General features: G+C 45.0%; 1 protein-coding gene and 1 long non-coding RNA gene across 2 annotated transcripts; both read left to right on the top strand.

Annotated features, from left to right (window-relative positions):
- The first annotated feature begins 17899 nt into the window (after window positions 1-17899).
- On the top strand, window positions 17900-19456 carry NKX2-8 (NK2 homeobox 8). The gene is made up of 2 exons (XM_058665366.1): window positions 17900-18280; window positions 18882-19456. The coding sequence occupies exons 1-2, from the start codon at window positions 18124-18126 to the stop codon at window positions 19454-19456; spliced, it is 732 nt and encodes a 243-aa protein (XP_058521349.1). The 5' UTR covers window positions 17900-18123.
- Window positions 19457-24721: 5265 nt separating this feature from the next.
- On the top strand, window positions 24722-32286 carry LOC131480467 (uncharacterized). The gene is made up of 3 exons (XR_009245554.1): window positions 24722-24825; window positions 25236-25334; window positions 32203-32286. It is a non-coding gene; the product is annotated as an uncharacterized LOC131480467 (long non-coding RNA).
- Window positions 32287-54186: the final 21900 nt, after the last annotated feature.

Here is a 54186-nt window from a genome sequence, read left to right as displayed (position 1 = left end):
CTGCTCAGTCGCTCTTCAGGAAGTTGATACCAACTGACATACCACCCAACCTGCTCTATAATATGTTGCAGGACGTTTTTCCTAAAACAGCATTTCAATTTTGTCATCAGTTCAGTCTGGATGGGCTTATGGTCTATGACCTGTTGCTAAGTGTGCGTTCTACATTAGAATGGTGCACACAAGCCACAGCCCTGTCAGACATACTCCTTCCTTGCAGGCTACTCATGACCCCCACAGGCCCTGCCAAGGTAAGGCAGGGGTTTGCTTTGATTCCTGACTACAGACATTCACTAACTTATTTCAAAGGGTACTAAGTGACCTACTATGGGTTATTTTTGAGAAATCAGAATTAAAATGGAGTTCAAGTCTCACGATGTTCTCACACGAGAGGGGGGGTCAGCCTAGCAATGAGCCTGAGTGACCCTGGTGGTGAGGGATGGACTCATGGGTGCTGTGGGTACCTAAACTGGGCAGTAAACTTGACCTCCAGGGGCATGGCAGATTCTTTTTTTCTTAATGATTGTTTATGTGAAAGGCTGAGTCACTGAGGAGGGAGAGAGATGCAGAGAGAAAGAGGTCTTCCAGCCACCGGCTCACTCCTCAAAAGGCTACAAAGGCTGGGACTGAGCAAGGCAGAAGCCAGGAGTCTGGAGATTCTTCCAGCTCTCCCACATGAGTGCAGGCATCCAAGCACTTGGGCCATTTTCCACTGCTCTCCTAGGCTCATCAGCAGGGAACTGAATGGGCAGTGCGGTGGTCCCTCTGGGATATCTGCAGGTGTCACAGAGACTTAACTCGCTGTGCCACAGGGCCAGAACCTCTGGGCAGCTTGGAAGGATGCATGGTCCTGAGGCTGTGTCTTCAAAGGTGCAGAGTACGCCACAGGGAGACTTGTGGTGATAGGTTTTCACTGAGAGTCTGTCTCAAAGTAAGCAGCACACTGTGCTGGCTGGCCTCGGTTGCAGGGGACCACGGCAGGGCCATCTGGCCTCTCCATTTTCTCAGATTCCTTGTCTATACATGCTGCTAATGTGAGCTGTTTCTTAGAGAGGTGACAAGTAGGAGGGGTGTGCATTCGGTCCTGATGTCACCATCTCTTATTAGAGTGCCCCGGTTTGAGTTCTGTTTCCACTCCCTATTTTCCTGTTAATGTGCACTCTGGGAGGCAACAAGCGAGGCTCCAGTGGTTGGATTCTGGTTACCTGCTTGGGGAAGTGGATCAAGTTCCCAACTCCTAGCTTCTGCCCGACCATTTTAGACATTTGAAGAATTGGTACCATCATCACCATCATCATCCCAGTTGAAGCACTGAGCTTAAAAGAAGACACTGAAGACTTTCCATAACATTCTTTTAAAAAAATAAAATGAAATAAAAAGAAAACAGAAAGGGGGAAAAAAGCTTATTCATTTGTTTGAATGCTAGAGTTACAGAATGGAGTAGCTGGGACTCACTGGTGCCGGTACGGGATGATGATGGGATTGCAGGAGGGTTTCCCTGCTACACCACAGTGCCGGTCCCAACATCTATAACATTCTAAGAAGGATATACTTCCCCTAACATCCGTAAGTCCCTTAAAGATATGTCCAGAATTTTGGAGTTAACTGTCTAGAGGCAGGAGGCTGGACTAGTCATCTCTTCAACTTCCTTCTAACTCAGAGACATGAATCCTACCAGAGGGTAAGCAAACCCAGTCTAGGCCTGGAACACACAGGCTTAAATCATACAACTGCCTCCATTTAGCTGCATGTCAACCACCAGGGCCAGATACCTTCCCTGCTCTCAGGGACTCTGAATGGTTAACAACCATCCACCCAGTGGGAAGAATTCTTCTAGCAATATTACATTAGTTAGAGAATGAATTCCCGGTTGAGTAAAAAAAGAAATGTGAACATGATGATGAACATGCTTTTACTGGAAGGGAACGCAAGGCCAGAGGAACCAACTCAATGTGCAGGGTCACTCTGCGCATTGTTTCCCTTTGCCATGCAGTGGGTAGCAGCCGTGGTCGACTACTGGCCCCCACGGAGCCTGTGTGGGCTCCTCTCTGGCCACTGGTTGGCACCTGTCAGTGCAGATATTCATGCTCCACTTTGGGGGCTCCAGTCAAGCACCACCAAAAGGCATCTGAATAGTCTTAAGAGCCCTTGGTATAGGAGTCTCACTCTTGTGAAAGATCTGGGAGCTGAACTAGGGTTTTTACATTTCAGAAACTGTGCACCATCATGCAACTGTCACTTGCCCGAACGTAACACAGCAACCATAACATGGCAAGCATGCTACAAATGATTGTTGATTTAGTGGATAAGCTATATGACAATAACTTATATCATACTAAATAAACTAAATGTCACTATAATCTAGCTATATAAGCATATAATAATGTACACATATGTAATAAGATAATAGCCTTCAGAGGGGAAATGATTCCCCTAAAATTGGAACACTATATTTACTAACCATAAATTGATTTATCTATAGATGAGACAGCAAGATAAAATCTTCCCATAATTTGCTAACTGGGCTAGAAAGGAAACAGTTATCAAAAAACATTGGGAGATGCGACAAACGCAGCTGAGGCTGGCATGAGGGTCGGACTCCTGTAAACTAGCCCTTTCTGTAACCCAGGATTGACAGGTGAAGACACGGGCAGGACCTGATCTGTTGGATTGGCTGATGAAGGTCATAACCTCAGGCCATGCTGAGCCAGGATGGCAATTCAAGCTAGATTTCTTAATTCTTGCTTCACAGGACAATTTGGACCAAGGGCTGGTCATGGTGATGCCAGAGTGAAAACTCCTTGGCCTAGTGCACTTTCATGGTCACATTGGTCCTCTTTCACTAATAGGCACCATAAAAGGTGAATTCATTTTTTTAACCCAGAGTATAAAAGAATACAATTGGAAAACAAAGCACTGAAGTCAGTTGGCTTGTAGAATGTACAATTCTGGAATCTCAGACGTCTGATTTCCATATCAGATTTGCCATCCAATTTCTAGAATCAGAGAGAGAGAGAAAGAATATGATCTTCTAAAGGAATCTCACCTAAATAGCACTAAATAACAAAGCTATATATTTCTCCCAACATTGGAATAGATATGGTGCTGGCCTAGTCATTTTGTGGCACCTGAGCTTCACTCATAATTAAGCATGAGAGCGTTTCCTGAGTAGTACGATAGGAGCAAACCATACTTCTTTTAGATGCAATATTTTTTCCATGAAAACTCACCCAGTTTGTTGGTGCCTGAACTTTCCATTTATTCTTATTCAGTCGTGGTCCTCCCTGGATGTCAAGGGCAGGAGAAAGCAAGCACAGCTCTAGGGCACAGTTGATGACACAATGAGCTTAAGAAAAGGAACTTTCCCCAGGGAGCTTGTTGTCTGCTTGGGCTCACTGGATATGTCATGCCATGAGGTGGACATGGCTGCCACTTCACTGTGCTCAGAAAAGTGGTAGGAAGCAGAGGAAGGCAGAGGAATAAAACCTTACCCAGCCAAGCTTAGAGGCCAAGTGAAACTCAGAGGCCCCTGTGACCGCTGCAAAGATGGATGGGTTTCCCAGTTGTCTTTTCCTGCTCAGTCACTGTCTCCAGATGCCTCCTAGTGTGGCAAAGTTCTGGCACCTGCCATTTACTTGTAGTTCTCGTGAACTTATCCCAAGATCTGACCAGGCTTCCCAAAGTCAAAGCCAGCTGGCAGTCCTGTGCTCAGACCCCCAGGCATGTGCCGTTCCCTCTGCACCCCGGCAGAGCCCTGACTGTCCTGGCTTTCATTCTTCTCCAGGAGCCCCCAGAGAAGGGTCTTTCAGGACATGCTCCATTCTGCCCTCCCTTTCAGACTTCCCTTTGGACAGTGCATCTCTCTAAGGACCAGAAGTCACATGACACGGCAACACAGGCCAACAGTAGGGCTGCGGCAGCACAGAAAGTGTCCCTGACTGCTGGGGAGTGTGAAATGGTCAAGAAAGCAACAGTGTGAGGCTTGGCAGGATGTGGCCTCACTCAGATAAGGGGGTTTTAAAGACAGGCACAGGGTGGGGTCGGGTCGGGTGGGGACGTGTATCCTGGTTTTGCCACTTGGTGGCTGTCTGAGTTTAGACCCTATCAGAGTTTTAGTACTTTTTTCCACTAAGTGAGATTATCGTAACATATGTATTCCAGGGTTATGAAGTCTGAATCATTTTGTTGGCACCCAGGAGTTTCTTCTCTAGGAGCATGGAAACACCTGCATGAAGGAGGCAGTGATGGGTCCCCCTTAATTTAGTGGAGAGCTGCAGCGATGAAATCCACCTGGGGAAGATTTGTCCCCCATGACTGGCACAATAAGGGCCATGAAGCCCCAAAGAGAAGCATTCAATTTAGAAAACGATGGGAACTGACAGTGTGGCATAGTAGGCTAGGCCTCCACTGCCATCTCTTATAGGTACTGGTTTGTGTCCTGGCTGCTCTGCCTCTGATCCAGCGACCTGCAAATGGCCTAAGAAAGCAGTAGAGGATGGCCCAAGCCCTTGGGACTTGGCACTCGTGTGAGGAGTGTGGAAGAAGCTCCTGCCTTTGGATCAGCTCAGCTCTGGCTATTGCGGCCTTTTAGAGAATAAACCAGTGGATGGAAGCTCTCTCTCCTTCTCTGTGTAAACTCTATCTTTCAAGTGAAAATAAATCTCAAAAAAAAAAAAAAAGATGAGGGAAAGATCATGAATTTTGTTTGTCAAAAATAATAGAAGAAAGAGGTGTTTAGATCCAATGTCTTGTGTGCTCGTGAGCGTTCTCATCACATTGTTTTCACATAACCAATGGAATCAATGCTTCTTGAATTTATTATCTAATAATATGACGTGTATGACACATGAATTCTCAAATAATGTAACACTGCATCTAATGTCAAAACCATGCAAAATGCAAGTTCTCTTGGGGGAAAGATTAATCCAGGACCCTGGGGCATAGCTTTGCACAGTTCTTCCTGGGTACAGCGGGCAGAATGTATGCCCCTAGGAGACCTCATGTTCCAACCTCCGGTGCCTGCGACCTTGTTTGGAAGCAGGGTCTGTGCAGACGTCATTTGTTAAAGTCATACCGGATTAGGGCAGGCCCTAAAGCCAAGGTCTGGTATTCCAAGAAAAGGGGAAGCCACACAGAGACACATGAAGGAAACCAAGCGACAACTGAGACAGAGACAAATGCTGCGACTGCCTGCTAGTGAGCGCCGAGGCCTGCCAGCAACCACCAAACACCCGGGCAAAGCAAAGGGCTCGCTATGCCAGGACCTCTGGTGGCACACAGCCCCGCCAGTATCTCCATCCCAGACTTCTAGTGTCCAAAACCTGGAGAGAATTCATTTCTGTTATTCTAAAGCTTGAGATGATGGGTTATGGAGAACCCTTGCAACTAAAACATCAGGTATTGCCTGAAGGGGAGATCCGCATTTTATACTTGATTTTATACAAATAAGAGTTGTACTTTAAGAGAAACATTCTTTTTTAAGATTTATTTTTATTGGAAAGTCAGATTTACAGAGAAAGGAGAGACAGAGAGAAAGAACATCCATCTGCTGGCTCATTTTCCAAGTGGCCACAAAGGCCAGAACTGAGCTGATCTGAAGCCAGGAGCCAGGAACTTCTTCCAGGTCTCCCACGCAGGTGCAGGGTCCCAAGGCTTTGTGCCTCCTTTACTGCTTTCCCTGACTACAAGCAGGGAGCTGCACAGGAAGTGGAGCAGCTGGGATCCCAGGCACATACAAGGCAAGAATTTAAGCAGTAGGCCACCGTGCTGGCCCGAGGAGAAACATTCTTTATTGCACTCAGAAAACCTACTCATTTAGTAATCCCACACTTTCAATAACGATGCATTTTGGGAAAATTATATGTTTATCAAATAGTAGTTCATACAATATGCTAAATACTCTGAGAGAATTCACCATCACAGGCTCACACTCAGTGAAGATAGTTCTAGGACAATTCATCACTTCTACGCAGATGGTTTTCCGGATCAAAAGTGGCAGAGTAGTGTGGCCCTGTTTTGCTTTTCAGTCAGTCATCTCTACTTTAAAACCTCGATCTTCTGATTAACTTAACAAGTATTGGAACCTGATAGAATTACATGAAATATGTGTGAACTATGCGCCATTTTGCACAAAATGTTCTTTTACTCTGCACAGTGGAAACTTAGCATAAGACTCCAAGCATGAGAAAGTTTGGCTTGCCATTTATTTACAGTCTTTATCAAGCAAATAATATTCATATTTTGAATTATGCAAATAAGCATTTACATGATAAATCGTAATTGCTCTCAGACAGCTGTTTATAATTGGGTAAATGAGACACACTTTTAAATTGTCTAAATACATACTTACCCATGTTTACATATTTATACACCAGACGGTGACTATTTTGAATCAGCTGTTATGATCTATTGTGTCTTAGGCAGACCAAAGGAACAGAACTTCTGAGCCCAAACAGCAAAATCCCTCTGAGCATGTGCTGGGAGCAGAAGGAGGATTATTTCTTCCAAGTAGGGAGTGACCTTTGTCGAGGTCTGCTTTGCCAGTGGTGGCATTCCACAAGACCTCAGCAAAAAGATAAAAAATTGTAAAAAAAAAAAAAATTTGTCTTGTACACTTATCTGATTATACACATTATGACGAGCAAGGTGTTCCTCCCGAGCAAATGTTTCCACACCTAAAAGGTCTACTTGTCTCATACTTAGCAATAGAGCCTCGTACCATTCAGAGAAAAAGAAAACGAGCAAGAACTTCTTTTGAGAACGGAGAAGAAATACAGAATGCTTACCTGTCCCGGAGAAGCTTACCACCGAGGAACATGGAAGGACCACATCTGTAGGGTTCAGATTAAGAGAAAAACCAGATGCTTTTGACTCTGGCAGCTGAAGACGCCTACCAAGCAAAAGGAGGGCTTGGGGGTATGGCTTCGGTTTTAAGGACCTGTAGAATGGAGGGACACTCCAGCCCCCGCTGGGCAGGTGCAGACAAGACCAATAGGAACCTTGCACAGCCCAACGCCTGCCAGGAAAATCCAGGGGCCTGATGTGACTGCTGTCTACTTTCCATGAACGTACTGCCTTTTTCCCACCAGGTAAAGAATTTTTTTTTAATAAATCTTAATGCATTTCTGGAGCATTCTCCTGTCTATGGTCCTCTGCAGACAAATACACGCATTTGTTCCCAGTTCATTTGACTCTGTTCTTATTGGAGATGGGTGGGGGGTGGTGTTGGGGAGGAGGAGAAGGCAGTTCACCTGTACCAGAGAGCTGGAGCTTTTACTCTAAGATGCTTGGGTGGAGTTGGGAGAATTCAAATGCTACTTCAGAGATGTGTAGGCAAGAATCTGGATTTTGTAGGATTTTGTAGGAAAGCAAGCATGGAAACCTGAAGCAGCTGCTCAGGGACCCGGAAATGAAAACTTTGGGGCTCTGAGCCCTTGTGAGCACTGTGAACGTCTCTGCATTCCCCTCTGCCCCCATATGGCAAAGTCTGCAGAGTAAGGGGACCTGAGACCCATCATCTGGAGCGGGAGAGCCTGGGACATGCTGCATGGAAAGAAATCTCTGCTAGGATCTAATGTCATCGGAACAACAGCCAGGAGCCTCCAGCAGACCTCTGAAACAGAACAGTAAGCTTCCGTTGGGACTTGGGAGAGAAGCTTTCTCTGGTCCTTACTTAGTTTCAACTTTGAATCCCCACCCTCTCTTGCAATGACTGTCAGGGTCGCTCCAGAGGCCCGCCCCACCCCCGCAAAAAATTAGATTAGATAGACAGAGACCAATAAGGAAAGCTTAGAACCAGACAGGAAGCAGTCAGCTTGGACTCACATATACCTTACTAGGTAGGACACAAAGATTAGTTATTCCTGGGCCCGGTGGCGTGGCTGAGCAGCTAAAGTTCTCACCTTGAATGCGCCGGGATCCCATATGGGCGACGGTTCTAATCCCAGCAGCTCCACTTCCCATCCATCTCCCTGCTTGTGGCCTGGGAAAGCAGTCCAGGATGCCCCAAAGCTTTGGGACTCTGCACCCATGTGGGAGACCTGGAAGAAGTTCCTGGATCCTGGCTTCAGATCGGCATAGCACCAGTCATTGCGGGCACTTGGGGAGTGAATCATTGGACGGAAGATTTTCCTCCCTGTCTCTCCTCCTCTCTATATATCTGACTTTGTAATAAAAATAAAAATAAATAAATCTTTTATTAACAAAAAGATTAGTTATTCCTCACTAAGGTATTGAAGATTTCTCTGCACACTACCCCCCAAACTGTTCTGAGCCTCAACTGTTGACATATGCCTTGTTAGAGTTATAAGCCAGTTCGGACTAGCCTAAAATGTGCCAAGTTCAGTAAAAATAATGCTTCAATATTATAAACTGCTAAATATAAAAATGAAAATAGACACAAGACACCTGAATAGTACCCTATAGCCATTTTAAGGTATATAGCCGCTGGTTGTGTATAAACTAAAATTGAAATGTCAATGAAGTAGTCACAGGATGTGGTTAAGAACTTGCATTTTCTAACACATTGGTCACTCAATACCATGTCAATTAACTCCATAGTGGTGTAAATTGTTGTTGATGTTTTGTTGTGGCTTTTCACTGGACGGGATGATATTCTGTCAGCCCTGCTTTCAGACCAGAGATGGTCTCCCCAAGAAACTGCTGAATTTATCTGGACAATAAGATGCTGGACTCTATGCATGGTACATGCTTGCAATGAAGGAATCATGGCTGGATTTGAACTGTACTACTGCAACAAGGTGGAGGAACCCATCATGGGGAGAGAGCATGGGAAGGGGTTGGGGGAATCCCAGAGCCTATGAAACTGTGTCATAAAATGAAACGAAATAGGGCCCAGCTAAAGTCCTTGCCATATGGGTGCTGGATCTAATCCCAGCAGCTCCACTTCCCATCCAGCTCCCTGCTTGTGGCCTGGGAAAGCAGTCCAGGATGCCCCAAAGCTTTGGGACTCTGCACCCGCGTGGGAGACTTGGAAGAAGTTTCTGGATCCTGGCTTTGGATGTGCGCAGCACCGGCCGTTGCGGGCACTTGGGGAGTGAATCTTCAGACGGAAGATTTTCCTTTCTGTCTCTCCTCCTCTCTGTATATCTGACTTTATAATGAAAACAGATAAATCTTTTAAAAAATGAAATGAATTTTTTTAAAAAATGAAATCTCTGCTAGTGGCGGCTTTTCCCAAACTAAGAGAACAAGATAAGCTACTCCAGAGAGCAGTAATGCAGGGTGTGCTGATGTAGCAAGAACCCCATTTTAGGAAAATCCGGGCTCTAAGCCAAGATCTGTGAGATGAGGCACAAGATACCCAACCTTCCTGGAGGGTTTTCCTTCCAGTGCTGTGAAAGCATGGGTTGAACTTTAGTTCCCTGACCAGGTGATCTCCTACTCACTCCAGGACGGCCCCCAGCTGCTTATGGGAGGGTAAATCTCCTCCTTACCTTGTGCGTCACTGTTCCCCAGGGTCCAGCATGATCACACCAACAAGCACCCTGGTTAGCTGAGTTCCTTACCAACTGTGGACAAGCACTAGACTTTCCACAAACTCTTCCCACCTGTGCACATTATTATTTCAGTGTTACACATGAGGAGACAGTGACTCCAAGAAGCTGCAAAGTGTGACCCAGGCCATTCAGATATGATTGGGAAAGTCACCTTCAAAGACAGATTCTTTCTGATTCCCAAATTAAGGGCATGGTGAAAAGAGAAATCCGATTACCAGTCCCAACACTTGGCTAGATCAGCGCGTATGCTAGCTTCCTGCTTGGTGCTCAGGAGCTGATTACCATACAGTTACAGAGGAGGGTTTCCGCAGAGCTCTGCCTCTTGAAGGACCCCGTGCTACTGATAAAACGGCTATGTGGGTGGGCGGCCCTGTGGTAGGTTCTGGAGAAGGTGTCTAATTGTGCAATTCAATTGACACCAATCAGTACTTGGTCACTCTGGTTGCAGTATCCTGGATCCACTAGGAGTGTGGTGCTGGTTATAGCGTCCGGAGTACAAATCTTGTGGCATTTTGGTTCCCCTGGGAGGAAGACGCTTGGCTATTGGTACAGGGGTAGCCCGGAACAGCCACCCGGGACGCTGCCTACCTCAGCTCCCCGGGGGTGGCTGTCACCCCCTCCCCTCCCAACCAGGTCTCTGGATCTCCAAAAGGAAGCCAATCACCTTGGGTGGTCGCTCCCTTGCCCTTTGTGCACGTGGGGCTAGCTGCCTATTGACATTAGGGGATGTGCCCCCACCTTCCCTTTGTTTCAGCCTCGATTTAAGGCACTTTCGTTCTCACTGGCTTTTGGCTGATTTTCCTTCTAAACTCTTTACTAGGGTGAGTTTAACTTCTTAAAAAAAAAAAAAAGGCAACTTGCAAAGGGCTTCTGTGCTGCCCAGTTAGAGATTAAGCTGTTTGGAAACACCTACAGTTTAAACCAGATGAAAGCTGGAAAAAAAGAAAACAGAAGAATTACGAATAATAAAAGAAGGAAGGGAGAGTGAGAGGAGGGAGGGGGAGGGAGTTCAGGGAAGACAGGGAGGAATGACACAACAGCATTCCCAGACACTAGTGTCCATTCCCTACTTGGACTTCTCAAATGTGCAGGCCTGCAAGTCCCTTAAGTGGATCTGAAACAAAACCACCAAGCCCTTTCTCCTCTCTACGTCCTGCTGTGGCACTGCAGAAGTGATAAAACTGACTTGCTGTCACTCACCTGCTGAGAACACCCTTCAGCTGGGAAGAGCCCTGGCTGGCTGGTGCTGCGCTGGGGAGGGGTGTCCGCCCAGCTGAGGGAGGCATTCTCTCACTCTGTCTCCCTCCCTCCCTGCCTTCACTAGGTCACTCACCTCCCTAAGCTGCAGACCTCCCCAGCCCTGCTGTTAGAGACCCTGGCAGCCGATTCCTCAGCCTCAGATCTCACCCTGAGTAAAAGAAAAATTCAGTATCAGAAAAGCAAAGTGTGATTTAGGCAAAGAGATAATCATCCACTTCTCATAATGGTTTTATAAGAGAAATAAGTATATATGGAAACTGGGTGGCTTCTATTTAATTCTTGTTATAGAAGAAAAGGCTGAATTAATCAAGGACGGCAGTGAAATTGTGTAATCACTTCCACTAAATTTATCAGTGTAGAATTATTTTAATAACACCTAAGAAATGAAATGTACAACTTTAGATATACATATCTGACTTTTTCCCTTTCTTCTTTTGTTTAACAGCCAATCCTTTTGCTTTAGGGGGAAAAATCTATTTTGATTTTTGTTCTCAGGTAGCCAAGCCCAAAGTGGACAGCTAAAATGTGGTCCTTTATTTCCTTCTCACACTCCAAAGTACATACACACACACACACACACACACACACACACACACACACTTCCAGTGCCCAAGAAAGGAAATGGGTTTTATGTATTCAAAATGTACCCAAACTGGGCTTGGCAGCGTGGCCTAGTGGCTAAGGTCCTCGCCTTGATCCCATGTGGCCGCTGGTTCTGATCCCGGCAGCTCCACTTCCTCTCTATCTCTCCTCCTCTCAGTATATCTGACTTTGTAATAAAAATAAAATAAATCTTTAAAAAAAAAATGTACCCAAACTGATGCCATAGCTGTTTGGGAATCTCTGTCCAGTTCATTTAAAGTAACTCACCATGAGGAGCTGGTGACGAAAATGAGCGAGGGAAACACAAGGGCCAGGTCAGACCCAGGAGATCTTTTAGGCTGGTTCGTATGGACCACAGACAGGTACAATCTGACTTGCTCAAAACCATGGAGGGACAATCTGGGGTTGTAATCTCAAAAGGACAGAGTAACCTAGGATTAGCCTAAAAAGATGCCACGGAGGATTTACAAAGCCTCTCTTGCTCTGATTGAAGGATAGGCCAATGACAGTTAGAACAGAGCTGATTGGCAAACACGTCCAATAGAAGACATTCCTTTTGTCTGTTTTGCTTAATTAAAAGTCATGTCCAATTAAAAACAACAACAACAACAATAACACAAACACTAAATGGGGATTTTCTTATCTTGGGCACACTGAAGTAAGTCATTACTTTAAAAATCATTCATGAAAAGTCTAGTTTTACCGCACATCACTTGTGCTCCATACTTAGAACACACATCTCAAGGTCTGAATTTCCTAAGCTGGAAGCCACTTCTTAGTTTTTTCCTAACCCAAATTTAGTCCAATTCATGGGTTTGAGGATTCAGAGCAAGACAAACAGGACAATAAATTTTTCAAGAAATTCTAAACACCCATCTGCATGCCTGGTCGTGGAGATAAAGCTAGACCTCCAATGCCCAGCGGAGCTTTGTCACTTACAGATTTGTCTGATGGCGCCAGAAGTAGTTTCCATGGCAAGCTCCCTGCGCACCAGAAGCAGGGTGAGTGGAATGTCCCCCTCCAACGAGGAACTTTTCACTGACAGCAATAAAGGCCGAGAACCTCCTCACACAAATGATTGAAAAACAGAACACGAAGGACATTTTTATTTTGTTTTGTTTCCTTTGTGCGGCATGTGACTTCAGTGCAAACACCCATTGAGCGCAGAGGACAAAGGCAGCTACCTTTGCTGGCTAAGGGATTTCCAGGCGCTGCAGGGAGCACACACAGCTCTTGGGCTTATTTTTGTAGGGGGGGAAATTCCTGCAGGTTATCATCTTGCACTCTGGGCTAACACTTTTCTCCTTTTGGACAAGACAACTATGCTTTTTTTTTTTTTTGTCAAAGGAAATTGTAGGAATAAATGAAAACAGGATCTGGAAAAACATGACTTGCTTTAAAAGTTAAGATGGATCTATTTGCATTAATCGTTAGATAGACAAAAATACTTTGGGAAATCATATAAAAGCCATGGTCAACTGGAACACTCTTGTTCATGCTTTTTTCCCTCTGAGTTGATCAAATTGGATTGAACCTGGTGCTCTAAGCTGCTATGACATTCAAAAACACTCTTTTCCAACACCTTTTGTCACAACAGATTCTCTCTTCCTATGGTCCTTTTCATCTTGCTCACTAATTTCCTCAATTCCAGGGATATCGTGGTCAGTCTGCCTTTATGCCTCTCTCTAAGCTTTGCTTTTTCTAGATAACCTATCCTGACTCAAGACAGGCTAAGAAGCATGAGTGCACACTGAACACATTCTCAAATGGATAAAACATAAAGTGACATTTTATCACAACTATTACCATTATCGATGAGAACACTGTATATTTGATTCCTCAGCCCTCCTGGAGACTGCAGTCTCTGGTCTTCACCAAATACTAATAAATACTTCTCCAGAACAATTAGTTTAGTGTTTAAATTGCTGTCAAAAAAAGAGAGAGACAGGTATACATCTTTAATAAAACTGACTTCAGAACGAAGGCAAAGTGGGGTTTTTTTAGACCCCTTTATACTCCATGGATAGTTTAGGAAAAACAAAACCAAAACCACCACCATCCCTAACTAGCTTGAGCTGGAGTTGGGTGGTATTAAGGTGTGCCATAGGTAGCTTGCACAAGGAACTGGGACTAGCATCATACAATGTGTTCTTGAGGTCAGCCTCCCCTTCCTGAATCTGTAAATGACTTAAGTATGGCTTAAGGCCTAGACCTTTATTACATGAACAGCAACAATAAATCTGTATCTACATATCAGAACTTCACCTACAACAGGCAAGCAGCAGAGTAAACCGGTGCCTTTAAAAAATGCAGTCGACAAAATTAAGCAGCTCAGCTCTGGATGAAGAAGAGTTGACATCCTCCGCTCGTATTATTTTTATTCTGACAACTTACATACCATGTCAAATCAGTTACTCCTATACAATTAATTGTAAGGCCTGAGAAAGATGAATGATAAACAAACTAGTTTTTAAAAGTAAAAAGTTATTTGCTGGCTCTTTAAAAAATAGAGAACAGAGTGTTTAATTAAATTCATTAAAACATTCTCTGGGCCATTTGGCTCCTATGCATTTTTTTCAAATGTGTATCTACTTAACAACTGGACAGACCCATCTGAGAGGACAGGCGTTTGCCCTTGGAGAGCAAGAACAAGGACTAAGTCAACATAAAGTTCAAGTGCCTTAAGGTGGGATAATTCAAATCTCACTGTTTGGCATTACACACCAAAAGCTAGATCCTTTTCAAAGGTGTACTAACTTCCCAGTTTGACCATAATTGCTCTTATTGATGTGCATATATCATCAATACAACTCAGACGGAATCCCAGCCAGGCCTGGACTGCCACCAAGCAACTGATGATTAGCTATTAAAAGGGAAATGTTTACTTATTCATAGCAACTAGTTTTCAGAAGGAAAGGCACAGAGGTCTGATTTTAAATGCTGCCTTTTCTCTACATCCTATGACCAACCAAGATCACCCACTTCTTGGAAGTGTCGGAAGCCTATTTTTATTTTCTTCTTGCTGTTTTCACTAGCATATGGATAAAGAGCAGACAGCAGTTGCTATGATGCAAAGAAAAATGCCCTGGCAGCTGAGGGCCCTCCATCTATCAAGGGGAATTTGCAGCGTTGCCTCTCTTCAATACTGTATAGATTTGCAGGATTTTGTGAAACACTTAACCCAAATGGAAGGATTTAAACACAGAATGCAAGATATAGACACAATCATTTTTCTTTAAAAAAAAAAAAACCCAAGATGCTTTAGTTTTAATTCAGAATTTTCTAGTCTTAAATGCTTAACCATGCAGCAGTGATGATCACCCCTGGGTAATACTTTTATAAGGACGATTAGCTAGCACAGACGGCTTCAATGTATTCACTGTATCCCAGATACCTCAAGACCAAAGCCTCTTCCTGGAATTGCACACACCACATTCAATTGTGGGGAAACAAATACTTACCTAGTGAAATGACAATATTCAGAAGCAACACTGAGCTGTAACCTAAATTCAAGTGTTCAAAATGATATGTAAAACTCTAAAGAAGGTCTAGTAAGATGTTGACCTGTGATTCTACGAATACCTTGTGATATGCAGACAGTTCTTAGATACATCTGCCATATGGAGGAGAAGGACGGCTTAGCCATTTCTTTCTACTGACCCAATGCCGGCTGGACTTTCTACTCCCGCGTCTTTGAGTTACAGAGGGCAGTAAAGCCAGCCCCTTTCCCTAGGAATTCGGGTTCTCCACCTCCTTTCACTCTTTTCTTCCAGGGCACAGTTGATAGGAAACAGCCTCCTGCAGGCTCTGGGCTGTGGCTTGTGGAGGCAATTTAGATAAGAGCCCCACAGCAGAACGAAGCTGGAAGGCTGGTGAATGGCCAGAGGAGAGGGGACTCCCAGAGGAGGGGGGGGGTCTCCCAGGAGGAACCCAGGCGGACTTTACAGAATGCTTCAGCACTCTGTGGAACCGGGGACTACAGGGTTTAATCCAGCAATTCTTAAAAGGCAGCCTGGGGGGGGGGGTGAAGTTAGAAGTCACATTTGTAGCTGATCCCAGAGCCAAGTCCCCCCCAGAGCACAAATGCTAGATGGGGTGGGGGTGGAAGTGGGGGTGGGTATACCTCTGCTTTGGGAGCCGAACTCTAAGAGTAAAAGCAAATATTTGTTGCTGAAGAGCTCTTAAGAACTGAAGAGCGCCATTTACTCATTTCTACACGTCAGTGTGGGCTTAGGATGTTAAATAGATTAAAAGGCTAAGAGAGGTCAGTTACCCAAGGAAAGACTCTTCGTTGGCTCCTCCTGACTCATTCATTCTCTTTCCAAAATTGTTGTGCCATCCCACGCCCCTCGTGTGGAGGGTCCTTGGGGGAACGTGAAGATGTACCATCCTCGACTGCAGACGCGGGACCCGGACGTCAGAATCCTCAGGATAAGTCAGAGCGGAGGGAAGGAGGGTGAGGAGAGGGTGTCAGAGAGTCCCCCCAGTACACGGAATCCTACAGCTGACAGAGCCTCCAGACACTTCCCCATCTATCCTGCTTCAGACCGTTACAGGCTGGGAGTCACCAGGTGACGCTACTTGCCAGCCAGGGACAGAGCTTGAATTGGAACCGACTTCTCAGAGGCCGGAGTTTCCGCCCCCTGACTGGCCCTGAAGTTCAGGTCCGAATTTGGGAGTCTGTCCCAAGATTTCCCTCTCTGTGCTTATGCTGGTCAGCGCCCTCCTTCCGCTTCCAGCTACGGGAAAGGCTGGCAGGCATCACCCTGCGTCGGGCTGCAGCCAGAGACAGCGCACGAGGCCCAATGGTCATGTTTCACCAAGGCGGACTCGGGAACGCGATGGAGGCGTGGGTGCCCGGGGCTGGTGTCCGCTGGTCTTCTGCCTCCCCCTCCCCCCTGCTTGCCCTCTGGCCCCGTCTGCAGGGAGAACAGCCAAGTCATTTCAATTTAATCTTATTTAAAAAGACATAACTAATAAATCTATTGCCAGGGCCAGGGAGAGACGGCCAGCAGAGTCGATCGTGCTCCCAATCCCATTGAACCCCATTGAAAACCATGACAACACCGGACAAGCTCTGATTTATCCTGGCGCGTTAAAGCGCATTGTGAGTAAGCGTCAATCACGTATTATTCCGAACTGAACAAATGCAAAATCTTGACTGGAACAAATGCTTCCAACAGGTCCGGGGCGTCGAGCTCCATTTCCCTTTTGTCCACGGCCTAACAGTTGGCCTGTATTGGGGTTGCCTCCGCCCGACCACCCAACGCGCAGCGCAGCCCCAGGCACCTCGGGCACACTTTGGTGAGCGAGGCTGCTGGGGAGGGCGCGCGGGGCCGCGGCCGCTGCAACCGAGACAGGTTCGAATTCTGCCTCTGCAGAGCCCAGGATTTTCGAGCCAGGCCACCCAAGAGCAGCGGCCTTGGCTAAAGCTTAGCAAACTCCCAAACTACTACTGCAGGAGGAGGGATGTGGCCAGAGGCAGGCTGTGGGCCTGTAAAGCACTCTGTGTCAGCCAGCTCCCCAATCTGGGTAGGGCTGCCGGGGATGGAAGATTCGGAGCATCCCCACCCTTCCGGATTATTTGCCAGGAATATAAAAAGCCACCGGTTCCTGAACCAGACCCAGCAGCCTGGGAGCAGGGAAGGGTGGCCCAAAGGCCGGCTCTAGAGCGCAGACTGCAGCCCAGGCATTTGGGACTGACCTTAAGGGCGCCCCAGTGGTGCTTAGTCTTAAAGTCCTAGGCCACCTAGTGAAGCACAGGTTTCCAAGAATGGGGTGACTCCTTAGAGCTCGGTCACCAGGCCAAGGCCTCGCAAAGGTACTGAGGCCCTGGACCCAGCCGGAGGTACTTGGCCATAAGCACCGCGTCCCCTCCCCGCCAACCCTGCTTGTAGAGATTCACTTGGCTCTGGGACTCCCTTTGGCTCCCACGCCTCCTACCCAGCACCCCGGAGGCTGTGGGGGAAGTTCCCAGTGATTTTTGAACCCCTCGGTCTAGATGGAGCAGCCTCCAGGGCTCGCTCTCTGCGCCCTCCTGGAACTTGTCTCCATGACTCCTTACAGGGTCCCCACCTAAAAGGGACACGGAGCACGCTGCTTTGTAAATCACTTCCCGGCTCCTTGCGGGGGAACCCAACACTCTAGCAAACAAGCTCGAGGAATAAAGCAAACAGGGAATAAATTCCAGGGTGCCCATAAACCCACTCACGCCTCCTCCTCCACCCCTCCCGGCGCTCCCGCCCCGCCAGGCCTCAAGTCAGCGAAGGAGAAGGAAACTGGGGCTGGATCGGGCGGGTGGCGGCCACCGCTCGCCACCCAAGATGTTATTCACTGGTAACAATCCCCATTATCTGTCTCACTTTGGGCTAATCAGACAGAATCGCTAATGCCCAAGGCTGCTTCCTGCCGGGTCTGGGAGGTAACGGGGCACCAAGGGGGCGGGGCGGGGCGCGGGGCGGGGCACGGGGGGCGGAGATGGCACCTTCCCGGCTCGCCCCAGCTTTGGTCAAGCGCTCAGTCAGGTACTTAGCGCCGTGGAAACTCGGACCTCGGCTTTCACAGTGGCCCGCGGTGGGGCGAGCTGTTTATATAAACAGGGATTCGGCTGTAAATGCGCTAATAGCCCAGCGACCCGCGCATGGCTAACGTCTCCCACGCCCACCCATAGGAGCAGGAGCGGCGTCCCCAGCCGCCCCTCCGTTCCCAGTGGGCCCTGCCCCCGCCTCCGTCCCTGTCTTCGGCAATGGCCACCTCCGGACGCCTCAGCTTCACCGTGCGCAGCCTCCTGGATTTACCCGAGCACGACGCGCAGCATCTGCCTAGGCGGGAGCCAGCGCCGCGAGGCCCCCGGGTCACCTCCTGCTCCGTGTGGCTGGAGTCGGAGCGTGGTCACTACCCCTGTGAGTGAACGGAGACCTGCTGGGGCAGCTGGAGGGGATGGGTGGGCAGAACCAGGCGTCTGGCCCCTTGCGGGGCTGGGAAGCCACAATCTCAGCTGAGACTCTAACCCCCATCCCCGCCCCCCACCCCCGTGGCCACATCCTGGGAGCGGATCCCTGCGTGCAGCACAAGCGCGCGCGGGATTTTATAATATTTACGTATTGAAAAGATTCCTCTTACCTACCCGAAAACACAATCACCTCCAGGCCTCGAGCTGGAGTGGGCAGCATTGGCTAGCTTACTTCTCACCCCACCCCCTCCACCCTCCCATTGAGGGCTTTGCAAACCCCAGTCGGCCCGGAGGTGGCCCGCGTTGGAGACCCAGTTAGTTAGCAGCTGCCAGTTCGGACATCTTAGAGGACCACAAGCTGGGCTTTTTTTTTTTTTTTTTTTTTTTTTTTGAGGGGGTACGACCTTGGGTCTGGTGATTACTCGAGGTATGACAGTCACTAAATTCGGAAAGGTAGGTGCCCGGATGTGGACGCAGAGAGAGACATGCCCTAGGCCTGAAAGCCGGAGGGGCCGGCGTCTCACCAGCCGTGTCTCCTTTGCCGTCCCCAGCCTCGGACGAGAGCAGCCCAGAGACCGGCCCGCCCGACTTGTCGCAGCGGCCGCCTGTCCTGCACGCATCTCCGGGTTCAGACGCCGAGAAGAGGAAGAAGCGGCGGGTGCTGTTCTCCAAAGCGCAGACGCTGGAGTTGGAGCGGCGCTTCCGGCAGCAGCGCTACCTGTCAGCGCCGGAGCGCGAGCAGCTGGCGCGCCTGCTGCGCCTCACGCCCACGCAGGTCAAGATCTGGTTCCAGAACCATCGCTACAAACTGAAGCGCGCGCGCGCGCCGGGAGCCGCCGACTCGCCGGAACTGGCGGCCTGCGCCGAGGCGTCCGGCGCGCCCCGCCTGCTGCGCCGCGTGTTGGTGCCGGTGCTGGTGCGGGATGGGCAGCCGTGCGGCGGCGGCAGCAGCAGCAGCAGCGAACCGGGCCCCGCCGCCGCAGCCGCCCCGGACAAGTGCGCCGCACTCCCGGCCGCCGCCTGCCCCCTGCCGGCCTACACCGCCTTCGGGCCCGGCTCGGCGCTCGGCCTCTTTCCTGCGTACCAGCACTTAGCGCCCCCAGCCCTGGTCTCCTGGAACTGGTGAGGCAGCCGGGGTGACCCCCAAACTTTGGAGCGTGTTCTGAGGGCCGCAGGAGAGCTAGAGGCGGACACCTGGAGCCCTCGGGGGAACGCCTCCCCGCAGGCCGCACCTGTTTGGGAGCTGGGATCCTCTGTGTGGTGGGCCCGCACTAAGGGTGGCCGTGGCTTAGCCATCTCCTCTCCCTTGCCCTCAACCGCCAACCCCAGACCTAGATTTTATTGCCCAAGCCTTGTTTGTATATTTTTAAATAGTGGTTTGTATGGGAAGCGACTTATTTTACGAGAAATAGAGTATTTTTCCCCTTTTGGTGGTGCGAGAGTCAAATGTGTAAGGTTGGGTGCCCTGTGTGCTTGTGGAGAAGGTCCTGGGGAGCAGCGGGAGTTGGACGCGCCCGCGGAACGCCTTAGAGGGCACCGCCTGCTGGATTCAAGGGCGGATCTCAGCCCCACCTGGCTTCAGAAAGAAACTGAGTGTGGAAGGATTGGGGAGGGGGCTGGTGGCTGAGGCAATCCTGGGGACCTTTGCTAGACGCCGCCGGGGGTCATCCTTGTGGGTCACTAGCACTCCAAGGACACTCCAGCTAAGTCAGACCGCAGCGCACTGGAGCAGCCCAGATCTTCCCGCAAGCTGGCAGTCTGCAAAGATGCGGCGCCGGGATCTTGTAGAGCATCTGTGATCTGGTGATTCAGAGTGGGCCCCAGGGTGATCCTGGCGCCTTCTGCAGAGGCAACACCTGGATGTAGTGGGATGGAGCGGGCGTGGCGTGGTCAGAGGGAGGACTGTCTGGGGGAGACTTGGCACGCCTTCTGGGCGGAATCCACTGGACCAGCTCACTTCACACGCGCTGCGGAGGCGTGCTAGGCCGGGGGTGGGGGAGGTGGCGTAACTGCTCTTCCCTTGGCCTCCAGAGCCCTGGTGCCTCCTAGGCGCCGGCCAACGGGCCCGGAAGGGAGGAAGGGGCCCCAGAGGTGAGTACGGAGTAAGCCCTGGGCCTGTTAGGCTTTCTTGTCGGAGGAGGAGGAGGAAAGGGGGGAGGGGCGCCGTTATCACCTGGGATTTTGGGGAGCCGGGAGAAAGCAGAGGCCAGAGGGGGAAGGGAGTGGGATGTTTAGGTCTCAGCTGCCGGCCACCTTGCCTTCCATATGGATGCGGTTATCTTAGAAGAATCTCGAGCCTTAAATCTCCTTTTGTTTTGGGAACTGAAAAGGGTATTGTCAGGCCTGAAAGGGACCTAGACAAAATCCGCACTGTTTCGATTCAGGACTGTTTAATCAGTCCCTGGTGACAATGTAGTGGGTGTTAGGCAGGACAATGGTATCTTTTTAAACCTTGTGGCCTTCAGGAAGACAAAGGGCTTGAATTTTATGGGCTTACAACTTCAATTAGAACAGTGCCAGTGTGCTTGGGAGATTATCAAATTTGTATCATAAAACCCCTTTCTAATAAATGATTGCTGGGGAATGTAGGACATATCTTGAGACCTGCCAGGGGGCTTCCCTGGCAGAGCAGGTGGGGAAGAGAAGGAAGAGCAATCCAAGAGGAGACCTGGAATGGGATGTTCCCCTGGGCACGGCTGCTGGGTGCCTGGCTCTTCCTCCAGAAGGGGTATTTTCTCCACGGATGGGGTGACGATTTGAAGCTTGTGATCATTTGTGACTATTTGGAAGGAGAAAGTGAAAAAAAAAAAAAGAAGAAGAAGAAGCATCATCATCACCTGTTCAGTTGCCTTTCTTCCCCACCCCCTAGAATGCCAGAGGATATGCACTAGGAGTATGCAATGTGGAGAGGGCTTATTTAATATGAGGTCTGTAGGACTAAAGGTTTGGACCCTGGAAACACCTGCTTTCCAGGTGCCTCTTTGACAGAGCATCTCCTCAACGCAGTCCATCATGATCCTATGAGTCAACCAGAGTTCTGACCCATAAAACACATTCTTAGCTTTCCAGAGCCTCCGCAGGCTGAAGACCCAGCCACCCTGTGTGTGTGCTGGGCAGGAGGACAGATGTTTCCTAGGAAGGTAGCATTAGGGGTCAAAATGTACGCTACCTGCTCTTCTAGACTCCCTGGGGACCTTAAAGCCTAAGCCCTTTGCTTACAGGTGAAAAACCACAGAAGAGAGTTAAAAATGTACTCCGGTCGGCATCAGCCCACCTTAGGGACCCCAAGCTATGCTCCTGTGATAAGTTTTGCGAGGTAAAAGATCCTCCAGGTTCTGACTAAAGTTACATCCAGGTCCTGTCTATGAGCAGCTGGTAAAATGGTTAGGCTTCCCCTGCCTAGATGAAAATGTTCCAAGTCAAGTCTCCCATTATCAACCTCCAAATGGGGAGTTCAAACTCAGCAAACTTTTCCTGAGACTTGCGGTGTTCCAGACATTTTCCTAAGGCAGTTAATCCCATGGAAACCTTATACTTTGTCTTTATAATACTCATGTTATATAGATAAGAAACTGAGGTTCAGGGCGTGGGGCTAAGTGACTTGCCCAAAGCCATGAAAAACCTCACACAAGACTAATTCATACTGAGTCACCCTAGAAGCTGCCCTCATGGACAGTTGTAAACACACACACACACACACACACACAAAATCACTTTCTAAGTTATCTTAGCCTGCAGGGATGAGAGAGCTCACCAAAAGCAGCTCGGGACAATGCAGGCACTGACTACAGATCACAGTAGTTGGTAATAGTCACTGATGTTTTCTCTGTAGCAGGCAATATTCCAAATTTTTCCCCTCACCTTGTCTCATCTCACACCTCTTTGAGATGGTGGTACTATCTCCCCTTTACAGATGAGGAAATCAAGGGCCTGAGCAGCTTGTCTGGGATGCTGCAGCTAGGCAGTGAACAAGAGGATCTTGCCTCCAAGCCAGGCTGGAGATCTTATACCTATAACCATATGTCTGGAACTACTTGACCATTTTTTGTTCAGGTTTTATTTCTTCCAGGCTATATAGCCTTGGTTACCTTCCTCAGAGATGCTGCTGCTCTCATGCCCTGTTCTTGAGCTTCCTTCTGCTTCCCCATCTCTGTGTCAGTCTCCCCATGCCCTGTCTGTGCAAACAGATTTTGGATTCAGCCTGTGTCCCCCCCACCCCCCCATCTGTTTGTGTGCAGCCTTGTCCAACTCTCAGTGAAGCCTGGCTCTTGTCTGCAGGTCACAATATTCTCTTGTGACTATCATCCCACCATTCTTCTTCCAGGAAAACATCTGCTCGGGTTGCTGCCTGGACACCAATTGTGCGCTCTGTGTTGGGTGGAGCCACTGCTGACTCTGATAAACTCCTCTAAGCCTTTCCCAACCCCCAGCCCCAGATTCCTGCTGCGCTCTGCCACTTGGGCTTTCCGGGCAACCTTTCCCCAGCCATCCTTTTCCTTCCCAGATCTTCATTTTATCTTTATTATTAAGTAGCATCCTCTTCACATCTCTTTCTTCTTCCATGGTAAACATTTTCACTTCATCTCACTTCAGTTTCCTGCAGGTGGAGATTGCAATTCTTACTTCAATTTTCTTTCCTTATTGTTCAGAGGATCTTACATCTTAACACATCTCTTATCTGACCAATTTAGCACTTTAGTGTCTTAGATAATGTGCTATGATGGACTAGAAGGAAGCTATTTGAACACAGGTTAACATATACCTTCCCTTCTGACAAAGGTGTTTTGATGTTTATTATTATCTTGCCAGTTGACACAATTAATTTGCCTCTTCCTCTTTCTCTCTCTCTGCTCAGGGCAGCAGAGCCAGTAACGTGGACAGGGAGAGGGTCTGGGGATGTAGCACCATCAGGAGACCAGTGATGGTAGAGGTCTCTGCGAAGTCTCCCTTTATTGCTCCTTCACCTCTCCTTATATACTCTTCCCCCCAAGTTCTAATTTAGCCAGGACACTGGATACAAATGAGTCAGATTAGTCTAGGTGTTTTTAGCTACAAGCCCTGTTGCTGTTCCTGTCCATCCCAATGAGCGCTAATGAACTCCTTAGCCCATAACATCTCTACCTGGTAAATTTGGGAATAAAATATCAAGGCTGATAGTTGTAAGTTCGGTGTATCTTACTGTTTTGTTAACCATGCCTATCTGTTCTGAGTGCTCTAGTTAACCAACCTTGGAAGGCAAACATAGACAACAGATTGAAATACTAAGGAATTATTGTTCCTACCCCAAGGCATATTGATTTCTAAGGATGTTATTTATTTAATAAGGATGTGCATTATTTAATATGCAAAATCTGCATGAGAAATTGTACTCAAGGTCACTTATTTTTCCAAACCATGTTTTGGGAAAGAACTTACTAAATGAAACCTTCCTTGAAGTCCATTTTTGCGCATGTTCGCACTCCGGTATACTCCCTCCCCTACACAACAAGAACTGGTGATGTGTTGTATTTCCTTTTCTCCATTTCACCCTCCCCTCCTGTTATCTCACCTGTAAGTTCATCAGGGAACAATATTCTCTTCAATGCTGAGGCATGAGAGGTGATCTAACTAACTGTAGCAGAAACCAGAAGAGGGTTTAGGCTGACCGCAGTGAAACTCCTCCACGCCAACTCTTTTCCACATCTATCCCAAATTTTGAAGAATAGGGCATCTCATTTTACCCAACCATGTCTGCTGGAGTTGTTTTATCATTTTTCGGGAAGAATAGCATCTTCATATATTAGATGTAGAGGACCAATTTCTCCCCAGTAACTTGTCCTGCAGACCAATACAGAATAGCTTGGCTCATAGAATTTCAAAAGGTGCTATAGTTTCACACAGTTTGAGTGAGTAGGTTGTCATAGAAAGAACATCTGAGATGACCTCGGTCATTCTTGATTCCCTCCTGCATTCTAACTGGAGGGTTCCTTCATCTGTCAATAGATTTGAAAGTGCTTCTCTCAGCTGCAAGGTGTGCGTTGGGCCAATCCCAACCCTCCCCTCCTTTCACATGGACTGGATAGGATATCTTGAAGAATGTAATAGTAAGGCCAGTAGAGTGTCTATGTTCAACTGGAGGCAAAGCGTGCAAAAATCCACAAAACAGGCCCTTGACTCCTTCACCTGAGAAGTCTTTCCTGGTAGGCATCTCTTCCAACTTTACTGAAGGATAGTGCACTAAGTGGCTAGTTCTCTGGTCCTGAATGCATTAGCAGGTTAGTTTTTTTTTGTTTGTTTGTTTTGTTTTATCACAAAGTATTTAACCTGCTCTTATAGCAGGTTAGTTTTTAAATGATCTCCTGAGTGGTAACTCTGCAAGGCATGTGTATCACCAGATGTAACAAGTTCTGATGGAGCCACATCAACTTCACTGTAGTGAGGTATGCTTCTACCTTGAACAACAAAATTGAAATGTAGAGTAATAGACACCAGACATGACAAGGGAAAGCTGGTGTGGTGAGTACAGACACAAGGACTCTGCTGGGAAGCTTCTTTATGGCCTGATCACATTGATGGATTCAACCATCTGTGTGACCAAGTGTTCAAAGCCTAATTCACAGCGGCAGACAGATCGTATTAAGTTAAAGTCAAAGTGTAAACCAGGGGTCAGGTTTTCTTATTGTTTCTAGTGGTGGCCGAAATGTTATCTTAAACAGGCTAATTAATTTATGAGTCGGGAGCTGTATGGAAACAAAGGAGATTAACAAAATAAAATAGGTGCCAGAATTTTGTTGTCCGGAAGATTCTATACTCTGCCACTGAGGGAGAGGACAGTGAATATATACTTAAATACTTCAAGTATGTTGAGTAAGGGAGCAACTTATTTTCACAATTACAGTTTAATTATGTGAATGCTCTATCCACAGGTACTACACACGTAAAAACCAGATTTGGGAAGTGTTCAGTTCTTTCACCTTAATAAGAAAAGCTCTAATTTGTAATCCCACTCATCAGACCCATGTAAGGTGATTATTTTGTTTTCTCGTAAGTATAATTTTCTTTGTAAGATAAGAAGAAAAGTGCAGAACTTTTGTAAATAAGTTTTGTTGTTGAATCTAGTTTTCATAATGACATTTTAGTTACTCACTAGTAAAACACTGCTTATAAGGAACAGGAGGGGGCCACTGTAGTGGTGTATGAGGCTAATCCTCCACCTGTAGCACTGGCATCATATATGGGCACCAGTTTGAGTTCTGGCTGTTTCACTTCTAATCCAGCTTCCTGCTGATGGCCTGGAAAAGCAGTGGAGGAATGCCAAGTCCTTGGGTTTCTGTGCTCATATGGGAGACCTGAAAGAAACTCCTGGCTCCTAAACTTCAGGCAGGCCCAGCTCTGGCCTTTGCAGCCATTTGGGGAATAAACTAGCATATGGAAGATCTCTTCTCTGTAAATCTGCTTTTCCAATTGAAAAAAAACTTTAAAATGTTGTTGTCTTAATCATATGTGAAGAAGAACAAGTGACTCAGACAGAATTAACTGGTTGCATGTCCCTTCCTTAGGACATAGGAGTTTGAATAGGAGTTTAAGGTTTGCAGCTTCATGGACTTCTGAAAACTCTACTCCCTAGAGACTCTGTCTGTGGTGCTTTGCACATGGGAAAATGATTCATTCTAGACTGATTTTAACTGATTTTTTCAGTTCAGAAAAGGCACCATGGTAGTTGGGTAGCATTAACTTTCTCTTGACACCAAGTGATACCCTAGGCAATTGATTTGCAGACTACAGAGGAAGGTTGGGAATTGTGTCTGAGCTTAGAAAACCTAGGTGTGGGGATTTGGGCTCCTGGGAAGGTGAGAACTTTAACTTTATAGTAGCTAATAATGCTTGTAGGGCTACAAGGAGCTAAGGTAACTTCTCTGAAATTTCCCATTCAGATGTGATAGAGGGCAAGAAGGCATATCCTACAAAGATATGACAATAATTCATCAAGTGTGCAGCAAAGGAAGCAAACAACAAGCTAAAAAGGCAGGGGCAGGTGTTGTGACCAGCCGATTAAGAACCCTCTGGGATCCCCAAATACTGTATTGAAATCCTAGCTGGAGTTCTGACTGCTGACTTCCTAGCCAGCTTCTTGCTAGTGCACCTGGGAGACAGAAGATAAGGCCCAGGTCCTTGAAGACCCAGATAGAGTTTCTGGCTCCTGCCTTTGGCCTGGCCCAGCCATAGCTATTGTGGACATGAGGAGTAAAGCAGTGGGTAAAAATCCTCTCTCTCTCTCTCAAACAAATGTTTTTAAATTTAAAAGGCATCCTATAGAGTAGAAGAAAACATTTGCATACTATATGTGATAAAGGGCTAATATCCAAAATACATACAAAGCTTGCTTAATAACAAAAATAAAAAACCAAATAATATTTCATTTTAAATGAGAAAGGATCAAATAGATGTTTCATTTGGAAATATTTAAATGTTCAATGATTATATAAAAAGAGGCTCACTATAATTAGTCAACAGAAATGCAGTCAAAATCCTATTGAGGGGTGGATGATGTGGCACAGCTAAGTCACCACTTGAAACACCCATATTCCATGTTAGAGGTCTGGTTTGAGTCTCAGTTGCTCCACTTGCAATCTCATTCCCTGCTCAAGACTCTGAGAAGACAGCAGAATACAACCTGAGTACTTGGGCCCCTATCACTTGGGAGACTTGGATGGAATTCCTAGCTCTTGATGTCCATGTGGATCACATACGGAGAGCTGTCTCTCCCTCCCTTTCTCTTTCTGTCTGTGTCACCTTGCCTTTCAAATAAATAAAATAAATCTATCAAAGCAAAACAAGAAACACCTTACATTGTAATATCTTAGCCTCTTAGAATGGCTGTTACCAAAAAAGACAAGTGATTAAGTGGTAGCAAAAGTATGGCTTAATGGGAATCCCTGGGCACTGCTGATGGAGGTGTAAATTAATACAGCTGTTATGGAAAACAGGAAGTTCCTCAAAATATTAAAAATAGAAATAACAGCAAAAGCCAGAGGAAATGAAACTGTGACATGCAGAACACCTACTCACGCATGATGACATAAAGAAGGAAATCCTGGCATGTGGGGCAACATGGTGAACCTCAAGAACCTTACACTAAGTAAAATAAGCCAAAAACACACAAACACAATACAACCTCAGCAAAGTCCACTGAGCCTGCATCCTCCAGCCTTAACACTCCTACCTGGGGACTTGTTTGGAAGGTAAGTTACGTATCCTCTTCAAGTCACTGAATTCTGCACTTTCTTCAAATGGTTTCAGTATCACAACTCCTACTTTGCTATGAAGAATTTCCTAAATAAGTGAAAGAGAAGTGAAAAAATTCGATTTTCTTTTAAAACATTTATTTGAAAGGCAGAGTTACAGAGATAATGAGAGACAGGGAGAGAGAGATGATCCATGTGTTGGTTCACTCCCCAGTGACAGCAGCAACCAGAGTTGGGCCAGTCTGAAACCAGAAGTCAGGAGCAGGAGCTTCCTCCAGGTCTCCCACAAGGATGCAGGGGGTCCAAGGACTTGAGCCTTCCTCTGCTGCTTTGCCAGGATACAAGCAAGGAGTTTGGTTGGAAGTGGAGCAGAAGGGACTAGAACCAGTGCCCATATTAGGAGCCCATACTGTAAGCATAGGCTTAGTGTGCTATGCAAAGGCGCTGGACCCTAATTTCTGTATTTCCAGTCTAAACTTCAACTAAACTCTGAACTCTTTTCACTTAGCAGTCAGTATATAAAATAACAAGATCATAGACTTGGAATATTAAGCCTTGATTTTTTTAGAGATTTATTTCTTTTTATTGGAAAGGTAGATACACAGAGAGAAGGAGTTACAAAGAGAAAGATCTTCTGTCCACTGGTTCACTCCCCAAGTGGCTGCAACAGTTGGAGCTGCGCCAATCCGAAGCCAGGAGCTTCTTCTGGGTCTCCAACTTAGGTGCAGGGTCCCAAGGCTTTGGGCCACCCTCCACTGCTTTCCCAGGCCCCAGGCAGGGAGCTGGAGGCGAAGTGGAACAGCTAGGATACGAACCAGTGCCCATATGGGATCTTGGCGGAGTGCAAGACAAAGACTTTAGCCCCCAAGCCCAAGCCTTGATTTTTGAGAGCAAAAACTGAATATTGATAACACATTGTGTAAAATTAATTTCAGCCTCAGCCCCTTTGACCACGTAGATGTAGGACTATCTCTCACATATGGCTTATATGACTGTGAGATGCATGAAAAATATCTGATAGTTGACAGTGAATAGTTGTAGTCCCTAGTCCATTCTACTGAATTTATTAACTCTTGCACATGAGAGTACTTAAAAAAGTTTGTAGAAAATTTGAATTAAAAAATAGATTAATTTTTGGTGCAAACATTGAAATCCATGAAATCTTTTATAATGTGCATTTTCTACCATATTTACCATATTTTGAAGACCCTTTATTATCCAACAGAACATTCATTTTGTTTACTATTAACAGTCATTCTGGACTATGTTGTACAGCAGCCACTTCCAATGTTTCAGTGGTTTAACTATAAATTTTTTTCTTCTTTATATTCCATGTTTTTGCAGCCTTGCTGCATTAGATTTCATTTTTTAAAAAGTAACTTTTTTCAAAAAACTTGCTTGTTTTTATTACTTGAAAAGGAGAGAGGGAGGGAAAGAAAGAGAGGCCTTCAATAGGTTGGCTCACACCCAAATGCACACAGTAGCTGGATTGGGCCAGGCAGAGGCCAGGTGCCAAGAACTCCATTCAGATCCTCGTCACCTATGTGGGCGGCAGGTACTTAAGTACTTGTTTCACAAGCTACTGCCTCCCAATGTACAAATTAGCAGGAAATTAAATCTAAACTGGGGGGCCCTGCAGCGTGGCCTAGCGGCTAAAGTCCTCGCCTTGAAAGCCCCGGGATCCCATATGGGCGCCGGTTCTAATCCTGGCAGCTCCACTTCCCATCCAGCTCCCTGCTTGTGGCCTGGGAAAGCAGTTGAGGACGGCCCAAAGCTTTGGGACCCTGCACCCGCGTGGGAGACCTGGGAGAGGTTCCTGGTTCCCAGCTTCGGATCGGCGCGCATCGGCCCGTTGCGGCTCACTTGGGGAGTGAATCATCGGACGGAAGATCTTCCTCTCTGTCTCTCCTCCTCTCTCTGTATATCTGACTTTGTAATAAAAATAAATCTTTAAAAAAAAAAATCTATAAAGTGGGGACAGGCCTCTATGCTAGCTACTCTAATGTGGTCATCCCAAACTGGAGCTTCGCAGCACACTGCACTGTAACCCCAACCCTTGCACTATTTTTATTCCTGGCCTCAGACAGAAGAAATCATCCCCTCCCTTTAGGACATTTCAGTCTTACGGCACAACGGTCAGATAGCTCATAAAGCTTCTGACGGAAACCAGGCATGGATCACTTCCCACGTTTAGTCGCCTAAACCAAGGACACATAGTCAAGTTTGATATTAACATATAGAGAAGGATAGTGATTTTATATCAGTGTGACCTATGACAACCATGTTCTTCAGTGTTTAGTTTATGGCCAAATATTATGCATGTTTATGACATTAATTCTTCCTTTCAAGTTCCAGAAGAAGTATCACAATACAATAAAGTTAGCAAGGATAGAGCTTGTCCAGAGCCTCGAGGAAAGTGTGCGAGCTGCTGTCTGTTCACTTTGTGCAGTGTGTACGTCACTCTCGGGGCACCAGTGAGCAATATCACAAGCTGAGATTTTCAGGAAAAATGAAGGGCACTTGTTTAGTTTACCTGTGTACTTTGAGGGCTGTTCCCATGGAAACAATTTGGCCTACACATTGGTAGGGCAATGAAAGTCACTGCAAGGAACTAGGTTGTTTTCTTGTTACTTGTCATCCTAAGGGGTCTGCCTTATTGTAAGATGGTTATCAAAACAACACAAGGACAGACAATAGTAAACCAAAATGCCAGAAAATAGGTTGGTTAGTCCAACTTCCAGACACATCTATAGCATAGCCTTATATATTAACTGATGGAACACAGAAGTCATGCAAAACCTGTTTCTAATTTAGGATCATAGTTTGTTTAACCAATTCTCAATTGATGAATATTTCTTTTCATATACAATACTGAAATTAATGTTCTTATAGGTGTTGAACATGTACATGGATATTACTTAAAGATGAATTTTATATATGGACCATTGGCTGATTGGTTTGCATATACTTAAGACTTGGTTTCATTCCTTTGGTCCTCCCATTTTTCCCTGTTCCCCAATCACTGAATGCCGTTCCTTCCCTCTTAACCGATTTAAATTCTATAGTTAATCATCATAATAACTCCATTGCACAGTCAACTCTTACCCATTTATTTCATTTGTACTCATGGAAAAACCGTAACTCTTGATAAATCTAACTGCTGTGCACCTGCACCCAGGCAGCACCGTATGGCTGGGAAGAAACACTCAACCACACAGATTCATTCCACTTAAATTTTTGATCACCAACTTCAAATGAGTCCTTAATGTTGGCTTCCTAGATGTCACTGGGCCCCCCTGCTGGCTTTCTGATATAGGATGCAGGTGACCCAAGCTGCCACTTAATCCATTGATTGCCCCACAACACCAGCCCCCTCACGATGCCTTCAATTTGCATTCATGTAATGATAAATAAATGATGTTGACCATCTTTTCATAGGATTGTTTAACATCATGGATCTCCTTTGGTGAAATGTTTCTTGAAATTACTTGCCCACAAAAAATTATTTCTTTATTACTGAATTGTGAGTTTTTTATATAATCAGGACAGAAATTTTATATTCTCTCTGTTCAGTTTTGTAAATAATATTTCTTATTTGGTGACTTCCATTTTTATGTGCTTAATATCTTCCAAACAACATACATTTAAATATTTTTTAAGATTTATTTTTATTATTATTTTTTTCTAATTGAAAGGCAGATATACAGAGAGGAGAGACAAAAAGAAAGGTCTTTGCCCAATGCTTCATTCCCCATGTGGCTGCAACAGCCAGAGCTGAAACCAGGAGCTTCTTCTGGGTCTCCCACATGGGTGCAGGGTCCCAAGGCTTTGGGCCATCCTCGACTGCTTTCCCAGGACACAAGCAGGGAGCTAAATGGGAATTGGAACAGCTGGAATATGAACCGATGCCCATATGGGATGCCAGTAGATGCAAGGCAAGGATTTAACCAGTAGAGTAACACGCCAGGCCCCATTTTTAAATTTTGATGAAGTCTAATTTAAGTTTAACTGAGAAGTAAATGCCGAAGTTCATTTTTGTCTGCCTGCTTATTCAGGTGACTAATCAATATAAATATTTTCTTAAATTTGGCATTCCCTGTGGCTGTCACAATGCTCCAGTGCTTTCCCAAATAGCTTCAGCAGTCAGAACTAGGCCTGGCTGAAGCTAGGGGCTGGGTGCCATGGATCCAAACACTTGGGCGTCATCTCCTGCCTCCCAGGTACAGGGACAGAGCTAAGACTGAAACTCATGCACTCCGATATGGGGTGCTGGTGCCACGAGCAGCAGTTAGCCAGTTGTGTCATAGCATCAACACCCAATGCTTTCTGTTGTTGCTGAAAGAGAGTGCAAAGGCCACAGGATTCTGGGATGGCGGAAGTTTTTTGTTGTTGATTCTGCTTTTGTTTCTTTTGCTTTGTTTTTCTTCATCACTTGAAGATGTTCTGTTATCTTCTGACCTCTGTGGTTCTAAATGGCTGATCTTTCTTTTTGTGTAATGTATCTTATTCCCCTGGCACTTTAAAGATGTGGTTTTTTTTTCATTGTCTGTATCATTAGCATATGCCAGTTTGATAATGAGGTGCCTAAGAGGTTTAGTTAATGTTGTGTGTGTATGTGTGTGTTTTGATGTCTTCTCTTCTTTCCTAGATCTCCTGTCCTCCTGGGACTCCAGTTAAATGCATATTAGACACTTTGGCCAATCCCACAGCTCATTCAAGTTGTGTGGGTTTGCATCTCAGGTATTTTTTTCTCTCTATGCTTTATATCAGTTAACTTCTATTGCAGTGTCTAAGTTTTGTTGTCATTCACCAAACTCCCCAACAATACAAACACATGCACACATATACACCGTATAATCAGTTATAATGAGTTTTTCACAGGCCTTCAGAGTCATCAGGCTCCTCTTCCAGGTTCTTCATACTGTAGCTCCTCTTGACGCAAACACACCCTCTGTAAAAATGTGTTTCCTGACAGTGCCCCAATCCAGGTCAGCCCCAGTGGTCCTGCTTGGTCTCAACACTCCTTGCTTGCCCAGTGCAGCTGTAACCACTCTTCTGTAACTGGCATGAGTATAGGGTCTGTATAGATTGTGTTCACTTCCATTTCAGCAGCACCTGGTGTGGTGCTGGGCACATGGCAGTCTTTCAGGAAATAAACTAACTTGCATGTGGCTGCATTGAGGCAGGGATGCTGCAGAACCAGGCCTGGGAGGGGCAGGAGTGAAACTAAGCTGTTCCCAGAAGGGGAGAGCTGAGCTGAGACGTGGGTTTGAGAAGTGTGTCCGGCTTCTGGTGTTTTCCTCTGGGATGGCTGGAATTGGGCTTGGACTAGGGAGGTCATGAACTATTCCTCAGTCTGAATTAGAACCAAACTTGCCTCAAGGGACAACGAGGGGAAGGAAAGACATTGCCTAGGCTATTTCTCCTTGGTGAGTTTAGTTTGGGTCATTTCATTCTTTGTGCTTAGGCCAGTGAGTACACCCCCTTCTGTAATGGCAGGTGTTCTGAATTCGTTTAAATCTTAAATTGGTTTAAAACAAGGACAGGGATGACAGTGTGACAGAAGTTAAGTCCTAAGAAATCCAGTGTTAATGAATCATAAAAATTCTAATGTACATTATAAAAACACTTTTATAAATTTGGTGTGTTTTTCTTAGTTTTCAGCATAACTACAGGTCACAAACAGAGCTGACTCTGTATCTGGGAATTCTATAGCCAAAGATTTAACCAGCTACAGATCAGAAACATTTCATTTCAAAAAATTGAATCAGTACTGAGCATGTGCAGACTTTTTTTTCCTTGTCCTCATCCCCAAATAAAACAGCATAATAACTATTTACACAACATTTACATTGTATTAGGCATTGTAAGTGATCTAGAGAGGATTAAAAGCATACAGAGGACTGTAGGTTTTAGGCGACTACTATGTGGTTGTGTGTATGGGGCTGGAATAACTGCAGACTGGCAACCATGAGGGCCCTGCGGGCCAGTTCATTACAGAGACGCAGGGACAGCTAGACGGCAGCTCGGGTGACTGTACCTGTTGCTTAAGTCATATTTTCCCAAAACAGGGAACGACCATTGGGAAAGATTCAAGAACTACCTGAGGTTATGAAGAAACCACTGCGTGGGAAAGGAGACCTTAACAATGAGGCGAGACGCCAGGAGGAGCATGCGCAGGTGCTGAGTGGGTGTGTTTTGTTTTGACTGAGGTCTGGACTAGAGCCACTGGCCTGAACTCGAAAGCAGAACAGATTAGACAACCAGGAAAGTGATCATGGAGCTTGAGAGCCCAACTGGCCCTCTCCATCTGAGTGTGTGTGTCTCACACCCCTCGCACACCCATACCAATGGCTATTGTCTCTAAAAGCATGCCCTGGTTGGCAGAAGGACAATGCACTAGGCTTCTATTCAAGGCAATGCCAAACATGAAAAGACAGATTCTTTTTTTATTTTCCTCAAGCAGTTTTTCTTGAAAAAGGAGGGGACCCTTTTTAACCTAGCTTGTTTAGAGCTTTATCAGCATTGCTTTCGCCATGCCAAGCACATGTTTTCAGAAATAGTGAAAGTCGCTGACAATGTCAATTCTGGCAAGGAACAGGCTCACTAGCACGCATGCGCTCTGAACAGCAAATTAAGGGGTTAGAGGAGGGTAGATGCTTAGAGGTAGGGAATGGGATTGGGGTCTTCCTTGTTATTATGTGTAGCAAACTAGAATTTAGGAAAGATGTAGCTGACCATATTTTTGTTACCAAATCTACTGGCACCAGACAGAACTAGGACTATGGATATCAAAATAAAGGTAGATTTAGGTGACTGTAATTTAGATAAGGATTTGGAAGGAAATTCAGAGAATTACCAGGTAAGCTCAGACGAGGACTTGTGCATTTTAGGTTGAAAGCCACCTGGCAGGGCCAGCGTTGTAACACAGAAAGTTAAGCTTCTTCTTGAAGCATCAGCATTCCTTATCAGAGTGCTAGTTTAAGCCCCGCTGCCCAGCTTTTTTTTTCCCCTTTTTCTCTTTAACATATGTTCATTCATTTAAAAAGCAGAATTACAGAAATGGAGAGAGAGCATGCTTCTGTCCACTGATTCCCTTCCCAAATGGCAACAACAATTAAAGCTGGATGATGCTGGAGCCAGGGGACTGGAACTTCATTTAGGTTTCCCACATAGGTGATAGGAGCTTTCCACTGTGTCCCAGACACATCAGCAGGGGAGTGGTTCAGAAGTAGAGCAGCCAGCCAGTACCTACACAAGATGCTGCTGCCTTTGTAGGCAGCAGCTTAACTTGCTGTGCCCCAACACCAGTCCCAACTGGTTCACTGTCACCTCAGCTCCCTGGAAATGCTCCTAAGAAGCAGTGAGTGGGGTCCCAAGTACTTGGGCCCTGCCACCCATGTGGGAAATGTGGAGTTCTAGGTTCTCCTGGTTTTGGCCTAGCCCAGCCCCAGCTTTTGTGGGCATTGGGGGAGTGTACCAGATGAAAGATCTGTCTCTCCCTTTTTCTGTCATTCTGCCTTTCAAAAAAAAAAGGAAATGGGGCCAGTGCTATGGTGCAGTGAGTTAAACTGCCAACAGCCATTGCCCCCTCCCATATGGATGCTGGTTCAAGTCCCAGCTTTTCCACTTCCCTGCTAATGTGCCTGGGAAAGCAGTAGAAGACTGCTTGGGTCCCTACACCCACATGGGAGACCCAGACAAAGCTCTTGCTTCCTGATTTCAGCCTGGCACAACCCTGGCCGTTATGGCCATTTGGGGAGTGAAACAGCCAATGGAAAAATCTTCTCTCTGTTTTTGTATCTGCCTCTCTCTCTCCCCATCTCTCTGTAACTCTGCCTTTTACACAAATACAGGAAATCTTATGAATAAGAGAAAATTGACTGAGTCTGGCATCGTGGCTGCTCCACTTCTGATCCAGCTCCCTGTTAATGCGCCTGGAAGAGCAGCAGACAATGGATGAAGTGCTTGGGCTCTCGCACTGACATGGGAGACCTGGAACAAACTCTTGGCTTCTGGCTTCAGCCTGGCCCAGCCATTTGGGGAGTGAAGCAATAAACGATCTCTTGCTACTTGGTTCCTTCTTTCTCTGTAACTCAGCCTTTCAAATAAATAGAATTTTTAAAGATTTATTTCTTTTTATTGCAAAGTCAGATATATAGATAGATGAGGTGAGACAGAGAGAAGTATCTTCTGTCCGATGATTCACTCCCCAAGTGACTACAACAGCCAGAGCTGCTCCAATCCAAAGCCAGGAGCTCTTCTGGGTTTCCCATGCAGGTGCAGGGTCCCAAGACTTTGGCCACCCTCAACTGCTTTCAAAGGCCACAAGCAGGGAGCTGGATAGGAAGCGAGTCTGCCGGGATACGAACCAGTGCCCATATAGGATCCCGGTGCGTTCAAGGGCGAGAACTTTAGCGGTTAGGTCACAGCACTGGGCCCTAAATAAATAAATAAATCAAAAACAAGCAAACAACAGACTGGTAAACTCTTGCTCACGATTTGGTGATGCTGTGTGTGTGCTGCTTCTGTGTATTCCTCTGGGAATGGCTTGTCTCGTAGCTGTAGTGGCTTCCACACCACAAACTCCCTCCTCCAACACAGCATTTGCAGCAGCAAGAAGGGTTTTATAACCTCTGATCTTTGTGCAGCTGATACTGTTAAGTCCAGGAGGGGGTGGGGCAGCAGGGAAAAGAAGGAAGGTGGCGTGTGATCCTTCTAGAAAGGCCCTAGATCCACTGATGTGTCCTCCTGCCCTGTAGGAAACACTCCAGGAGGTCGGAGACTTCCACGTTAAGTATTTTATGCCATTTTTCTTACCATCTTCCTTATGCTTCTGATTTTATGTCTTGTCACTGTCTGTGAGTCTGTTTACACATTTTTTTTCATTAACTGAAAGACATAATAAGAAAGAGATAGACAGATCTCCCATTTGTTGGGCCAGTCTCCAAATGTCCATAGCACCTGGGGCTGGGCCATGCTGAAGCCAGGAGCTCCTGGAACTCATTCCTGTCCTCCGATGTGGGTAGCAGAGGCTCAGACACTGGAGCCATGGTCTGCTACCTCTGAGGTAAAGCATTAGCAGGAAGCTGGATCAGGAGCAGAGCGGCCAGGTGCTCTGACCTGGGATGAGGGCATCCCGTGTGGCCATTTAATCGGCACACCACAATCCCTGCCCGATCAGTGTCTGAGCCTTTAGGGCTTGGCTTTCTCTCTGGTCTTGATCTTCGACAACACCAGCTTTCATATTTGGTTCTCTCTTTAGGCTGCATTAGCAAAACGTGTTTTAGACAAACGTGCTGATGGATAGTTTTGACATACTTGTTTATGTATCTCTAAATTCTTTAATTTAAAAAATCCCAAACTATGATTATTATAGAAAATCAGAAGCATCCGTTTTTTTTTTTTCTACTAGCAAAATGGAAAGTGAGCCAGTTCTAGAACAAGGAAGCTTGGGTTCAGTTCTGCACGCTCCTAGTTCCCAAGACTTTAGCATGCCCATGAGCCCGAGGCAAGGGTTAAGTGTGACACGTGTATGCCAGGGGCTACAGCAGGTAGCCACCCAGTGAGGCCGGAGAGACAGTTGTCCTGAACCATCAGGAGTTGGGAGAAGCAGGATGTGAGAGATGCCTGTTTATTTTCCCTCATGGCAGATGAGAACCCTGACGATACTAAAGGTGGGAAAGGAGCTAGAAGAGAAGACTATATTGATCTGATACTGCTTTACTGAAGACCTTTAGAACAGGGGATGCTTTGAATACTTTTATGAAATAAACTTTTCTAGAGCTGAATTGCCAACTGGATGTAAAGACTGAGTAACTGTTAGGAAAAATCCAGCTCGTGTGGGGCCTTTGTCATCGACCATCCTCCTCTCCGCTGTGTGCTGCAACCCCTAGAGGGCAGCATGCCCTCAACGACAGTCACCCAGGGCCCTTTGAGAACCATTTCCATGGCCAGTTGCCTTGACTTATTCCCTTGTTCTTCAAAAAAGACCCTCTAGGTCTCACTACCAGCGATATAAGAGTATAATCTGTCACTGCCAATGATAGCATAGAAGCATAATGTATTGTGGCCTTCAGACACATAGTGTTAACAATGCCAAGAAACCTGAGTAATACGCATCACCTTTACAAAGGAACTCTGCTTAGGAAGAAAGTCCCACTGGGTGTCCCAAGAACCAGCTCCTCAGAAAGTGATGTCCTGAGCCTGGCACAGTAGCCTAGAGAGTAAATCCTTGCCTTCCATCTGCCACGATCCCATATGGGTGCCGGTTGGTTTCTGTCCCAGCTGCTCCGCTTCCCATCCAGCTCCCTGCTTGTGGCCTGGGAAAACAATTGATGACAGCCCAAACACTTGGGACCCTGTACCCACTTGGGAGACCCACAAGAAGCTCTTGGCTCCTGGCTTCGGATCAGTTCAGCTCTGGCCTTTGTGGCCACGTTGGGAGTGAACCAGCGGACAGAAGATCTTTTTCTCTTCTCTCTGTGTCTGCCATTCAAATAAAAAGATAAATAAATAAAAATAAATCTTAAAAAAAAAAAATACAGAGTGACATCCTGTCACCACCTCTCCTTTCTGTGCTCTCTTTAAACCTCACAGTGGCGAGATGAGAGGGAGAGCCTCCTGACTCACCTTCATCCCACCCACCGCCCCTTCCATTGCCTTTCATTTTCGGTCCATTGGATACAGGTGTGCTCAAAGTACCTGAAGCTAGGCTCTTAGCTCCAGTTCCTCTTGTTCTAGAATTAACTCTTGCTTTTTCCCACCAATGTCTCCATCACTGCCTTCTGGCCTCACTTACAGAGGCAGCGAAGGCCGTTTGCTTCAGAGAGGAGCCATTTCCTCTGCCTGCAGGCTCGTGGGGGCACCTGGCACTGGTGTTTTGTGTTTTACCAGCCTGGTTTCCCTTCTGCCACTGCCTCATCTGCTGCCTCTTCAGTAGCCCTTTGGTAGCAATCTGGGGTCAACAGCTAATCAGAGTTTCGTGCTTCTAATTTGCAAAATTCCAAGGGAGCCAAGTGCCTTCACCGCGCTCTGGAGAAGGAAGTAGGGATTACCAGTTGCATTGATTCTGAAGTCAAGCTGGGAAAAAAAAAGGCAGCAGAATTTCTCCTATTCATGGAGACACTTCAGTGAGGTTTCTATACTAGTTCTGTTTGACTTTTGAATTTTGACAACTCTTTTTTTCTCAAAAAAAAAAAAAAAGCCAAAAAAACCCAAAGACAAAAGTCTTTATGTTGATAAAGCAGTTTTTATCTACATTTGGGATGTTGTCAAAACAGGACACTAGAAGATTTTTTTAATGAAAGATAACCTTTCCAATATTAAAGGCAGTATCCATTAATTCAATCGAACATTATTTTCATAAGCAAATATGTTTGAAAAAATTAGCAAGTAAATGCACAAATAAATTATCTACATTGAAAGCTGTTACTGACAGACATGATAACACATTTCCTGTTAACTAGTTTACATTTCTTTTGGGGTGAATTTCAGGCTGACAGTGTTTGTGTCACAGATGGTATCCTCACCTGCTTCATTAAGGCCTGTTTAGAATACAGTGCTAATGTAGGTTTTATTCTGCAGAAAGCCACCTAGAGATAATTTTAAATGATCATATCGACTAACAAACACGTAATCAAGAAGCTCTTAAAATTTTATTAAAATTCAGGTCTTTTACCATTAGCAAACCTGCCTCATTAACATATTAATAGATAGTGTTTCTGCTCCTAATTAGCGTGTATTTTCTTCACATCATTGTAGTTGAAAGAATTCAGGTGGATTCGATAGAAAAGTTGGCTTTAAAAAGAGAGTTCTGCCAACAAAGCACCTGGGACAACAAGGAAGCCACTGACCCACACTACCTCCATTTCAGTCATCTGCGTCTCCTAACTCCGCCTTTCCTCCATCTTCAGCTCCCTGTGAATTACAGACCTATCAGCAGCCAACACCAGGGGATGCTGGAAGAGTGCCTCCCGGTTCTTCTCCGCTCTGGGAGGGATCGCCTGGGAGAGACACAGGAAGGTTTCCAGCTAGAGCTTAGGAAAGCCGGAAGATGAAACCTTAAAAGAAGGTGTTGTTGTTTGTTTTTGTTTTAATAAGAACCATGTTAAACCTCACTTCTTCAAAAGGTGAGTTTATAGAGCACAGGCTATAGGCCAGGTCTCTATTTCTATATAAAAGAGTGATAATCCATTTCAAAGAATGTTATCCTCCCAGGAGGGTTAACTGGGGCTGCAAGGTGAGGTGGTGGTGCCTATCATTTTCATGATCCCCAAATTTGATTAAGCCTACAAATGGGGTTCTTGGAATAAAGTTACTATGGTTGTATTTTTAAAATTTCATTTATTTGAATTAGAAAAAGAGAGAGAAACCAAGAGAAATCTTCCAAACTGCTGGTTCACTCCCCAAATGGCCACAACGGTTATAGCTGATCCTGCCTGAAGTTAGGAGCCGGGAGCTTCTTCTAGGTCTCCCACGTGTGTGCAGAATCTCAAAACGTTGGGCCTTCTTCCACTGCTTTCCCAGACCACCGATGGGGAGTGGAGCAGCCAGGACTTGAATTGGTATCCAAATGATGTGCTGGTGCTGCAGGCAACAGCTTACCCTTCTAAGCCCCAGAGGTGGCTCCCACTGTGTTGCCTTTTTAAATATATATATATTCTCACTGAAGTGATATTAGTTGTGACATGGCAGTAAATAATGGATCAGTATTATCTCTTAAGGAGACAGACTCAAGACAGTCTCAAGTACTGAAAAGTGGCAATTGTCCTGTTTTAAAATTTTTTGAAAAAGTTTATTTCATTTTTTTTAACATTTATTTATTGTTATTGGAAAGTCAGATATACAGACAGGAGAGACAGAGAGGAAGATCTTCCATCCGATGATTCACTCCCCAAGTGACCGCAACGGCTGGAGCTGAGCTGATCCGAAGCCAGTAACCTGGAGCCTGCTCTGGGTCTCCCACATGGGGGCAGAGTCCCAAAGCTTTGGGCCACCCTCAACTGCTTTCCCAGGCCAGAAGCAGGGATCTGGATGGGAAGCGTGTCCACCAGGATTAGAACCAGTGCCCATATGGGATCACGGTGCATTCAAGGCAAGGACTTTAGCTGCTAGTCCCAGTTTATTTAGTTTTAACTGTTTTAACTTGAAAGCTAGAATCTCTCTCTTATTTTCCTCTCTCTCTCTATCTGTATTTGTGTGTGTGTAAGAGTCTTTTATGCATTGGTTCACTACCCAAATACCCACCACAGCAGAGGCTGGGCCAGACCCAAACTGGGAGCCAGGCACTCCATCCAAGTCTGCCACGTGGGCACCTGCATTGCCCTCTGCTGCCTCCCAGCGGCATGAAAGAGGGCTAGATTGGAAGAAGAGACAGGTGGGACTGCATCATCCCAGGCACTCCTGCATGGGATGTGAGCCTCTTGAGCAGCGACTTAGTTCATCTGCTGCGCCACAGTGTCCACCCCAGAATTGTCTTCTAAACTGGCCTAGGCAGTTAGCCAGTTCTGGTTCCCACTACTGCTCTATTGTGACTGCATGGCTCACAGTGAGTATTGTCCCCGTGTTGTAGGCTTGCTATTGGAACCTCTTGTGTGGGTCCCAGGTGGTTTTTGGCATATAACATCCACCCCTCCCCTCACCGCACACGCACTGTCCTTAGTAAGCAGACTCAGACCCAGAGAAGTTCAGCAACTGTCCCCTTCTCTCTCAGCTTGTTAAGGTTATGTATTGAGGTAAAACTAAGGCCTTCTGATGGTTAAAACAGAGTTATTTATTTACTTTAAGGCACAGTGAGAGGGATCAAAAGAAAAAGAGTGTGAGATGAGAGAGAGAGACTCTTCATCTGCTGATCACTCCCCAGATGACTGCACAGTGCATGGTGTTGTTCTAAGCCAAAGCTTGGAGCCCACAACTTCATCTGGGTCTCCCACGTGGGTGGCAGGAACCCAAGCACTTGGAGCATCTCCTGCTGCCCTCCCATGGGCATTTACAGGGAGCTGAACTGGAAAACAGGACAATTGAGACTTGACCCAGTGTTCTGGTGTGGATGGTGGCATCCTAAGCCGCTTACCTTCCTAGGCTACAAGACCAGCCTGTCCTGATTTTGCTTGCATTTTTAATCATTTTTTCCCAACTAGCTAATTCTTATATTTTTTAGCAAGAGAAAAAATTAAATGCCATCCCTGAATTAGTAGAATAAAGTGATACCAAATGCTGGTTGTGAGGATGAGTTCAGTGTGCTCACAAAGAACATTTCCTAGTGGGCACCACCCGGATGCGGGGAGGGCTCCCACACAGTCCTAGAGAGCTGCTGAGCTCTCCACAGTGCGGTCCTGAAATAGTGGTTCTGGGTGTGAGCCAAGCTGAAAGGACTTAAGGCAGTGCTGTCCACTGAAACTTTCTATCATGATAGGAATGTGAGGTGTACCTGTAATCCAATATGGTAGCCACTAGTCACGTGGGGCTATTGGACACTGAAAGTATGGACAGCACAACTGAAAAACCAAAGGTTTAATATTGTTTAATCTTCATGTGCTTAAACTTAGCCATCTGTACTAGTCACCATCATTTGGACAACACAGAGTGTATCCCACAGAATGGTCAGATTCAGATGTCAGTGAGCTAGAGACCTCTGGTGGAAAGGATTGGCATATGCGAGACATCCAGTGTAACTTCCAAGTAAGGTGGGTGATTTTTTTTTTTCAGGATGCAGATGTTTTCAGAATGTTTTTCGTGTTTTTATACTACCACTTAATGTAACATGAAAGTTCTCTGTGTAGTTGGGTATAGAGTGATGAAAAATGCACAGACTAATTATCATGTTGATTAACATTTAGTGTTATGGTGCCAAGTTCGTGATTAGACTTATTAACCAGATACTGAAGGGACAGATAAAGCTGGTTCAAAGCACTGTATTTTGGTTTCGTGGCATGAGTATTGGAACATCTTAGATCAGCAAGCAGATCGGAAAGTATTCTTCAGGATGGGAGATGATCTTGAATTTTACTATTTGATCAAGAAATAATGCAGCTTGGCCAATGTCTACACAACTTCAAAGCAAAACCTGTACTAAGTTCAGGATGACTTGGGCAAAGCAGAAATACTAATGCTGTATACCCTGCTGATACAAAACCACACACAGTTGCTTCATAAAGCTAAAGTAACAGTTGTTGTGATAACAGATAAAAAAAGAAATTGTGGCCTTTGAAAAGATTTTATTTATTCATGCTGAAAATACAGAGCAATAGAAAGAGACTTTCTAAATAGCCACAGTGGCCAACGCTAGGCCACTGCTAAAACAAGAGCCTGGAACTCAGTCCAGGTTTTCCATGTGGGTGCGGGAGTCCAAGAACTTGGGCCATCTTTGACTGCTTTCCCAGGCACATTGGTAGGAAGCTGAATTTGAAGTGAAGCAGTTTATAGATACCCACAGGGGAGGCCCGGTGTCATAGGTGGGGCTTAACCCTGTGCACCATAATGCAATCCTTGTTTGTGGCGTTTTTTAACTCTCTTAAATTTTACTGCTTAATATGGAGCTCACGCAAATATTTGGTTCCTTTCCAGCCCCTCAGCCTTCTGTATTGTTTGCTTTCCTCTTTAGCCATGAAAAGCCTGAATTTTTCAGACCACAATCAATAACTGCTCACTCGCCAGAAAACGTGCGTGAGGGAGGAAGGGATCTTCCATCCTTACTTCACTCCCCCAGTGCCTGAAATTGCCAGGCTTGGGCCAGACTGAAGCCTGCAGACTGAATCTCTGTGCAAGTCTCCCACATGAGTGGCAGCGGCCCAGATAGCTGAGCCCTCATGGTGACATCAGCAGGCAGCAGGATTCTGATTAGTTGCTGATATGGGATGGGAGTATCCCAAGAAGACAGCTTAACTCCCAGCATCACAATACCTGTAGCATGCTTTTGCTTTTTAAAGTAGACATCATATTCACTAAGAGAGGCCATGGTTAGGCAAATTCTTGATACTGGTTAAAATTCCCTTCTCCTCCCAAAAAAATACAGACACAAGATAGACACTACTATTTTCATTGAAATATTATCTTAATCTAAGCGATGTAATTAATTTGAAGACAAAAGTGATAGCCTAGTCCTGTGTTGTTAAAACCAAAGCCAACACTCAGTTATGCAATACCTTATTGCCTTGAATTGTCCTATTGTTGTGATTTTAGTCCTGAAAACTCGCATGCTCTGGTAATCCTGCCTCCTGGGCAATCTGTGTTTAAGCCTATGAAAGCTGTCTCTTATGCACTAAGACACATTAGGAAGGAAGCAGGAAAAAAGGAATAAGATTACTAAGCCATAATCACGTTGGGGCTGAAAATGTAAATACTCATGACCAGTTTGTGGCATCTGCAGTACTTTTACTTATGAGCAGTATCAAGCGAATACCCTGAGTCTGAGTCCCTAGAAAGAGCATCTGGGACAGCATGTACATGAATTGCCATGTCAACTGACAAGACACGTGGTAAGTGGAGAATAAAGTCAATGTAAGAGATCTTCAGAAAATTCATGGAAGAGGCATGAGAAAACTATGCATGTATCTCAGTATTTTTGATGCCACAATCAACATCATTAAATTATCCCATAACCTTCATAATTACCTTGATAAATTTCAATAATAATAACTTTTAAAAATAATTGATTCTACTCAAAAGAGTTACAGATAGAGGGAGGGGAGAGACAGAGTTCTTTTGTTCACTCGATTGCTCCCCAAATGGATACCATGGCCAGAGCTGGGCCTCTCTGGAGCTGGGAGCCAAGAGGTTCTTCCAGGTCTCCCACATGGGTGCAGGGTCCTGAGGCCTTGAGCCGTCCTCCTCTACTTTCCCAGGCCATAAGCAGGGAGCTGGATTGGAAGTGGAGAAACTAGGGCTCGAACTGGTGCCCACAGGGGATGCTGGTGCCACAGGATGAAGATTAGTCTACTATGTCACCCCCAGCCCCAATACTAATTATTCTTAAAAATAAATTTGAGAGGAAGGGAGAGAGAGATAGATGGAGAGAGAGAAAGAGAGAAATAGAGCTCCTGTCAACTAGTTTACTCTCAAAATGCCTGCAACAGTCAAGCTGAGCCGGGTCGAACCAGGAGCTGAAAAGTCAATCAAAACCTCCCAAATGGTGGCAGGTCCTCAGCACCACCTCCCAGGTGCTGCATTGGCAGGAATCTGGAGGCCTGACAGCAGTGTCTTAACCACTGGATCAAGAGTTCTCTTCCAGGATCAGTCTTCCTAACTGGGTTAGTGTATGTATTTTTTTTCATGATTTTCCCACCTCTGTTTACATTAACTGCCAAATGCTAGACATTAAGTAGCTAGATGATTCGTGGGTCACCCTATGTATGAGTACACAGAAGTTTGAAGTCCCAAACGTTTGGTTTATAATTTCAAAGAAATGTGAAGAAAGCGCCGATTGACCTCAACAGCTTAAAATTGACGATGACTTTATTTCGTGAGGAAAAACTCTTGGCTTAAGAAGGTGATGTTAAGAATCATCGTGAGCAGCACTGTATTATTTCTGTTTCTCAAGCAGGCTGGGAAAAGTACACTATTTCAATGGATCTGTGATAACAGTAAATGAGAAGAACAAGCAGATCATGAGTATTTCACATTATTTTTCTTCTGAAACTGGACATATCTCGTCTTTTCAAAAAGATGGAGCAGTTACGACAGAGGGCGCAGTAGATTATTAGCAAACCAGAAGTTGTCTAAAGGTTTTTTTAAAGATTTATTTATTTATTTATCTATTTTGTTGAAAGAATTATTTATTTTTTATCACAAAATCAGATATGCAGAAAGAAGAGACAGAGAGGAAGATCTTCTGTCCAATGACTCACTCCCCTAGTGACCGCAACAGCCAGAGCTGCACCAATCCAAAGCCAGGAGCCAGGAGCTCTTCCGGGTCTCCCACGCAGGTGCAGGGTCCCAAGGCTTTGGGCCGTCCTTGACTGCTTTCTCAGGCTACAAGCAGGGAGCTGGATGATGGGAAGTGGGACTGCTAGGATTAGAACCAGTGCCCATATGGGATCCTGGCGCGTTCAAGGTGAGGAGGCAAGAACTTCAGCCACTAGGCCAGCGCGCTGGGCCCAAAGATATATATATATTTTTTTATTAGAAAGAGAGATATACAGAGAAGAGAGACAGAGAGAAAGATCTTCCATCTGCTGATCCACTCCCCAAGTGGCTACAACAGCTGGAGCTGAGCCGACCTGAACCCAGGAGCCGGGCATGGGTAGAGTTCCAAGGTCTTTGGCCGTCCTCCACTGATCTCCCAGGCCACATGCAGGGAGCTCTCCTCTCATTTGTCTTCAGCATCTAGAAACACCAACATGCAGCAAGGTATTTTTGTTTTCCGCAATTTTCCTGAAAGCTCAGTGAACTTAATATATTCTTCGTATTTTCAGTAGCAAACAAACAAACAAAAAAGGGTGGCAGCCATAGAGAGGAAAATTCCATTTTCTGGCATGGTTCTGTCTATGCTGTTTACACCATGGTAACAAAGATGAGAATGAGATATGTCAAGAGGTACCTTAAACTGTTAAGAAAAAGTAATATTCAAGGTGAAGAATTTCATCCTTCACTTACTGAGATGAACTAGAGCTTTGCCTGTAGGTTGCTGCAAAGAGAAGCAAAAGAGTATTGTTAGCTCCTTGGAACGCTATGCATCAGTGTTGGAATGTAATCAGTTGAACTTCAGATGGATTTCTGAGACTTTATTCTGAATTAGCATCCCTTCAAAAATAAATATTAAATACAGAGGGTTATTTATATGTTCTTTGTGGAGTTTTCAATTGTATAGTTATTTATGTATTAGATTAAGGATCAACAGAATGCATAATTTGATTTTAGAGGTGGACATTTGGCCTAGCAGTTAAGTTGCTGTTCGGGATCACCACAGCCCGTATTCGAGTGCCTGGTTCAAGTCTCTGCTGCTCCTCTTCCCATTAGCAAGGATCCCAAGAAGCAGCAGTTGATGGCTCAAGTACTTGCGTCCCTGCTACCTATGTGGGAAACGCTGGAGTTCAGATTCCCAGCTTTGGTCCTGCTGACCCTGGATGATGCAAGCATTTGGGAGTGAACCAATGGATGTGAGATTTCTCTTGGTCAGTCTTCCTTTCTCTCTCTCCTGCGCTCTCTCTTTTCCCCCTCCCCTTCCTTGTCACTCTGCTTTTCAGATAGACGTACATTTAAATTTTTTTTACTTCATATTTTTAAAAACAGTCATTCAGTTAGCATCTTAGTGTTGATGGCCCGTTTCTCCAAGGAAAGTACAGACCCAGCATACAAAGGGCAAACTACAGAAGGTCAGAGATGAAGCAATGAAAAAAAAAGAAAAACATGGAAGAAAGGATTGTCTGCCAAACTTCTTCTTTTAGTCAGTTTTGACTGCATCTGATGTTAGTTATCAACTCATCATATTTCTTTCTAGAAGTCTGTGGAAGCTTTAAGAACTAGATCTCACCAATCGGAAACCCAAAGCTGTTTTCAAATTTCCAAAGAAAGGTTCTCTTCTACATTTTCAAACTCCTCTATCCAGGATATTTTTCCTAATCTTAGTATCAAGAAATACTATTTGCTCTTCAATGGTCAGTTCTACTGTCTGTGTGAAACTGTTTCTTCATTGTATTTAAGTCACTGGAGTTGATTGGATTATATTGGTGTACACAAATTTGATGTTACTTTTTATAAATTACTGTGTCGCATCTTACACTTATCAACAGACACTTATAAACCAAACACCTTCACCTGAAAATTAGTACAAAATTATTAAGCCCTGCAGGAATGAAGCACCTTTGCATGGGCCAACTTGTAGAAACCTCAAAAACAAGCTCAGTGTAAGGAGACAGAAAAAAAGGCAATGTAATATGTGATTCCATTTATATAAAAATAGATAAATTAATAAGGCTTTAAGTAGGGAATGAGCCGTGCCTACTAGAGTACCTTTTTGAGCTGATGGAAATGATCTCAAATCAGATAACTATACTAAAACCAATGATTCATATACTTACAAGTAGAAAATTTTATGATAAACTATATATCAATAAAATGTTTTAAAAATGTAGAATCAATGGGCCTGTGTTGGACATATACATTTAATTTTAACATCTTCTTTTCTTTATCTATTCTTTCCTTTTCCTCTCTGTTATTTTCTATTTTAACTCCCTCAGGAACAGCATTCTGAAACTCATCTTGTCACTTTGGAAGCACCAAAATCCCTAGATCTTTTTTAGATGCATCAGGTACATGAAAAAAGTGTTTGGAGTTAAGAAAGTAGGAAATTGTTATCAAAGCACACACTTATGCTTTGTATTATGAAATATTACTTGGTTCCCCTTAGTTGACAATTTTACATTTTGAAAAAATTTTTATTTATTTATTTTGGGGGCTGGTATAATGGCTCAATTGGCTAATCTGTCTACAAGCACTGGCACCCCATATGGAATGCTAGTTCGTGTCCTGGCTGCTCCATTTCCCATTTAGCTTCTTGCTTGTGCCCTGGGAAAGCAGTAGAGAATGACCCAAATCCTTGGGACCCTGTGCCCATGTGGAAGACCCAGAAGAGGCTCTTGGTTCCTGGCTTTGGATCCTCTCAGCTCTGTCCATTGTGACTGCTTGGTGAGTGAACTAGCAATGGAGGATCTCTTTCTGTCTCTCCTTTTCTCTGTAAATGTTCTTTCCTGATATATTTATTTATTTATTACCTGAAAGAGTTACAAAGAGAGAGGGAGAGATAGAGAGAGATCCTCTATCTTATAGTTTATTCCCCAGATTACTCTAACAGTCAGGGCTCAGTTGGTCTGAAGCCTGGAGCCAGGAGCTTCTAGATGTCCTATATAGGTAAAGAGCGCAAGGCAGTTTGGAGCTTGAAACCATAAAAGGAAAAAATGTCATGTTACTACTTACATTAAACCAGAAAGGGGGAAATGTCATGTTACTACTTACTTTAAACCAACCCCTGGTGTGCTGGGATTTGTCCATCTTCAATCAAAGGTTCCTCCCAAGCAGGCTGATTTTATGAATTTTCCTGAACTGTGTTAAATGGCATCACATTAGCATCAACATGAATGGGAAGCGAGGGGTGGGCTTGGCACAAAAGCATGACCTCTTATTAGTTACTATTCGGATACTTTATTTGTCAGTACTGATTCAATGGCAAGGAGAGGAGGCTCATAGAGATTATGTGGAAAGGCTGTGCTGTACTTCACAGCCTTTCTCAAGCCATCAGGGTGAAGAATTGACTGCTACTTACATCCGTAATTATACATGGCATTTTGGCTCTATAATTAAATTCAAAATAAATCACATGCAGCAATTTGTTACATTTAAATACTGTTGCAAGGAAAAGTGAAAGATCATTGAATGACATGTGCTGAGGGATATGATGGGAAGATTGTCGTTCACTCAGACGAGCACGGTTTCTGGCTACAAAGAAGTAAACCCGGTTCATACTTAACCGCTGAATCACAGATGTGATGAGATCATTGGAATCTGTGTTGCTGAACTGGATTACATGGGAGATAGCTGCAGCAAACCTTTATGCATGGGAAACTCAAAACCTGAAGTTTGAAGTCAATGATGTCCATAGTCTAGCTTTGATGTATTCTCCAAATAATTCAAGGCCTCTTGAGAATTATTCATAGTGTTTACTAACACTCATCAGGGTGTTTTCCCAGACTTACTGAGGCAGCCTCTGAACAAAGAGATGTATTTGAATCAGTCTCAGAAACAGGATAAATCAACAAACAGAAAGAGAACAGCAAGATCTCGTGCCTACTGATTATTCTGTGTTAAAAAAAATTCATGTATTCATGCAGCTGTGAATAGAGAAAACCATACTCCATTGAAAAATTGTAGGGTTCTGAAGGGTCCAGTTATATTTTCTGTGAATTTAAATGTTTCCCAAGTCTGTTTTACTCAACAACTTACCTTAAAACCATCTGGGACAAGGAAGTCCACTTTTCCACTCATATTCAAAAAAGTGCTGGAATATTAGCAAGGCCAGTTAGGGAGGAAAAAGAAATAAAATGCATCAAAAATAGGAAAGAGAAAATCAGAACATCTGTATTTGCAGATGACATGATGTTATACAGGGAAAAATCACAAAGCTATTACAATTGTTAAACCACCTCTGGAAAGTTTCAGGTTAAAAATAAGCAGCAACTTTTTTATAGGCTAATGACAAACTCACTAAAAGACAAATTAAGAAACAATTCTATTCAGAACAGCTGTAAAAGTATCAAATATTTAGGAATAAATCCAACCACACAAGTAAAAGATCTCCAGTATAAAAATTGAAACAGAATGATGCAATAAGTCAATAAGAACATACCAAAGCAATGGAAGGAATTTTTGGTTCATGGATTGGAATAATCCACATCTTTTAAGATGTCTCTATTTCCTGAAGTAATCTACAGATTCATTGTAATCCCTATCAAAATACTAATGATGTTACTTACATTAATTGTAAAAATAATACTAAAATTCATATGTAATCACATAGACCCAGAAGAGCTAAATCAATCCTGAGCAAAAACAAAACAAAACCAAAAAATACTCTGGAGGTATCATAAAACTTGACTTCAGAGCATATTTCAAGTTACAGTACTTAAAACAGGATTTTACTAACATAAAAACCAACACATGGGGCCCAGCGCTGTGGCTAGTGGCTAAAGTCCTCGCCTTGAAAGTCCCGGGATCCCATATTGGTATCAGTTCTAATCCCGGCAGTTCCACTTCCCATCCAGATCCCTGCTTCTGGCCTGGGAAAGCAGGACGGCCCAAAGCCTTGAGACCCTGCACCCGTGTGGGAGATCTGGAGGAGGTTCTTGGCTCCTGGCTTCGGATTGGCACAGGACCGGCCGTGGCAGTCTCTTGGGGAGTGAATCATCGGACAGAAGATCTTCCTCTCTATCTCTCCTCCTCTTTGTGTATCTGACTTTCCAATAAAAATAAATAAATCTTTAAACAACAATGACAAAGAAACAACCAGAATGTGTTTTGATTAGTGAATAAATAATCAAACTATGGCAGCTCCATAAACGGACTGTCCCTCAGCAATGAACCACAGACATACGCACTAACACGGATGGATTTCAAATACCTCAAGCTAGAGAATCAAGATGGCAGAATACGGTAAGGACATGTTTAAATGGACGGAAAAACATTTAATCAGGATGAAGCAGAGAGGACACATTCCATGAAATAGAAGAGGACAGAACAACAGAGAGGGGTACCTGGAGACTGACAGAGACACAGGAAAGCAGCAGGCACAGCGGTGTGGTGTTGCAATGACTGATACTCCAGCGGCATTCAGCTAACGGCAATCTGAACTCCACCAGCAGCCGGAACTCCACCAGCAACCAGGAGGGAAGGGACTTTCAGTGGGAGCTTGGGAGGTAAACCCAGACAAAGAACTGTCCATCCTGCTGGTCCGTTTGATTTGACCAGGAGCAGAGACAGAGCAGCAGATCTCAGACAAGCAGTGCGAGAACAGGGTGGATTTCACAGCCCAGTCAGCCACCTAGAGCTGAATTGGGCACCATTTTGCGTAAGGAGGAAAGGGCAAGGGAAAGGACTGAGCATGCGCTGAGCTGGGAGTGAGCTCACTTCTGACTCGGTGAACTGCAACGACATGACATTCTACATATTCCACCCGGGGAAGGTCTGGGTAGCCCTCAGATCTGATGGCCAGCAAATCAAGAACTGTAGTGGTGGTATGTCACGTGCCATTTTGCACACTGCGGCAATAGCTTTGGGACTGCAGGGGACAATAGTGAACTGGGCATGTGCTGATCTTGCAAGAACTTGTTAAGTTACTGGATTGCACTGGTCCCGCAGCAAAAAAAAAAAAATACTGACTGTGTCATCATATGGGTCGAAATAGGTCCGTGTGGCACCCAGACCTAATGTCCAACAGGTTCCAGCAAGATCAGCGCCACCAACAACCTAATTATATAGGACACCTGGTGGCTCTCTAATCCTGGGACCTGCTCCAACTGAAAGTGGGAGAAAGGTTGCAGAGACACCAGTGCAGCCTCACCACGGTATCACAGGAGATGGAGAGTGGTGAGCCAAGAGCTGGGGCTATGGAGACCATGGTGGAAATCTGATATAAGAACTCAGACCTGGAACTCGCTGGAGGTTGTGGCACAAGTGGCTGCAAGCAAAAAGTTGTGTACCAACCATAATAAGTAAAATCGCATTGTAGACCTGTGGGTGACACAGCTTAGAAACCTGCCCCAAGGAGAAGACTCTGCTAACCAGAAGTACAATTATCAAGAGTAAAAGAAGAGACAAAGGCAAAAATGAATATTACCAAAAACTCCCCTGCAAAGGAGCAAAACCCTATGCCAACCTCAGAGTTAACTGAGGAAGACATCGAGAAAATGGGGGACACAGAATCCATAAGACCCGTTTTAAAGATTCTGATCAACAATGAGAAGCTCATGCAAGAGTTCAAAGAATTTAAGGAAGCAATAAAGCAAATCAAGACTAATATATCAGAAATTAAGAACACAGTAGAGCAAATTAAAAGTACAAAATAGAATGAAGCAAGCAGAAGAAAGAATCTCAGCATTGGAAGACATTTCCTGTCACCAGGGGGAAGCAAACAAAAAGCTGGAAGCAGAGCTGGATCAGACCAAAAAAAGTATTCAAGAATTGAGAGACACTATGGCCAAATGTAAGAGTTATGGGAGTCCCAGAAGGTGCAGAAAGAGAAGCTGAGTTAGCAAATGTATTTAATGAAATCATAAAGGAAAATTTCCCTAATCTAGACAAAGAATTGGGAAACAAGTTCCAGGAGGGACACAGACTCCCAACAGGCTTGACCAAAAGCGATCTTCACCACTACATATGATCATCAAGCTCTCTTCAATTGAACATAAGGAAAAGATCCTTAGATGTGCACGTGAAAAAAATCAACTGATATATAAAGGAATGCCAATTAAACTCATAGGAGACCTCTCCCGGAATACTCTACAGGCAAGAGGAGATTGGAGTGACATATTCCAGATTTTCTTTTATTATTATTTTTTAAAGATTTATTTATTTTCATTACAAAGTCAGATATACAGAGAGGAGGAGAGACAGAGAGGAAAATCTTCTGTCCGATGATTCACTCCCCAAGTGACCGCAATGGCCGTTGCTGCGCCAATCCGAAGCCAGGAGCCAGGAACCTCCTCCAGATCTCCCACACAGGTGCAGGGTCCCAAAGCTTTGGGCTGTCCTCGACTGCTTTCCCAGGCCAGAAGCAGGGATCTGGATGGGAAGTGGAGCTGCCGGGATTAGAACTGATACCAATATGGGATCCCGGCGCGTTCAAGGCGAGGATTTTAGCCACTAGGCCACTGCACCGAGCCCATATTCCATATTTTAAAAGAAAAAAATTTCGGCCCAGGATAACATACCCAGCAAAGCTTTCTTTTGTCTTTGAAAATGAAATAAACTTCTTCCACAGTAAAGTTAAAAGAATTTGCCTCTTCCAAACCTGCCCTACAAATGATACTGAAAGATGTTCTGTTGACAGAGAAGTGGAATAGCACCCAATGAAACCAAAGGCAAACAGGAAGCACATCCCAGTAAAATGACAACAGAAGACTAAACCAATGAACAACCCATTGCTAAAATGACAGGACTGAAGTACCACCCATACATGTTAAACTCTGAATGTAAATGGCTTAAGCTCAATCAAACGTCATAGATAATAGACTAGATTAAAAAAACAAAACCCATCTGCTTATTGTCTGGAGGAGACACACTTCACCCACAAAGATCAGCGGAAACTATATCACATGGGTTTTGTTGTTTTCTGTTAGTTTCATCTCTTCAAAACACTTTCTTCTGATTAAATCATTCAGTGACTCGTAGATCATACAGTGACATCATTTTCTTCAAGAAGGTTCTTGATTCTCACTTCTTCAGCTACACGTTAGTCATTTAATAGCATGTTATTTAACCTCTTGGTGTTGTTCATTTCTTTTCTCTCCCTGATGTTGATTTTGTTTTGTGGCTCATCATTTAAGGGGATGTATAGTAGCTGTGTAATGGAAACTGTCATATCTAGTAACATGTCATTTAACTTCATGGCATTGTAAATTTCTATTTTTCTTTCTATTGTTGATTTTGTATCATGACTTTACATTTAAGGGGATGTACAGTAGCTGTGAAATGGAGACTAACATCCAGATGTGAGGTTGCAGTGTAGTATGCATTTCTGCTTCCAGACAAAGATGGACTTACAATGAAACTGTTCACTATATCTTGACAATAGGATTCTGGACTCACTGCCATTGTCTATGCCTGCAATGATGGACATATGACTGTGTATGAAGAACTATATGTTAGTAATGATATAGAGGAACTATGTGGCGGGGGAGGGAATTGGGGAGGGGATAAGGGAATATGGAACTGTTTCATAAAATGATAGTAATAAAATGTTTTAAAAAATACCTCAAGCTAAATAAAACCATACTCTTAAAAGCTATAGTGTATAGGATTCTGTTTCTATGATGGGAAAAAGCAAAATTAAAGTGACAGAAAGCACATGTGTGGTTTCCAGGAGCTAGAGAGGAGCAGGCTGGATGACTGTAAAGGGAGACCCTGAGGGAAATCTGGGGATGAG

Source organism: Ochotona princeps, chromosome 6 (genome assembly GCF_030435755.1).
Source record: "Ochotona princeps isolate mOchPri1 chromosome 6, mOchPri1.hap1, whole genome shotgun sequence".
Taxonomy (NCBI): Eukaryota; Metazoa; Chordata; class Mammalia; order Lagomorpha; family Ochotonidae; genus Ochotona; species Ochotona princeps.
The sequence above is the reverse complement of the archived record's forward strand: the minus strand, read 5'-3'. Positions and strand labels throughout refer to the sequence as shown.

What these genes read in the sequence shown, in the direction of transcription:
- NKX2-8 (XM_058665366.1), top strand. Translation starts at nt 18,124, where the DNA reads ATGGCCACCTCCGGACGCCTCAGCTTCACCGTGCGCAGCCTCCTGGAT. An exon ending in GGAGCGTGGTCACTACCCCT is followed by an intron (nt 18,281 to 18,881) that starts GTGAGTGAACGG and finishes TGCCGTCCCCAG; the next exon opens with CCTCGGACGAGAGCAGCCCA.